This window comes from Populus nigra, chromosome 18, assembly GCF_951802175.1.
Source record: "Populus nigra chromosome 18, ddPopNigr1.1, whole genome shotgun sequence".
Classification (NCBI taxonomy): Eukaryota; Viridiplantae; Streptophyta; class Magnoliopsida; order Malpighiales; family Salicaceae; genus Populus; species Populus nigra.
In genome coordinates, this window is record NC_084869.1 from 3,973,766 (window position 1) to 4,045,854 (window position 72,089).

The window sequence follows — 72,089 nt, forward strand, 5'->3', positions numbered from 1 at the left end:
CTGGGGTGATTTTTAAATGTGGTTAGATTATATGATTTAATGTTATAAGAATTATGAATTTAGTTTAAATTTAATAAAATGTGAAATGTGTTTAATTGTGAATTGTTAATTTTAATTAATTATAAAGTGTGTTGGTTTTTTAATTATGTTGGAGAGGTGAATTGTAAATTGTGTTTTTGAATTGTGAAGTTGGGTTGTTAATTGTGATGTTAGAAAATGAATTGTGAAATTGTATTGGGTTGGGTTGTGAATTGTGATGTTAAAAAGTGAATTGTGAAGTTGGGTTGGGTCGGATTGGTTTTTATTAGCAGGGAGTTAGAAAGGCTAGAAAAATCATTATAACTATATGTTTTGGGCAAGTTACGTGTCTTGCAAGCGACTCACATATCGCTTACAAGGCTTGCGAGACACCAAAACATGTTATTTTTATAAGTATTTTTTGGACTTTGGTATTTTTTCAATTTTTTTTATTTTGCTCATGTCCAAAAACACTCATCATAATTTACTCACTAATACAAAGTCATTGAACTTATTTTTTCACTAAGATGAATTTGTTTTAAGTAAAATATTTTATGTTGTAATTTTTATATATTTATTTTTCATAAAATATTTTATAATAAAATTGGTAAGTATAAAGTATTTTTAATTAATTTTAAACTTATTTAATTTATTAAAAAATATTTTATAAATAATAATTCTCTTATAATATCACCTAATAAATTTAACTTTTCCACCACCATTGTTGTCGCGTCATCTATCACCGTAATTTCATTGCTCTATCACCAACTCTAACTCCAACTCCAATACTAACACCAGTATCATATCACTACATCTATCACAATAACCTTACACTCCACTATCACCTCCACCCCCAATTCTTATCTTTATACCATCATTATCATTACCATAATCACTACTATTATCATTTTATTATATATCTAATATCATTACTTGTCAAGCAACATATATTTTTTATATAAAACATTTTGCAAAATAAATGCTTGTTTTTCTACCTAATCATAAGCCATGGCAAGCATAAAACATAACCATGAAAAATAATATATTTTTAAAGGAAAGATAATTATTTAATGTAACAAAAACTCTTAAACTTATCTATTTAGTTGTATCGATTATTCATTTTTACTCATGTATTTTCAATTTGGTCACTTAACTCTAGTATTATTTCAATTCATTTAGTTAACCATAGTATTTTTTAAATTTGTTTGACTAACCTAATAGTTAATTTATATTAAGTTTCAAGGTTATTGTGCATGCTAATTATGTAATCTACTCTTATGTTTTAAAATGATTTTTTTTTATGTTTTTTCCATTTTTTCTTTGGTAGTATAATTTTTTTTTGTTTCTTATCCATTTATATTTCTAGTGCTATGCCTTAGATGGATTGATAAATATGTATGTTTATTCTTCTTCAAATACCATTCTTAACAATGTCATGACTGTCATTACAACAATTTAAATTATTATTATTATTATCACTGTCATCTTATCATTAATATAACTATTATTACAATCTTTACACCATTATCCCTTCAACATCATTATTATCATAATAATAATCCCACTATCACTAATCAATGACTTATTTATTAATGTTGCTACTATTTTAACTTAGTTGTAACTATCACTACCACTACAATAACAATTAAATTGGCTATCAATATCCATCATTGGAATACCATCATGCAAACCATTTCTTTTGCTATTATTATCATTATTATTTTGTCATTTCTATAACCAATTTTATAATCATTATTGCTATTTATTGTTGAACAGAAAAACAAAATAGTAATATATATTTAAAGTTTGTGTGATTATTAAATGGTAAAATTAATATATATATATATATATATATATATATGTTATACCAAATTCAAAAAAATATAAATATTCTGCATGTATATTTATACAATATAAATATATATCTCGAGATTAGGGTTGGGTTGAGTTTTTTATCGAATTTGATAATATTCAGATCATATTTATTGCTTATTAGATAAGACAGTTGTAACTATCCGTAAAAGAAAAACCTATTAATATTTTAGATCGGTTCAAGATAATTTTATCAAGTTCAAAATAAATTAACATCCCAAATTTCAATCATTTTAAAGCTATTAATAGAAAATAGCTTATGTTATGGAAATTATTCTTCTTTAACACATTCAAATAATAAAATTAACTATTTGTTATTTAAAAATGCAGTAATTAGGAATTAAAATAAAAGGATCCTTGATACCTGAAAGTTGGGACGGAATACATCTAATTTAACCACTAAAAAATATTCTCTAACTTCACGTATGAGGTCATTCGTTTGAATTGTTCAGTCATCCAAGGTGATATTCCTCTTCTTTTTTTTTTTCTTTCTTTTCAACGAGTAAAATCTAGATCCAATACATTGAATCACTAAGTGGTTTCTTTTATTAAAAAGAAATAGAAAGCTAATTATGAAAACCAATTATGAACACAATCTCAATATAAATAGAAAATCATAAAAAAGAAATAGAAAGCTAATTACGAACACAATTTCAAAGTTAAAATTTCCTTCTCTCTAAGTAACCAACGCAAATTATTGTGTATGGAACTCTCTTTATGCATATCCTTGATTTGTTACTTTTCGGTTAAAATATTAATAACTTCATTAATAATATAGTGGTTATTTTTTAAAATATTTTTTATTTAAAATTAATATATATTATTAAATTTTTAAAATTTATTTTTAATATCAATGTATTAAAATAATTTAAAAAATAAAAAATAACTTAAAACAATTTTTATTTTATTTTTTTTAAAAAAACACTTTTCAACTATAAAAATAAATTATACATAAATCTAATATTTAATCAATCCTTTTTACTCTTGATTCTTGAATTGTTAAAATATCATCCTCCTTCCACCACAATTGACAACTATGCTGACGTGTTTTATTTTGCTACGAGCTGAGGAGGGGCCTATTAAATAATAAAAGAATTGTTTTAAAAATGAAGACAACAACAAAACACTAAAATAAAAAAGAATTAGAAAATATTAGAAAATATTTAATTAGTGTTCTATTTTAGTATTTTATTAATGATTTTAATGTATTAATATCATAAATTAAAAAAAATTATTTTAATATATTTTCAATTAAAAAACACTTTAAAACAAAAAACTCTATATTATAATATCAAATACCGTATCATTGTGCAAAATGTTGTGCAAAATGTTGAGCTTAATCATTATGGAAATAAAATTAATGTCCATGTTAGGTATCACAACCTCAAAAGTTCTTTCTGTCTTACTTTTTTCTTTTTCTTTTAGAAAAGGGAAGATGAGATCTTATTTTTATTTTTATTAGTGTAATTTTGATGTATTTGATTTTCAATAAGATTCTATTTGATAGCTAAAGTTAAATGGGATTTTTTAAAATATTTTTATTTTTTTTCACCCAATACAATATTTATTAGAAATGGTGCTACTTTTCATATTATATTAGGGGTTTTTCTTATGTTGACAATTGTCTTGATTATATGGAAAATCAACATCATATACCAGTCTTAATGATTCAAGAGTCCTATGATGAATCATTAATTAAAAACAAGGGGGACCATATTATAAGAAATACAGCCACTAAATTTTCAATTTACAGAAGGTAGTTTTAACTTTTAGAAGATGAAGATAGTAGAATATGAATAACATATTTTTTTATTTTATGTTAAAAAAATTATTTAAAAAAATTACTTTATATTTATATTTTTTGAATTATATAATATATATGGTAATGCAGTGTATAATAATTTTTTTAAAATATTTTTAATTAAAAATATATTTATTTTAAAATTTTTAACATTAACAAATCAAAATATTAAAAAAACTTAAAAAATTAATTTAATAAGTTTTTTAAAATAAAATAAAAAAAAACATTTTTAAAGACAGATTTAACTGTAAGAACGAACACACGGGTAACATTATATTCCACACGATATTCAACAAAGAAGCGCGAGTCAGAATTGCCGAGATAGTGGGTTTGGTTCGTTCAACGACCTGGAACAGAAGATGGGCGATATTCAATGGAATTGGCCACGTGTCGGTTAAAAGTGAATGAATGGTAGGTGTTGAAAGCAGGATTTTGATTAGACAAAAGGGACGTTGATGTGACGGAAAAGAGACTGGGGTCCACCACCCATCATATCCTCAGTCCCCCGCTAACCTACCCTACCTAGCTGGCAGGGCGCTGCGCCCGTGCCTTTGCTAACGTGCGCTTACTGCTCATGTGGTGTGATCTTATGGAGTCGATCGTATTGCATTAGAGTGCGTCGGCCAGCAGTTTATTTGCCACGTGATTTTGGTTATTAGTCAAAGAAAATATTCAAATACCCGAGAATAGTCAGTCAATTAACAAAATTTCTAACGGGTGGAAAAATGAACTCAAAAGTGGGTCTAAGTGTGTTCCAACGGCTTTATAGAAATTTAAATTTTTATTTAAATTTTTTTATATATATTTTAAAATTATTTTAATGTGTTAATATCAAAAATAATTTTTTATAATTAAAAAATATATTTTTTTAATGTATTTTAAAACAAAAACTACAACCAAATTTCCAAAAATCTCTTTCTTCTCCCCTCTTTTGTTTTAAAAACAAGGGTATAGGGCATATTAATCCCTTAAATATTATGAGATTATCAATTAGGTCACCAAACCAAAAAAAAACTCAATTGAATCTCCATTAGACCTTTTATAGTTATCTCACATAATTAAATTAATCATCAAAATAATATCATTTATTTTTTTAATACAAATGGATCCTTATTTATTATGATTTTAAAGGAAAAAAAAATCCAAAGGAGAATTTTAATTAGGATATCATATCTTATTTTTTTTTATTATTAATATTGGTGTTCAGGTCAGTTTGCGAGTACTTCGACTAATCCCACAAACTCTAAATTTAATGACTATATAAGTTTCCAGTGACCATTATATTAACAACTATAGGACTCGAACCTGAAACCATAAGATAAATAAATATTTTAGTCTCAAATTCTCAAATTCTTATCACTTATCATTTACTAAAAAGTTATTATATTTTATTTTTTTTAATTATTGGGTAAATGGCTTTTTCAAAGTAACTTGGGGCTTCCAATTTAAAATACAAGACTCTTGAGCAGCCATATGTCATTGGAGAAAACAACTTTTTATTGTAAAAATGTTTTTATTTTACATAAAATAAGGATTTTCTTAATTATAATTAAGACTAGATTACTTTAAAACGCATATTTACCGAATATAAAATAACGTCTTTATATAAAATGCATCCTAAAACGGAAAAGAAAAAGGAAAAGAAACGAAAGGCATAGTAACTGAGGCCTAAAGGAAGGCAGAGGAACAGAGTCTCAAAATCTAGGCTAGATCTTAAATTGTACAGAAGATATGATCTCTTGTCTCCGAGTGCCTTATCTAAGAATAATTACGCAGACAAAAGTCAGGAGGTCGCGCGATTTGGTAATAATCGTCTAAGGCCCGCACTACACTATGCATCGGATAAAAATAAATTTTATATGATAAAACGAATTTACACTATTTTTACCGTGAACTCAAAGTGTTATATTTTAACAGAATAAATTGAGGATTAAAGATATTAATAAATGGTAAGGACATTTTTTAATACTAGCTAAAAATTAAGTAAAGAAATTGAAAAATGAATGGAGATTGACATATTTTATTTTTTTATTTAATTATATAAAAATGTTTTTAAAAAATACTAATTTAAACTTCATTGAAACTAAATGATTAGTTATAATAATTCATTCTTTTCCTTTTTTTCTTAAAAAAATATTACTCTTTTTATGTTTTTTATTTAATAAAAACCAAAAAGTAATTAAATAAATCTTGGCGATTTCAAATGAGGGTAAGAAAAAAAATATAATTAAAACCATTTTATCTAACTTACGCGCTACATTCTTCTCTTGGTATATTTTTCTTGCCATAATATATGTTTTTTTTTATATAAATTTTGATAGCTTAAAAGTAGAGTACATGTGTTCTGTTTGAGGTATTAATGATGGTCATTTTTTGTCTGCATTTATTGATGGTGTTCACAAACATAATGATGAGGTTTAGGATTGTGTTTGTTCTTTTATGCTAAGATTTTATATTTTATGATTTAATGTTGTTTTCTAAATGTTTTTGAGATATATTTGATGTTTTTGATATAATAAAAACTTTCTAATTAAAATATTTTTGATATAATAATTTTTAATTTTTATTAGTTTAGTTAATGCATTGTAAAGCAATATTGTTAATCTTGAGTTTACAAGGTTCGTTGATGACTAATATATATTTTAAAAAATCAATTTTAAATTTAAATTACATGAGTATATAGGCTACTAGGTTTTGGAAGATTTTAAAGTTTAAATATCTTCTATGATTTTGATAATTTGAAATTATTTGTTATTTTTCAATTTAAATATTTATTTGTAGTAGTATAACTTGTTGAAATGAAAAAAACATGCTTTAGATATTGAAAATGCTAGTTTGGAGAGCTTGATAGTGTGTTGGGTACTAGGAATTTTTATGAGTTGTTGGATGGTGTTCTTCATTTCTTAGAAAAAACATTATTTTAGCTTTATGATTTGGACCAGTTTTAGTCTATTTATTAGCATTGAACACTTTGTTAAACCTGATTAATCAATAATTTAGAATTTATTTGCATCAATAATAAGTTTTTAATGGATTTTAATCTTAGGGTTTCGGTTTTGAACCGAAACCTATTTTGATCAAAATCATGTTGATTCTTTGATAATTGAAGTAAATGAGTGTCAAATAATTGATCATTGTATAATTTCCAGCATATTTGTGTCCTTGGTTTGATCGTATCTGGTCCGGGTTAAGGTTAACATTGTTGGGTTTAGGGTTAAATGTTTTTCGTGTTTTTTTTTGTCTAATCCATTTTGACCAAGAAAAGTTGTGTTTTTGTGTTTTTTTTTTTGCAAGTTTAATATGTTTTTTATATTGTTTTTGTTTTTGGAATTTTTGGTTCAATTTATGATCGAACTAAATATTTCAGGTCAACCTGATCAAGTTAAAATCGAGTCAAAGGGTTAAGATCTTTTTCACTTGCAATTTTTTTGCTAAAGGGTTTTTTGGCTTAAGAGTATATTTGACAAATACTTATTTAGATCTGTTTTGACAGTTTTATGTAAAGAAAAAATGAGTTTATACCAAACAAAGCCTAAATAATAATAATAAATATTTAATTTTCTTGCATATGGCCAAAAGTCCTAAAATTATTTAAAAAATTTTTTTTAAGAAAAAAAAATCTAAAATGCTTTTGCATGTTTTAAAAAAGATATTGCTTGGATTTTACAACAAGTTTGTAAAATTTCAAAGGATTTTGACATATATTTAAAAACTATTAAAAGAATTGTTTTGACAAGAAAATATATTATTCACTTTTATTATAAGCATAAAAACTTTTAAAATGGTTAATATAAAAAATATTATTAAGATAATAACTTATTACAACTCACTTTAATATAAGAATAAAAATATATATGAGGTTAATATCCAAAATATTATTAGAAATAATACAACTCATTCACTTCTAATATAAGGATAAAAACCACAATAAATTTTATCTGAAATATTATTTGGAATGACGCAATGATAAGCCTTAATGATAATTGATGGTATTTCACCATTTTAAATCAAGTTCTTAATCTAGAAAAGCAGAGTTCAGTTATTATAGAAAACCTGTCATAATAGGTTGATAAAAATAAAAATGTCATCAAACCATAGTAAACAAAAAAAACAATGCAACTTACCTCAAGTAAAGCATATTAGGGGCCCTAATATATTCTTTTTACATAATTAGTTCCTTACCTAAAATCTCTAAAAGACCAATTATAATTTATAATAATCATAATATTAGGTGCTGATTTCTTAACCAATCAAAGACCTTTCTTAACATGTTCGGAAAGAGCCGCTGCTACGTCTCATTCCCATGAGGAGGGTATGAAAATAAAAATCAAATATTATCAAAAACTTATTTTCTTTAAATATTTCAAAATTGAAATGGTTTTACAAAACCCATTGCAGCGTATATACTCAAAAAATTTATTTTCCAAACTCTTGAATGTGAACACTAAACCTTGTAAATCATATACATGAAAAAGCAATATATTTACTTTTGAACGACCATGCTTTAAAGTTTTTCAATGCATCAAATACTTGACATCCCATAAAAAAACATATAATTATCTAAAGTTTTATTTAATCAAGAATTTAATTAACAAAGATATATAGGACCACATTTTTAATGTCGATGGTCATGTAAAACATACTATATCATGACATAAAATTAGATATAAAAAACATGTCAAAATAATACATAAGTAATCACTTTAACATCAAACTTTTGGCACATAAAAATACATGATCCAATCTTTTACGAAAAGCACAAACATTATTACATAAGACTAATATCTTATATGCAACACAACAATAATGCTTTCCCTTATTTAAATTAAACTAAGAACACAAAGTTTTTCAATTTAGAAATAGTTTCTTCTACTCCAAAATACTTGCAATTATAATATTTATTCTCCATCTCTCTTAGCTTGTCAATGGCTATAGTGATTGATATTTTTCATTTTCTTATATTGGATATTTCTCGTGTAATAGTCTTTTGAAAGTAATCATCTTTCAATTTACAGTATAGTCTTCATCAATCGATTCATGCTATTGAACTTCACTCCTTGATTCATCACTTGATAGCAAACATCATTTGTCTTCAATTCTGTCAACAATAATACTTTAAGACTGTAGAGGAACAAGAGATTTTGTCTTCAAACTGTTACTTTCCCCCCACTAAGATTTTAAGGCAAATATACTTTTAGGATTTCCCAAAGCTAACCAAAAACTAAGATCAACAATTTTAATTGTTCGTTAAAATTGTATGTTCGAGAATGTGGTTATAATTGCTTTTTAAAATATTTTTTATGTTAAAATACATCAAAATAATATATTTTTTTATTTTTTAAAAATTATTTTTGAAATCAATATATATCCAAAATACACAAAAATTAATTTTAATTTTTTTAAAAATATAGGTATAATTATGTTTCTAAACACTCACTAAAATTATTACCAAAAAATATTTAAGAACAGATTTATAAAAAAAAAAGAGAGGAAAAAGAAGATTAGGTATATTTAAAATACGATCTCTTAATTATATGCAAGCAATCAGTTAATAATTCAACTGTCACTTTCAAAATCAAGTCGTGTGACTTTTCAATAACCTAAAAAAATCTGGTGCCACCTATTCTAAATTTGGTGTTTTCGTTTCTCAATTCAATTCCTTTGTCTTGACTACTGTTTCAGTAAGAAATTTGGATTTTCAACTTTCATCACTTCTTTCAATTATATTGAGATGTTTTCTACCAGTTTTGAACAATAAAAACATCTCAGTAACGTTTTCTTCTCCTTGTTTGTGTCATTAGTTTTACAAGCTAAAACCTTATTTTTCAAGAATGTCTTCATTACTGCAACAACTTCAACTTCTTTTGATTCCTTTGTAGCTGTAGGAATTGAGAGTTTGCATGACAATTTGTCCAAAGAAGAACCATTTGAAAAGGAAAGCCAATGACTACACAATTCACAAAATATTGAAAAAATAATCCTACTGAACAAGGACTACACAATTCACAAAATATTGAAAAAATAAATTAAATTGCGAGCACCCACACCAAGAAATACGAAAAACAAAGGTTCTTTTGAAGTGTTTACCACTCCATCCTTGTTTATGCAAATGATAGATGTCATTATCGCCATATGATAATTTAATATCTGTTTCTCGACAACAGGCCAAGAATCAAAATGCTGTAAATCTGTCTTTGAGGTGGAGGGCGAGAAATTCTCATTATATTATAAAAAGAGAGAACTTTTTGCCTTTTTGTTCTCTTGTTTTTCCACGAAGAAGTTTGAATGCAAAATTATCAAGGATGATGAAGGATAATAGTATGAGTTTAGCTACCAAGTCGTTACCTACTCTATTAAAATATAGGAGATTAGCACCGAGGGTCTTGGCCTGGCGGTAAGAGAAGCTTGTCTTCTCCTACTGCTCCTGGGTTTGAGTCCTCACGCGCATGCTTGTCACCCCCGCGATGCTTTACATGCCCACTGGGTTTGCAGGGTGTTCAGTAGGCCGTGGGATTAGTCGTGGTGCGCGCAAACTGACCCGGACACCCACGTAAATAAAAAAAATATAGAAGATTATTTTGTTTACCATAAAATAATATCTAATTGGTCAAGAATGATTAATTCATGACAGCTCTTTTCTAAAATTTATTAATTCACGGCCATCTACAATGCGTCTTTCTTTGACTACTTGCAAGCAAAGGGAAAACCATTCCCTTTATTTAATTCAAGGCATGAAATTTGTCATAAAAAAAATATCCTTTCAGCTCATTTAACGGCAGAGAAGCTTATTAGAGATTGAGATGGCAGGGGATGAAAGAGAGAAATTGTCCACTGAATAATAGTGGAGATGGCGTCTACTGCTATTTGCTTATCAACTATCCAGCTACGATTGCCAAATTCCCAGTTGTGTTTCGTGAAAAACCTACAGTAATTATTAATTAATATTATAATAGAAGAGAAAATATAAAGAATATAAAATTTAACATGTTGGACAATATACTTACATCCAAAGAAAAGAAATAAAAGAAATAAGGAGCTTTTAGTTTCAATATATCAAAATAAAGTTATATATCATATATATTTATAGTAGACTTTAAACCACCTAAGGAATATTAATAATTTTTTTTTATAATCCCAACTATATTACTCTGGTTCGCTTGGTACACTTCTCTCTCTTCACTCCACTTCGATATTTGCCTATAAATCACAAACTACAACAATCTCCACCTTGACGAATATCCACCCCTTAGGAGAAAATTAGGGAAACCTCCACCTGAGATAATAGGTTGAGACATTTCTCATCTAGCATTTGAAGACATTAATCAAGTTTAAGCAATTCTTAAACTTATTTATGGTAATAAACTTTGTCAACATGTCTACTGCATTTTTAGAAGTGTGAACTTTCTCAAGTAACAATTCATTAGAAGAAACCAATTCTTTAATCCTGTGAAAAACCTCACATCTATGTGCTTGGAATTTGCATGATACACTTGGTTCTTTACCAAGTAAATGACATTCTTACTATCACAATGCAATTGAGTACTCCACCTTGTTGAATACCCATCCTTTTGACCAAACTTGTAGCCACAAGGCTTCCTTGGCCGCCATAACCACTACCATATATTCTAACTCAGTAGTAGATAGTGCAATTAGAGATTGAACCTTATCAACAAATAGGATCCCTTACTAGAGTAAATTCATAACTCGTGGTAGATCTCATGTCATCCAAGTCTCCTGTATAATATGCATCTATATATCCCACAACTGAAGGATTACCCTACTGTTTGCTAAACATGATACTATAGTCTATAGTACCTCTCAAGTATTTAAAGATCCATTTAACTGCATCCCAATGTTGTCGTCCTGGATTTGATATAAACTTTCTCACCACACTAACTGCGCATGCCAAATCTGGTACTGTACAGACCATATCATACATTAAACACCTCACTACACTAGCATAAGGGACCTTTGATGTATCTTTCATTTCATCATCTGTCTTTAGGCACTGTGCATTAGATAATCTGAAATGGTTCGCTAAAGGTACACTAATTGGTTTTGCATTATCCATATTGAACCTTTCCAACAATTTCTCAATATAGCTATACTGAGACAACTATAATCTACCAGTATCTCTATCTCTACGAATCTTTATCCCAATAATCTTCTTAGCAGTACCCAAATCCTTCATGTCAAATTCACTATACAACAAAGTCTTCAACTTGTTGACCTCACTCAAACACTTTACAACAATTAATATATCATTAATATAAAGCAACAGAAAAATTAAAGAATCATCTCAAGGCTCTTTAAATAAACATTCATACTTACATCTTTTATAGTCAATCTTGATCATGTAAGAGTTAAATAGCTTGTATCATTGCTTCAAAGACTGTTTCAGTCTATAAAGTGATTTTCTAAATTTATAGACCAAATGTTCTTGTCCAGGTTGACTAAACCTTTGGCTGTACCATGTAAGTTTTCTCCTTCAAATCACCTTGGAGAAAAGCTATCTTGACATTTATTTTCTCTAATTAGATATTAAAATGTGCTACTAAGCTTAACATTATCCTGATGGAAGTATGTCTGACTATAGAGGAAAATATCTCATCATAGTCAACCTTTTTCTTTTGTGAGTAACCCTTTGCTACTAGACGAGCCTTGAACTTCTCACCCTCATTTCATGATATTGTTTTTTTCTTTTTATACACCCATTTACATCCTATCGTCTTTTTCTCTCTAAAAGTTCAGCCAATACCATGTCTAGTCTTATACAAAGACTCTATTTTTTCTTCCATAACACTTGTCTATTTACTTTTATCATGGTTGTGTAATGCCTCTTGAAAAGTAATAGGATCCTCGCTACTAGTAATAAGTGCATAAAAGATCAAATCTTCAAAACCATATCTGATGGGTGGCTTGATAATGTATTTGAGCCTATCTAAAGCTATACTATTATATTGCTAATCTCCTGAAATAAAACTCCTTGAATTCTCAATGGTTTCTTCTTTAATATGAGTATCTAGCTCCACTTGCACTTTATGGTCATTGTTGTTGTAATTTTCTGGCACTTGTTTCTTTTCTTCATGAGTATAGTACAACATGACTTTTTCATCAAAAACCACATCTCTACTGATCACTACCTTGTTTTCCTTTGGATCCTAGAGCTTGAAACCTTTCACCTCTTTTTGATACCTCATAAAGATACACTGTATAGACTTCATATCAAGTTTTGACCTCTCATTATTATAAACATGTACATAGACTAGAAATCCAAACACTCTTAAACCAGAGTAGTTAAATGGACTACTTGTCTATACCTCTTATACTATTTTTCCATCTAGTGTTGTCCTAGGTGATCTGTTAATAAAAAAAACATGTTATATTCATAGCTTTTTCCCAAAAGTTCTTAGTAAGCCCTGCATTCAACCTGAGACACCTTGTTTTTTCAACTATTATTGTGCTCATCCTTTTTGCTACACCATTATATTGTGGTGTCTTGTGTATTGTAAAGTGTCCCTTAATCCCATGCTACTCACACAACTCCATGAACTTCAAATCTGTGTATTCAGTATCATTGTCTAACTTGAGGCATATGATCTCCCTTCCTGTCTAGTTTTTTACTTTTGTTTTCCATATCTTGAACTTGGCAAACGTATATGACTCATGTCAAGTATACCTAAAATTTTTGTCAATAATCATCAATAAAAATCATGAAATACATATGTATGAATATAGTCAAGAATCCCCACTGTCTTGTTTGTAGTTGTCTTGAACTGCACCTTGTTCTATTTTCCAATAACACAATACCTACAGAAACCAAGTTTGCATATTTTGATACCTTTAAATAGATTTTTTATATGAATCTCCATCATCTCACGCTCACCTATATGGCTTAATTGCATGTGCCACAAGACTGTGTTATCTGACTCATATTCTACAATTACAACTCCACCTACGACTGTGATACCTAGCAGTCTATAAATATTTCCCAGCAATGTTTGTCCCTTCATTACTGTCATATCACTTTTACTCATCTTTAGTACTCCACTTTTAGACTTGAAACTAAACTCATTACGGTCTAAAATGCTCAATAAAATTAGATTCTTCTTGAAATATGGTATATGTCTAATATCATACAAAGTTCTAACAAAGTTATAACAGAAACATCAAACATTTTAATTTTGATATTTTTTTCTAATAACTTTGCATGGATCATCTATACCCATCAAAACAGAACTAGAATTGAGTAACTTGTAGTTATCTAATTAATCTTTATTGGGTGTCATGTGATAAGAACATGTCGAATCCAATATTTAAGAATCTATGGGATAATTTAAACTTGATGAAACAAAAAGCATGTATCCATCGCCACTCTTTGAGTCTTCTTCCACTAAATTCATAGACTTTGATGAACCCTTTTTGTTCTCTACATCCCTCTTCTTTTTCTCTGTACATTCTTGTTCTATATGTCTTGTTTTCCCACACTTATAACATTATATATCCCTCTTCCTAGATTTAGACTAAGTTTTGTTGTTCTTTGATTCATTTTGGGACCTTTTTCTCTCACGCTCCTGATTACTCCTTACCACCATATTTTTTCCTCGGATTAAAGCTTAATAGGGTGTCGCACCCTCGCGGCGGAGCGCGACATCACGATGACCCTCAATTGATTTTGGGGTTTTTGTTTTTATGAATAAAGAAGTCGCCACCTAGTATTATGGTCACTAGAAAACCCAACTGGTCTTTCAGAGATTCTAAGGTAAGGGACTGGTTGTGTAAATGGAAGGTATTAGCACTTCTAGTACGCCCTACCTAAGGTAAGTTGCTTGGTGCTTGGTTTGCCTTATAATTGCTATGGTGTTGGTGTTTTCCTAGGATACATTTTGCTATGATGAACAAACTTGGACTGAAAGTCTAAAAAAAAAACCCTTGGTCAATGTGGATCACATCCTTAGATATGTCCACAAAGTACCAAGGAGAAGCAATACAGATATCTTTAAATCCGTGTTTGATTCAGACTAAATTTATTAAGATAGAAATCCAAGGAGATTCCATGTGCTTTAAAAGCTCATTTTCCCCTTAGTATTTCAAGATTTTTACGACTCGTAAATTCCAAGGAAGAGGGACAAAAATTTAGAAATCTAAGGAAATTCAGGGCGCTTTAAAAGCCTATTTTTGCCTTGATGTTTCATATTTTCATGGCTCGTAAATCGTGAAGTCAGAAATTGAAATGTCCTCAATTATAATTAAGGCTTCTTTCAATGATGTGCGATGACTTATTATTTTTAGAAAATTATTTGGATATTTACCACTTGGGTTTCTTTATCCAAATATTAACAGTGAATAATAACAAGTTATTTCCAATAATATTTTGGATATTCATCCCTTTGGAATTTCTTTATCCAAACATTAACAGTGAATAATAGATGAATCCCCCCCTCAAAATAAGATTTTTGTATTTTTTGGAATATTGGCCAATACCCTTTGGAGTTTTACAAACATGTTATAAAATCCAGAATGTAAGAAAATAATTTTTTTGTTGTGTTAAAGAAATCCATGCGAAAACACCTTTTCAAAACTTCAAATATTTGTTTTTTTTAAAGGAAATTCAAAATATATAAGGGTATTGGTCGTATGCAACACACAAGAAATCATTTCTTATATATATTTGTCATATTGCATCGAAAATCGGGTATTCTAAATGCAAGATTGATATTTTTTAATATAAAAAAAACACAACAAAGAAAATAAAAATAAATACATGTTCAAGTGATTTTTCCTTCCATGGTTACTGTTCAAGTGAATTAAATTTCACTTGAACAATAATAAATGCAACTAAGAATGCATGCAAAAGCTGGGAATAAAAAAAATAATACACGTTCAAGTGAGTTTGCCTTCCCTGGTTACTGTTTAAGTGAATTAAATTTCAATAAAAAGTAACAAATGCAAATTAAGAATGCACATACAAAATGCAAAAACTGGAAGAGTAAAGACACGGCTAACCTGGTCCGCTGGCAACCCTGGCTCTTTCAATCCTTCACTGTCTGCAAATCCCTGCTTGTTCTGAATGCTAAAGATGACTTACGAGCTGATGGACAGAGCTTCTGCTTTCTCGCCTATGCTATCCAAAGAGAGACTCCTTTCTCCGTTCTCTGTTTTAGTCTCCTCTTTCTCTTCTGGTTTTCTGCACCTTCTTCTCCCCTGTTCTGCAGATTTTATTTGCAGAAAATGGAGCAAAGACTGAAAGACAGTCCTTGCTTCTTTTTTGTTTCTCTTCTCTTTTTTTTTTCATTTTTTTCTCTTCTACTGTCTACCTTCCCGACCTCACAGTAACACTGGTGAAGGAAAGAAACTTCCTCTATTCTCTGCGTTTTTTTCTCTCGCCTACTTCCTGCCTCTCTTTCATATTTTTCTTCTCCATTTTCTTCTTTTCTTCTCCTCCTTTCTTTTTTCTCCCCTTTTTTGATAGGTCATTAGAGGGGCTTATATATAGTCTAATATATCTCTATTTAGGAAAGATTTAATGCATTAATTCTACGATGTAAATCCCTGCTGATTTGCAGTAAAAAAACGCAAAAAGAAAACTGAAATATTCTGATTCCTATTCTGATTTTCAGCGCTTAGTTTCCATTGATCAAAGGGTGGTACAACTCCTTTCTTTCCTTCCATAGTTGTGACCATAAGGCACCAGCTGTTTCCTTTGAAATGGGGCAATAAAAACGTGGTTTGCAGCTCTCCAATCCAGCAAGAGAAACATGGAAACCAAACAGGAAATTGCAGATAAAAGGAAAGAAAAACCGGGATAGCTGTGCAGAAAAAAAAAACATGGTTCTTCAATTTTTTCCTTTTAATTTTATCTTCAATCAACTTCTTTATTTTAGCGCCTTTTCCATTTGGTCCTTGGTCCAAAAAAGAGCTTCAAGTTGGCCTGCAATTGGTCTTCAAACTTTAAGCATCTTGCAATTGTGTCCCTGCAAACTCGGGCAAATATCATTCTCACGGCAGGAATCCCTACTTTCATACTAGATATTCAAATGGGAATATCTTGAGCTTTTGATATCGAAATCAAGCGATTCAAGAGCCCAAATTTATCTACACGTCCAGGACTACAACTTTGTTGAAGGATTCAAAGTGAGATAAAATCATTTTAGAGAATAGAATCTGACAATAATTTGGTTAGTAAAAAAAGGTCTCCTAATCCAATTCAGAAATTGACAATGCAAAGCATCCGGATATGATTGAGAGTATGGCCTAAGAACAAATCAACAAAATTTATGATGGAAATAGAGTCTTTAGTGCAAAACTCGGGTTAAGATCCTTCTCGCGACAGAATTCTTTGCTTTCACGTTAGATATTCAAACATGAATATTATGAGCTTTTGATATTGAAATCAAGTGTTTCAAAAGTCCTGAATTCATCTACACTTGTAGAGCTATAACTTTCATGAAGGATACAAAAATGAGATAAATTTGTTTTGAATAACAGAATTGCAACCAAACTCGGCTGGAAACCTTCTCATGGCAGGATTCTATGTTTTCACGTTAGATTTCAAATAGGAATATCTTGAGCTTTTGATATCGAAATCAAGCAATTCAAAAGCTCAAATTCATCTACGTGTCTCAGAATACAACTTTGATGAAGGATTCAAAGTGAGATAAAATCTTTTTAGATAACAGAATCTGGTTGGTCAAAAAGGTTCTTAATCTGACAATGCCGAGCATCCAATTCTTACTTAGAGTCTGCCCTAAGAACAATGATCTCTAGGACCCAATAAAGGTGTAGGTCAATTTTTCAACATGTCATGAGTGATAGAATATAGCTAAAATGGTCAGATATTGTACGAAAGCAAGTCAGAATCAGAGCCTAAGTTGGAGCAAAAAATTGCGACAACATCAGAATCAGTTTTTTTTAAAATGCAAATTCTAAGGGATTTATATGAATACTCCTTATCAGCCTAAAAAAACCTGACACTTTTGGAGTCAAGGGGGGATAAAAAGAGTAGAAAACAACTTAAACAGGGTTAAAAAAAAATATATTTCTCCTCTGTTTTTGTCAATTTTCCATCAAATTAACATGAGCTACACTTTTGCACTTGGTTTAAAAAGGTCACACACCATCTTCAGCACGTGAGGTCCAAAAATGAGTAACAACATAGGGCACTTGTGATCTCTTCTCATATAAGAGTTTCTTTCTCGCACATCAGAGATGTAACCAAATTTTTGTACATAGGAGAAGCAGGTAGGGAATTCAATAACATCAATGCCTTGTCTTCATCGTTGAACTTCCCATCAATTCACTTTTAATTGCTAACAATCTGATTCAACACGTTGGTATACTAATTCAAATTTGTACCTCTGACATCTTAAGACCAAACAATTTCTACTTAAGATAAAGTTTGTTCAGAAATGACCTGGATATATACCAACTTTCCAGTTTTGCCCTGTCGCTGATTATTCCTCATCCATGACATGATAGATCACATCATCATCTAGACATAGCTTGATAGTTGCCACAACTCTCGCTTCCAGTTCCTGCCAATCTATATCATTTATGCCTTCTGGTTACTTTTTATATAATGCCTTCACCATGCCTTATTGCACCAACAAATCCTTCACCTTCTTCTACCATAATCCAAAATTGTTTGATCCGTTAAACTTGATCATGTTGAATTTTACAGATGAAATCTCTGACATCGTAGTTAGGCTATGATACCAATTATTGTAAAAAAACTACAACAATTATTGATGAATATTGCAATAAGAGAGAAACTAGAAAGAACACAAGATTTAACATGTGTTTTTTTATGTTGCAAAATGGTTTTGAAGAGAAAACATAGACAATAAATTATGACCTTTAGTTCATGTTTTAATTTAATTTTACTATACTAATGTTATAGAAGATGTGTTGTTACTGTTAATTTTTCATTTCCCTAATGCTACAAACCAACCAAGCTGTTTTGTTCTACATAGGATGAGCATAAGCATTTTGTCCGCATATATATTGTTGGCCATATATTTCTTCTAGATAAGAAACCATTATGAAGAGAATATATGACTTTTTCATTGCTGTTTGACAAGGGGGAAGATAGAATTACCTTATTCATGTGCAGTGAAGTTGGTTGCCTTAATCCCACTATTATGATGTTTGGCCATGATAATTATATGTACAGATGACAGATTTACGTCTTGTGTGTTTTCAGAGAGGTGTTATTGGTATAGCCAAGGAACTTATCAAGGAGGAAATCATAGAAAAGCTTAGAATTGATGACTTTAATTGATTGAACACATTTTGAGTCGCAGATTTAGGTTGTTCAGCTGGGCCTAATACATTAATTGCAGTGCAAAACATAATTGAAGGTGTGGAGTTGAAGTGTTAATCCCAGAAAGGATTCGATTTCCATAATCTAGAGTATCAAGTTTTCTTCGATGTCCACAGCTCAAATGATTTCAACACCCTTTTCATGGCTCTTTTAGTGTAAATTCCGACTATTAAAAATCAATGCCTTATTGTTTGGAATCCTAAACCCAACTTCCAACTTGTTCTCATCTAAAAACATCCAAAAAACCTCAAAAAACCTAATTTAAACCTCAAAACACTCAAAAACAAAATAAATCAAACAAAATTTAAAAAACCTTGTTGTTACTAATTTTTGGGTTCCCACACAAAATATATATATATATATATATATATATATATATATATATATATATATATATATATATTCTAAAGGAATCCAAAAAATAATAGGAGTGAAAAAATGATGTTGGAACACCTATAAAATAATTAGAAATTGGTTGAAGAGGTTCAAAAATACAAAAATTGGAATTTGACAATATATTTTTAACTGGTGAGAGCCCTGTTAACAATAAAAATTCAATTTGAGAAAGAAAAGTTCAAAATCAGATGTTTATGGACTCAATTAAATTTTATCTAAGGTTTAATTGAATTTATAGAGGGTTTGATTGCAAGAAAAATTGATTTTTAAGTCAATTTAGGCTTTTATTAGAAGAAATTAAAGTTTTGGGGTCCAATTATAATTTTGAAGAATTGATTTGGTCAAGTCAGGGGCTTAATTGCATAATTATTGAAGTTTGATGGCCATTTAGGGACTTAATTGAAACAATCCAAAACCAAGGACTAAACCGGAAAAGGTGCTAAAATCAAGGGATCTAATTACAATTTTTCCGGGGGCTTGATTACAAAATTGCATAAATATCTAAGGACCAAATCAGAAATATCATTTAAAGTGGCAAAACGGTGTCGTTTCACTCAAAACTATTCATTGTCTTCTTCAAATAAAATGGCTGGCTATAAAAACAGGGGAAGCGTTAGCAGTAGGGACAACGGAGGTGTAGTCAAGGGGAGGCGTGTCTTGCGGCTGATGTTCCTCACCGTTGTGATACACGCAAGCCGTTACCAAGAAACGCCTGCGACCTCTAGTTAAAAAAGCTAGAGGAAGAACCGAACCAAGGAGGGGGGGTAGAAATACAGAGAGAGAAAGAGTGTAAGGAAGAGAAGAAGAGAGAGAGGAGAGAATACAGTGGGAAATTTAGGAGAGTGAAACAAAAAGACAGCAGGGGAGGTTAACACTACCATCAGTTTCCTTTCTCTAGAAGCAGGTATGCTCATTTCCTTTCTTCGCAACAATTAACGCATGTTTTTCTAAAAAAATAAAAAGAAACAGAAGATGAAAGAAAGCCAAAGATCACCATTTCGTTTTTGCTCTTATAATAACCAGGGGTCTTCATTTTTGCTATCTACAAAAACGAAGGATGAACAGTGCGAATGTAATATAATTACCTTCACACTGTTCCATGCACTAGTAGAATTTTATGCATGCATGGCTTAGTTGGGTCATTGGCTTGTGCCAGTAACCAAGCTGGGCTGGTTAGGTCCAACCCAACCACATGGGTAGCTGGGTCCAACCCGGCCACATGGGCCGGGTTGGGCCCACCTGAAAAAAAATTCTTTAAAAAAATTCATTAAAAAAATCTATGATTTTCAGCAAAAATTTTATTGCATTTTGATCAATATTGGTTTGGATTTTATACTGTAAAGATATAAATCCGATATTAAATACCTGGTTTTCATCAAAAATAAATAAAATAAAATAAAATGTTTTGTTTTCATGTATACGGCCAAGTTTCTCAAAAATAAAAAAAAATCATATTGTATTTTCATACAATAAAGAAAATTTCAAAGAAATATGTATTAGCATGTATTTTGGCTTCAATAACCAATTCATTAAAGTCATGAGAACTAGGCCAATATTTCAAAAATTTCAAAAAAACATATTTTGTTTTCTTTTAATATCTGGGGTCACGACCTTATACATATGACATATTTCAGATATTAAATTCTTTTGTTGACGTTAGAACGGTTACATTTTATCTGATAAGATAAGGACCTCGTTACCGAGGAGAACTTTTCTGAAACCATAAACAGACCAACAACTAGAAAACAAGACAAGACCTTATATTTTATCAAACAATAAAACAATGCAGCTTACCTTAGGTATGACATATTTAGGGTGCTAATACCTTTCCTTTACGTAATCAGTCCCCATACCCGATCTCTAAGACCAATTAGGGTTCCTAGTTACTAAAATATTAGGTGGCGACTTCCATTCTATTTTTTCACTGATAAAAGACAAGAATTCATTGTCTCCCTACATTTGCCGCATTAGAATAATAATTGAGAGTGGATGTTTTTTGCTGCGACGCCGCACACGTGCGACAAACCTTTACAAGACCTAATATATATATTTTTTCTAGCTTATTTAGAGGAGAAAACATCTTTATTTACCTCTTCTCTCGAAAATAAACTCATTGACACTAACCTTGATCTTTTTGTAACTGGAATACGACCGATCATGATATTTCTCTCTCCTCTCTTTTCCAACAAGTTTCTCTTTCCTCTCTTAGATTTGAGAGGCTAAAACGTGATAAAAATAAAATTTAAAAACTGAAACAAACAAACCTAGAGCTATTGAGATTAATTAATAGAAAAACTAAAAACTTTAGGCACCAAAGTACAAAACTAAAAATTTTAAGAAGTTTTTGTGCAAAACAGTGTCGCTACAGTGTTTTACCATGTTCTTTTAATATTATTTACTAGTTAAGTATTTGTATGTTATAGGTAAGATTTCAAGTTAATTTCTTGTGCAAGAAAAGAATACATGTGCATTGTAAATGTGTTTTCTACACCACAAAAAACATTTATTTGAGAATTGAAAAGTTGATGTGTGAATTTAATAAAATGAATTAAAAGATATATGAACTAGTAAATCACAAAAATAGTTGTTGATAGTAATTAAAAGCTATAGCGGGAAGCTGATCTTTAGTGGAGGCAAAAGGTAGATGCACATGCATATATTTTATCTTGAGTTATGAAATATTTTTTTATTTAATTATATGGAAACAAAAATATAATTTTGAAAGAAAAGTAAATATTTAAATTGTATAGAAAAATATAATTTCTTTTTTGTCTAAACTTTCTATTTTTTATAACAAAAAAAATATATTTTTAGCTAGGTGGTTGATTATGTAAAAACTAAAGGTAATTAAAATAAATATCTAAAATTTTTAAATGTTTTGAAATAAGGATAAAAAAATATATCTTTTTAATCAAAACCTGTTTTGTGTGGTCCCGCACCATGTAATAAGGGGGCTACCATATTAATTACTAAGAGCCAGCTAGGCACCTCTTTGGATTAAATGGGTCTGCCAATGTAGAGTGCTGTAGGGTTTTTTTTTTAACAAAAAAAGAGCAGAGAAAAACGGTAGAAAGAAAGAATAAGAGTTAGCAGAGCAGTCTCTCTTCGTTCTTTGATTACCAGCTCGTTCACCTTTGGATCGGGCTGAGATTTTGACAGAAACCTCTAGACACGTTACTCTTCATTTTAAACTGTTGATCGAAGATTGGTGGTGTAGAAGCTGTCTGTTTTGACATAAAACGGGGCTGTCAGTATTATGAGTTTTTCTCAAATACTTCTCTCCCTTTAATCTTGTTCTATTCCAAGAATAGGTTGTTCTTGATGATATGAATGTTGTAGCCCTTAGTTAAATCTGAGGAAGAACAATTATGAACCCATTATTTGCTGACAGTGGAAGTTTTTAGGTGGACTACAGTCCCATGATTTTTTCCCGCATTGGGTTTTCCACGTAAAAATCTTGGTGTTGATTTGTCTGATTGTTTGCATTATCTTATTGATTGTTTGATCTTAATTTTAATTGCACAAAGAGGGAAAGGATTGGAACTTGTGAATTGATTTGGCGAAACTGGTTGCTGGTTGTTCCTGGTTTTTCCCAACAAATGGTATCAGAGCACTAGTTGTGTAGAGTGAATTTCTTGTGCAGTTAAAATAGAAAAGGAAGATTCAGGCATGATAAAGCTCACTTCCTCCAATTATTTTCTATGAAAAACAACGATGGAGGATCACTTATACTGTAATGATTTGGCTTTACTGCTTGAATGTAAAAGAGTAAAGCCTGATGAAAGGAATGATGCAAGATGGAATGAGCTGAATAGAAAGGCTACCGCTAATGTTAGAAAATGGGTATCTTCGAAGTCCATTAACCATATTTCTCAAGAACATGACTGCTATACATTTTGGAAGATGTTGGAAGAAACCTTTGCTAAGGAGAGTGCACAAAACAAGGTTTTTGTAATTAGAGACCTTGTGAATTTGAAGTACAAAGATGGTGAAGATGCTTCAGTGTATATAAATGAATTCCAAGGGTTCCTGAATCAGCTGTCATTGATGAATCTTGAGTTAGCCGATGAGATGCAAGCACTAATCCTATTGAGTTCATTGCCGGATAGTTGGGAGACTTTGGTGATGTCACTTAGCAATTCTACTCTGAATGGAAAGATCACTTTGAAAACAGTGAAGGATAATATTTTTAATGAAGAGAAGAGAAGGAAAGGGATAAGCACTCATGAGTCTCATATATTTGTTACAGAAAGTCGTGGGAGAAGTCAAAGTAGGTTTTCTTACGGTAAGCAAGATATAGAATCTAGCAATAGAAAAGGTAAATAGAAGCTAAAAGGGAGATCTAAGTCAAGGAAAGGAATTAAGTGTTATTATTGTGCAAGCCTGGGCATATTAAAGAAGATTGTAGAAAGTATAAAAGAGATAAAAAGGGCAAAGATAAAGACAAGAATGAAGAAAATGGTACAGCTGCAGTTATATTTGATGGTGATGTTGCCATTGTTTGTGATGATGGTTGTGTTAATCTTGTACGTCAGGATACCACTTGGGTTGCAGATTCAGCAGCTTTTTACCATGTTACACCCCGACGTGATTTTTACACATCCTACACTACTCGTGACTTTGGTCAAGTTAGGACGGGAAATCAAGGGAAGACTAGTGTTGTGGGCATTGGAGATATTTGGTTCGAAACCAATATCGGGTGCAAGTTGCTACTCAAAGATGTTAGACATATGCCCGATATACGCCTACATTTGATCTCTACAGGTACTCTTGATGATGAAGGCTATCACAATTACTTTGGAGATGGTAGATGAAAGCTCTCTAGAAATTCTTTAATTGTTGCTAAATGGAAGAAGATGGGTCTCTACATGTCACAGGCCAAGGTGATCAAAGAGGAGGTGAATGCAATTGAAGATTGCTTTACTGATTTATGATAGAAGCGACTTAGACATTTGAGTGTGAAAGGCCTTGGCATCCTTGCCAAGAAATACTACCTTCTATTAAAAAGTACGAACTTGAACACATGTACTCATTATTTAGCTGGTAAACAACATAGAGTTGCATTTCAAAGATCATCTTCACATAGAAGATCACATATTCTTGATTTAGTTCATACTGATGTTTGCTCTATAATTGATAAGTCTCTTAAAGATGCATTGTACTTTATCAGTTTTATTGATGATCACTCTAGGAAAATTTGGGCTACTTGTTAAAATCCAAAGATCAGGTGCTTGATGTCTTTAAGGATTTCCATGCCAGAGTTGAAACAGAAACTGGTGAAAAGCTGAAATGTATTCAAGCTGACAATGGTGAATACAGGGGTCCTTTTGAGAAGTACTGTAGGGAACATGGTATCAAATTGGAGAAGACAGTTCTTAAGACTCCACAGCAAAATGGAGTGGTTGAGAGAATGAATAGAACCATTGTTGAAAGAATTAGATGTATGCTCTCTCATACAAAGCTGTCTAAGTCCTTTTAGGGTGAGGCAATGAAGATTGCAGATGCCATGATCAACCTTTCTCCATCAGTTTCTCTTGAATTTGATGTTCCAAATAGAGTATGGAAAGGAAAAGATGTTTCTTATGCATACTTGAGAGTGTTTGGATGCAGAGCATTTGTACATGTTCCAAAGGATGAAAGGTCCAAGCTTGACAGTAAGACAAAGCAATGTATTTTCTTGGGTTTTGAAGATGATGAGTTTGGTTATAGGTTGTAAGATCCAAAGGAGAAGAAGATTGTTAGAAGCAGAGATGTTATCTTCTTTAAAGATCAAACCATTGAAGACTTTGAGCAGAAGGAGAAAAAATAGTCTACTATTTTTATTCCATCTAACCTGAATCCAAGACCTACTCCATAGCTGCCTTTGATGCCTGCTAATTATGGGGGAGATTTGCAAAATGATAATAATTGTGGTTTCCTTATTGAGCTATTAGTTGGTGATATTGAATCAGCTAATGATGATATTGATGTTATTCTTGAACATGTTATGCAAGAAGTTCTAGATGAGCCACAATTGAGAAGGTCAACTAGACCTCACCAACCTTTCACCAAATACTCTCCTTATGAGTATGTGCTGGTTACTGATGGGGGAGAGCCAGAATGCTTTAATGAGGCTATGTCACATGAGAAGAAAAGTAAGTGGTTGAAAGCAATGCAAGAAGAGATGAAATCCTTGCATGAAAACCATACTTTTGAGTTAGTTAAGCTTCCTAAAGGTAAGAGAGCACTTAAGAAAAAATGGGTGTTCAGGTTGAAAATTGATGAACATTGCTCACAACCAAGGTATAAGGAAAGATTGGTTGTGAAAGGTTTCAGTCAGAAGAAGGGTATTGATTTTGAAGAAATTTTTCACTAGTGGTCAAGATGTCTTCAATCCGAGTTGTGCTTGGTTTAGCTGCTAGTTTGAATCTTGAAGTTGAGCAACTTGGTGTGAAAACTGCCTTTCTCTATGGTGATTTAGATGAGAAGATCTACATGGAGCAACCTAAAAGGTTTGAAGCAAAAAGTAAAGAGCAGTTAGTTTGCAAGTTGAAAAGGAGTTTATATGGGTTAAAGCAAACTCCAAGACAATGGTACAAGAAGTTTGATTCTTTCATGGTGGATCATGGTTATGATAGGACAACTTCTGATCATTGTGTATTCATGAAATGGTTTCTAGATGGAAATTTTATTATTCTCTTGTTGTATGTGGATGATATGTTGATTGTTGGCCATGATGCTAAGAAGATTCAGATTTTAAAGGAAGAGTTAAGCAAGTCTTTTGCAATGAAAGACTTAGGACTGGCAAAACAGATTATTGGCATGAAGATTGCACGTGACAGGAAGAAGGAGAAACTTTAGCTATTTCAGAAGAGATATGTTCAAAAGGTATTTGAGAGATTCAACATGAGCAACTCCAAACCTGTTTGTTCTCCACTTACGAGCCACTTTAAATAAGTTCTAAGTTGTGTCCTTCAAGTGATGAAGAAAGAGATGAGATGAAAAAGGTTCCTTATGCATCCGTAGTTGGTAGCTTGATGTATGCCATGGTTTGTACAAAGCCGGATATAGCTCATGCAGTTGGTGTGGTTAGTCGATTCCTCTCCAATCCTGGTAAAGAACACTGATCAACAGTGAAATGGATACTTAGGTATCTCAAAGGTACTTCTAGTTTTAGCTTATGTTTTGGCAATAATAAACCTGTGTTGGATGGATACACAAATGCAGATATGGCTGGTGATGTTAATTTTAGAAAGTCCACATCAGGATATTTGATGAAGTTTGTAGGGGGAGCAGTCTCATGGCAATCAAGGTTGTAAAAATGTGTTGCATTATCCACTATAGAGGCTGAATATATTGCTCTTACTGAAAGGGGCAAAGAGTTGTTATGGATGAAGAAGTTCTTACATGAACTTGGTCTAGTTCAAGAGAACTTTGTGTTGCACTGTGATAGTCAAAGTGCAATCCATCTCAGTAAGCATCCTACTTTTCACTCTCGATCAAAGCACATTGAAGTTAGTTATCAATGGATTCAAGATGCTATGGAGATGAAGTCATTTGTTGTTGAGAAGATCCATGTTGATAACAATGCATCAAATATGATGACCAAGCCTTTATCGAGAGAGAATTTTGAGTTTTGTAGAAGGGAAGTAGGCTTGGTAGAGCCTCCTTCATTAAAGTTTACAAGTTGATCGCCAGTATGGCGAATTCCTCACATGGTGCGTGAGAGGGAGATTTGTTGTGTGTGATCCTGCACCATGTAATAAGGGGGCCACCACATTTATTAGTAAGAGCCAGCTAGACACCTCTTTGAATTAAATGGGTCTGCCACTGTAGAGGGCTCTAGGGTTTTTTAACAAAAAGAGAGTAGAGAAAAATGGTAGAAAGAAAGAATAAGAGGCAGCAACGTAGTCTCTCTTCTTGCTTTGATTACTAGCTCGTTCACCGTCGGATCAGGCTGAGATTTTGACCGAAACTTTTAGACATGTTACTCTTCATTTTGAACGGTTGGATCGAAGATTGGTGATGTGGAAGCTGGCTGTTTTGACATAAAATGGGGCTGTCAGTATTGTGAGTTTTTTTCAAATACTTCTCCCTTTAATCTTGTTCTATTCCAAGAATAGGTTGTTCTTGATGATATGAATGTTGTAGCCCTTAGTTAAATCTGATGAAGAACAATTGTAAACCCATTATTTGCTGATAGTGAAAGTTTTTAGGTGGACCACGGTCCCGTGGTTTTTTCCCGCATTGGGTTTTCCACGTAAAAATCTTGGTGTTGATTTGTGTGATTGTTTGCATTATCTTGTTGATTGTTTGATTCTAATTTTGATTGTACAAAGAGGGAAATGATTGGAACTTGTGAATTGATTTGGCAAAACTGGTTACTGATTGTTCCTGGTTTTTCCCAACAAATCCCCACTCCTTTATTTATGGATTTCTTTTCTTTTTTTTTTGTTTTATAAAAAACTTGCCTTTTTTATATCAAAAATGTTGTTTTTAAAAATAAATATTTATTATTATCTTAAATGTAAGTTTTAACATAAAAAATGAACTGATAATGTTGATGAAAATATATTAAAAATAAAAAAATAAGAAAAATTAACAAAAAATATCTAAAAATGGATAATAAAAAATTAACAAATTTTTTTTTTCATTCACATTGAATATTTGTGAATAAAGTTTTTAGATAATTATGCATATTATTATTAATGTTACCATAAAAAATGATAATATTATTTGAAAACAATGGCATAATCGGATAATTACTTAAGTATTACTTTAATAAATTTATTTAAAGATAATCTTCTTATATAATGTAAAAATATAATAAAATAAAAAAAATTAAGCGCCATTATAAATAAAATGTCTAGGAGTCTAGATAAATAGGCCTACGTGCCTCACCAATATATACAAACGTAGGCACATCTGGGTTTTTGTAAAGGGCCATTTATATTTTTGTTAGTTCTTATTTATTTTAGTTGAATAAATGACATGTACTCTTAACTTTTTCCATTAACCGAAGTTTGCTTTGGTAATTAAAAAAAATAGGGTATTAGTTTTTTAACCTCAAGAACCTAGATTCAAACTATTTTTTAACCCAAGAATATAAAAAAAATATATAATATAGATCTCTAAAAACCTATTTATAATAACAAAACACATTTTAATCATCTAAAAGCTCAAAATCATACTTAGTTTAAATTTCATTTGAGGCTCTATCTATTTTTTTTTAGTATAATTGAAGGTAAAAATAATCCCATTAAGTTTTTTTTCTTAAAAACAAGGCCTTAGATATCAAAATTGAAGTTATTAGCAGCCAAAAATCTTGTCATTTGAGGGCTCTCTCTCTCTCTTATTAATTTTTTTTAATGAGATATTCTCTTATTTCTTAATTTCTAGGGATTAACACATGATAAAATTAAAATTTTATATCAAACATAATAACCTAAAAGAACATGAATAAAATATGCAAAAAAAACTCGAGGGATCAAACAATACTTTTGCTCACTTTTTTTTTTTTGAAGAAGGGCTTTGTTTCTTCTTTTAACCTCTCAATTTCTATTTTTTTTTTAACAAAAAAGCTAAAACTCTATTTCATAAAATTAACCATTAATTTAATGTCTTTAAGCAAGTGATAAAAAGCAACTAAAAACATATTTCAGTGTATAAAACTATGAAAACATAACTTAAAATGATTAAATTAAAAAGAAATAAAGTTCAACAATTGAATTATAAATTTTCCAAACTATAGGGATCAAAATATAAAAAAAATACAAAAATACACGTTAAATAATCAATAAACTAAGAGTGTGTGCCACAATCTATTTTAAAAATTTATTATTAATAATAATATCCAATTACTTTTTGAAAAACTTTAAATTATATTTAATCGTAAACAAAAAATAAATAGTGTGTAAATTGTTGAACTTCAATGACTAGCCGGATGTAAAATGAAAAAAACAGGTAAAAAAGAGAAAGGTTTATATCTAAAACCTAATAGTAAAAAAAAGGAGTCGTCATAAATACAATAAGACTGTATCTTTTCCTTAATAGTTAATTTCCATTTCATTGTTTCGAGGTTTATGAAGTAAGACAAAAAATTGAAAGTTATTCGTTAGAAAAATTAAAAAAAATGGAAAAGTCTTATCTTTTTAGAAGTCTTCAAACCTAATTTTGCAAAGATAAAATCATAACCCACTTTTTTTTTTTTGGGGACTTAGCTAGTGTCACTTGATCACTTTTTAAATTTGAGATAGTTTCTTTTTAAAAAAATTCCTTTTTAATTCTCTAAAATATAAATAATAACAATTTTTTTTAAAATAACACACAATTTCAATTTTGATTATATATTCTGGAAATTCTTGTTGACCGTTTCTCATAGAGTTGTTATAAACGACTCTCTAACTCGAGCTCTTAAAGTGATTCACTCTAAAAGTTATAACATTTATATTTATGAGCTTTTGAAGTGGTTCATTCTAAAGTTATAACTACCCTGTAATATACTAAATATGTGGAATATATAACTATTAAAGCTTGATGGATGCTTTGGCTATAATACTGTTATTTGGTTCCCATATTCACTTACTCAAATCTCTTAAATTTTTACACCATTTATATAAAGAGAGTAGGGTTTGAAAGTGCTAAATATATATATATAAAAAAACAGTAAATACATGAGAAATATCAATGACTGAAAGTATTGTTTCTTTATTATTAAGTTTTACTTCTATTATAAACATATTTATTCCTCATTATAGATTCGTTTATTAAATTTTACAACTCTCTCCAATAATGTCTCTCAAAATTATCTCAAATGAAAAATAATAATAATTAAAAAAACATTTGACAAAACTGTCGGCAAAAACCAGCTCAATTAATATTGTTTGCCCAAAAGAACTGCAAGATCTACCACATCAAAGGCTTGTTACTACCTTGCACAGTGCCTGTGCCTGGGAGCTTGCTTATTCCCTAAGCCGACACTTCTCCTTAGTTGTCCAAACACCATAGAAAGGAAAGATCAGCAGCTAAGTCCATCTAATAGAAACATCCTTTTTAAAATTTCTAGTCATTATCAATATTAACAAAATTAAAAATATATCGCGGTTCCCATCATATATATAGAAGAAAAAACTATTTTTTGGTAACGTATTTATCACAAAAACAATTAAAAAAACTTTCAAATGTAATTATTTTCGGGGACCATCACGTATACGAAGAAGAAATAGTTCTTTTTTGTTAGCATATATGTCAAAACAATTATAAAAAATACCAGCTGAAAATCTATTTTGAGGGGACCATGACATATGAAAAGGGATATAACTATTTTTTTTGTGACATATATATCATCACAACAATAAAAAAGTTTATAAGTTTTTGGACCATAAATGCCTCCATTCACGAGCTAGGGCAAGGTTCCTATTTGTCATTCTCAAACGCGAAGCAGCTAATTAGAAGATGCTTTTTTACTTCTTATTATTGTAGGAAGCTGTAGACCGGCTTTGAGCATCGACAAAATGCCTTAGCTCATCTGCTGGTCCATGAAACAATTTATATTTATAATTTTATTAAATATTCAAAGGGTGCAGCAGATTGATTGAGTATAAGATCATTTTTTTTTAAAAAAATGATTGGTTGAGAAGAAAAAATCAAATACTAATGGAGCCAATCTTACTACTCAAATTTGTCTGGTCAAGGCATGAAACATAATTGATTTTAGCATTGATATAGAAAACCTAACCCCAATTGTTGTTATCATATAATTTTTTTTTTTTTTATGAATTAAAAAGTTACGTAGCTCCTGGGTTTTTCTCATAGGAGAACTAGCCATTGTATGACCAAGAGAAATTATATGCACCTAAAGTTTCCAGAAAATAAACTAAAATTTTCTTCAACGAAAATATAATTCAGTATAGCCCCATCTGAGTCAGCGGTCTTTTATTTTCTTATTTTAAGGTGAAGCAAATTAATCTTTATTTTTGTATTTTATAATTTTGCTGATCGAGCCATGGTTACCAGTGGTGTATATAATGGACCGTATTGTGCACGGATGTTAGAGTAGGATAAACCGTTGAAAAGAGACAGAGAGATCTTGAGATATGGCAGGAGCTGTGCAGAATGTTAATTTTTCCAAGGCACTTCCAATGAATGGTGGGCATGGCCTGTACAGCTATAGCAAGAACTCCACCTACCAGGTATTATAAACTCTTAATTTTGATGCTTTGACATTACAGTGATCAGAGCACCCTTTGCGTATGCTAATAATATAGTTCAATAATGGGATCTCCAAAGGCAGAACATATTTCATATTGAGAAAGAAAAAGATTTTAAAAAAAATTGATCCAGCAGGATCTTGTTTCACTATGCGTGCCTTTGTTTATCAACCATAAAATATTTACATGCTGTTCGAACATGCGAGCGATAATTGTTCGATTCACAGGCGCTTTTGGCTTGAGTATTCAAATTCTATTGCCTCGTGCTGAGAATATTTGTTGCTGAATATTATACTTTGGTTATGATTTTGACAAGAGAGGTTTGGAAGTGTGAGGAGAGAAAGGAAGGTGAAGGAGTGGTTGTTAATGGTGAGATATATAGGATGAGATAAGTGTTTCTTGCGAAAACAAGCCAAAGAATATGTTTACACAATCCAATTTCTTAATAATAATTGTAATTCTAAGGAAAAAAACCTTCAAGCTCATTTGAGAAACCTTTCGTAAGTGTGAATGGAAAGTTGGGAGGATAGGGGAACGCTCAAGACTGACACAGAGGGAGGAGATTAAGGGTATGAGAAAGGTGGGAATTTTCTCTCATTACTAAAATTTAAGACCATGATATATAAGATTACATAAAAAAACAAAAACTTTGCATGCTGTGGATATGTAAAAGCAAATGTTTTTACTAGTTAATATATGTATATATATATAATTTAAGAGATAACGAGAACATAAAATAAATATCTCTTGACAGTTTTGATGTAAATTTTTATATTTTAAAAACTTGTTAATTTGATTAAAGAGATAGAAACATGAAATAAATGTATCTATATAATTTAGAATTGAATTTTTATATTTACAAAATAAATCTATTTTCAGATGATTTTGAAGTAAATTTTTATATTTTTAACATAAAACAGAAAGTATAAAAAAACCTGTTATCTTTTATTTTTTATCTCGAAATAATAATAAAATATTATATGTGCATGCATATCATGAAATTTTATGTGAAATATTCACTCGGTTTTTTCTACTAAGCGGTAGTTTTTGTATGTGATTCTATTCTTTAATTTTCTTAGCACTAGCGCGTGCATTTCACCTTTCATAGTATTCACTAACATTACCAAATATACATGCAACTTTCAATATTGAAGACGAGTAAAATTTTGATTTACAGAAAAAAGTTATAGTTGCAGTCAAGGATCTTGTCACTGAGGCAATTGCTGAGAAGCTCGACATCTGTGTCCTATCTTCATCGAACACCATTTGTGTCTCAGACATGGGATGTTCTGTTGGACCTAACACTTTTGTTGCAGTTCAAAACATAGTTGAAGCGGTGCTAAACAAGTATCAAAGCCAAGGACATGATCATTCTAGACTGCCCGAGTTCCAAGTTTTCCTCAACGATCACGCTTTGAATGATTTTAACACGCTCTTCAAGTCCCTTCCTCCCAACAGGAACTACTACGTTGCTGGCATGCCGGGTTCATTCCATGGTCGTTTATTCCCGAATGACTCTCTTCACATTGTACACACTTCCTATGCTCTCCAATGGCTTTCTCGGGTGCCAAAGGAGGTCGAGGACGTAAGCTCTCCTGCTTGGAATAAAGGAAGGATATATTATTCCAGTGCTGGAGATCAAACTGTCAAGGCTTACGCTGATCAATTCGCCGAGGACTTGGATTGCTTCTTGCATGCCAGGGCACAAGAGGTTGTCCGTGGAGGGTTGATTATACTCATGGTCCCAGGCCGCTTGGATACAAGCCCTCATACTCGAGTAGTTTCCAACATTTCATATGACATCTTGGGATCTTGCCTTATGGACATGGCTAAGATGGTATGGAATCTCAAACCACCATGACCTTTTCTTCTTGAAAAAACAAAAAAAAACATTATTAAACTTTGGAATTGCTTAACTTTCTTTTCATTGTATGTGTATATATATATATATAACTGATGAATTTTCCGGGGCAGGGAATCATAAGTGAAGAGAAAGTGGACTCCTTCAACATACCTATATATTTCTCCTCTCCACAAGAAGTAGAGGCGACTGTAGAACGAAATGGTTATTTTAACCTAGAAAGATTAGAGTGCCTCCCCCTAGAAAAGAGTCAAGACACTATTCCACAGAAAGCAAGAGCAGTATCATATCACATCAGAGCTGGTTTGGAGTTCCTTTTGAAGGAGCACTTTGGACATGAGATCCTGGATGAGCTTTTTGACTCGTTCAATAAAAAGCTCGAAAAATCTGAAGTCTTTCAGCTGGGGCTAACATATAGTTTGCTTGCATTCCTCAAACGCAAGGAAACATGATTGGTGTTGGAAGATAAACTTGTATTTTAATAATGGTTAATTAATGAAAACATTTAATTAAGTTCATGCATTAGCCACCTAATCATCTTATATTTGGTTCAGTGTTTGTATTATAAGTTATTGTTGTAAGGGTTGTGCTTGTATCAAGATTTCTATGAATATTTATATAAATATTTGAGTTTGTGTTTGAAAGTAAGTTAATTAGAATTTTCAGCTTCAAAATTCTTCTCTCCTTTGGTTTTAATTAATTCATTAGCACATTTTTTCTTTTTTTTTAATGTCACTGACAAAGAATCATCTTAACCTAATAACTTAAGCTGTTAGATGAAGTTCAAGATATGATTTATATTATTCTTTAACACACCCCTTCAAGTGAAAGCCCTTTGAACTTGAAACTTGCATAAGCCCATATTAACTTGTGCTTAATTTTTATCAAATAAATAAAAATAGTAAAATTCAAACTCATAACTGCTTGATCATTAAAGCTTACATTACTATGTCAAAGAACTATTTAAATCTAATAACTTAAATTGTTAGGTGAGGTTCAAGATATGATATATTTTAATCTCAGGTGCAATTTTTGAACACGTGTTGTTTTTCATCACATGAATTAATGTTTGTTTTTGCAGGGTTTTAATTTTTTTTAATCATAGAATATACCATTTTCACTTAATAAAAATTAAAACAACATACATATAACTATTTTCGAAAACTTATTGGCTATAAAACTAGAATTCAACAAATAAGAATAGATTAAACAAAAAATATAATAAAAATAGTAAATATGAATTCTAGAATCTTTTGGTTGACGTCAAATAGAAACTTCTAATCTTTCCCGGGCTTTTAATTACTCTCTAATTTATGAATAGATTAAACCAAAAATATAATAAAAATATTAACTGACAACTTTCGTTGAAAAAGTACTAATTTATGACTTTCAAAACCATTGGAAAACTAGCATATGAATTCATAAAAAAATAAATAGAGGGACTAACTTGTAATTCACTCCAGTCTCTATTAACTTTAAAAGCTCATGAAATTAGCTTATGAATTTATAAAAAAAAAATTGAATTTTTTAAAAATATAGATTGGCCTGCCTTGTTTAAACGTTCTTTTAATATAAATAAGAATAAAATAAAATAATATATAGTGTCCCACTCGCGTGATACACCAAATCATTTCAGGCGGTCCTTACAAACAATAAATTAAATCATTGCTGATATTTTGCAAGTCAAACAAAAACCAAATCTATACGAATCGCTATAATATATAATATAGGCACAAAAAAGATATATATTAGATAGCCATAAAAGCATCCAATTGAAAATTGTGAGGTTAGCAAATATATCCGATCGAATCATGAGATCATTTGGACATTATTACCAATTTGCCCTTTTTAATTAATTTATTCAATTCTTGATCACCTAATGTGTCATTCTACTTATTGAATTATTCCAGATTTCGGATTATGTATATAATTAAGAATACAATTCTTTATTTTATTGATTTATTCTTGACAGAATCCACTTTATCCTTTTTCAACAGCATCTCGTGAGTTTGCCCATGACTACCTAGATTTATCTGTATTTTGTTTTTCTTAATTTATATTGTTTTTTTCTGTAATAATTTTTACTATAATTAATTTTTATTACATTCCTTATTAAAAAAAATAATTCTTTAGTTCAAATTTAGGATTTTTATCCAACAATAATGTTTTTATTACATTCCATTATTATTTTTCACCATCATAATAAATCTATAATTAACATGATTGGTTGGTCTTCATGGAAAAACAAAAAGAGATATGAAAAACTTAATAATCTCTTAATATCACACATATTGACTCGGTGTATTGAAGGAGATAATGAATCTTTTCAATTTTTAGCAAATTGGCTCGGTTGATGCTTTTTTAAATGACATGGTGTTGTTGACGGGCTGCTTTTAATTATCAGAAATAAATAGATAATAAAGGAAAAATAAGTATTTTTCAATATTTAATTACTCAAAATTCAGTTATAATAAAAACTAGTACTCTAATTCTCACAAATAATATACAATCTCGCAATGATATATAAACTTGAAGTTATGCTAAAATCTCCCTAGGGCTTTCTTGGTTTTCTAGATTTTGGTGTTGTTTTCAAGGTTTTCTAGGTTTTGGTGTTTTTTCAGAGATGCTAGGTGCTAGTAGGCTCACTAATCCGGAATTTTGTTTTGTTGTCTTGCCTCCTGCAACTTCTTGGTTGTTCAGGAGTTTTTTTAAGAACTTTTTCGATTTATCAAACTAAAATTATATATATATATATAATTCTTACAATTCTTGGATTTCTATGTAGACTTTGTTTGTTTGCTGAAAAGTAATTTTTTTAAAAAAATAAATTTTAAAAAAGTAAATTATCTTCTGATATTTGGTGGTGTAATGAAAAATAAGTTAGAAAATATTTTTCAATGTTTGTTTATGTCATGGAAAATGACCTGAAAAATAACTTATTAATATTTTATTTTTTTTAAATTTATTAAAATAATAAGAAACAAATGTTACAAATTAAAAAGTTGAATGAGAATAAATTGAGAAAAAATATAATTTCATAAATTATCTCAAATAAAATAAATAATAATCAAAATAATAGAGATCAAATCTAAAAAATAAAAAAAAAATAAAAGATGAAGAAATTAAAATAATAATAATTAACATTTCATAAATTATTTCAAATAAAATATGTAGCAATCAAAAGAATGAGGATCAAATTTGATACATAAAAAATTTCAATAAAAAAATGATAAGGGAAAAACAAATAACAATTATAAAAATGATGACCAAAGTTAATATAAAAATAAAATTTTAAAAAATAAAATTCAAAAATAAAAATTCAAAACAAAATATATATAGCAATCAAAATTTTAAGGACCAAATTTGATATAATCAGCAAATAATATGATATTTCTAATTTTTTCACAACTTTCAAAAAGTATTTTCCGCTTAAATTTTCTAGAAAACAATGTTCGCTAGAATAATTAATGTTCGTTGATTGGACAACACTTTTCTTTGACTGGAAAACACTTTTCTAGAAACCAAGCTAATTTTTTTTACTGAAAAATGTTTTTCATTGACTAATTTTTTAAGTGGCAAACAAACACGAAAAAATTTTAAAAATAATTTTTCAAAAGATGAATTTTAAAAAACAAAAATAGCTCTAGATAGTCTATTTTTACCAGGAGGTTGATTTAGTCTCGATACTCAAAAATTGAATCAATTAAATTGAAAATAGGATAATTTGATCAGGTCTCTAATATGTTCCCTTGTTTCTAATTGTGTCCATCATTTCTCTATATAATATCAAATTCTTCATTATATCTCTCTCTCAGATTTTGCAATCTAAGTTGACATAATTATATATTTTATATCGACAACGCCCTTGCAGTTTTCAATTATAAAACAATCAAAATTTTTGAAATTAATCAGAATTTTTTTTAAAAAAATTATAATGGTTGAGTAATTTTTAAAGTTAATTAAAGTTTTAATTTTAAAAATTTTTAAACAATTTTATGAATATTCTCTACACTTCAGTTTTCTAGATCAACTATCTCAACCATTCGTACATCCATTCTAAGGATGGATATTTTTGGTTCGGTATGGTTTTTATTAAAAATAAGTAATTAAAATAATTAAAAAAAAACTGAAACTGGTTCAAACCGACTAGTTTCAGTTCGGTTCGATTTGGTTTTTTAGAACAAAAACCGGTTCAAACTAACCGGATTCAGTTTGGCTCGGTTTTTTTTTGTTTTTCAGTTTGGGTTTGGTTTGGTTTTTTCGGTTTCAGGCTTATAAAATCGAACCGGTCGGTTTTATAAAAATTCTAATCGGTTTTTTTTATGGTTCGTTTTTTCAATTTTTTTCCGGTTTAATAGGTTTTTTTGCCCACCCTAATCCATCCTCTTTCATTTCAGTTTTTTTTAAAAAAAAAATTAAAATTTTTAAGCAATTTGGATGAAAAAAACTTTACAATGAGGCATGTTAAGGAATCAAATACTATGCTATGACTACAATTAAGAATTTAGAGATATCCAAATATATAAGGACATGCCTTTATCATCAAAATAACTAAAGCAATGGCCATCAAATCATAAAAGCATTAAGTGAGCGAAACAAGGCTCTTAATTTTTGGTAGTGGAGGATTTGGAAAACAACTATTTTGATATATATATATATATATATATATATATATATATATATATATATATATATATATATATATATATATATATAGAACTAGAGAATTACAAAGCATGAATTTCTAAAACAAATTATTTTTCAATTAGTAAATTTATTTTATTTAGTTCTCTGTTTTCTAGAAAGTCTTTCACAAGTAAACACAAAGATAACAATATGGAGCATGTCTATTATACAATTGTTCTTTAGAATACAAAATTTAGATTTTTTTTTATCTTTTCCCCACGTACATGAGTTAAAAATATGAACAATATATTTTTCCCCACATACATATTTGAAAAATATGAACAATATAATTAGAGCTAAGTCAATCCAAGATATTCTACCAAACTCGCGGTTCAGATCATGTGATTAGAATAATCTGATAAAAAAATATAAAAAAATATAAAGCTTTTTTATTAAAATATTCGTGTTAACTTTTCAAAATCGTAACCCAGGACATTAGACATAAAGCAACAAATCTAGAAAAATCATGAAATTCAATTCTTAGTCAATCATATATTGAAGAATAAGATTGAATTTTTTTTTAAAAAAATAGCAATTAAAATGATGATGATCAAATTTAAAATACAAAATAAATTTTATATTTCATTGAAGGATGGAATTGAAAAACAAAATTTTTTTAGTAAAAGTGTTAGAGAATAATATAAATCATATCCTGAGACCTTACCTAACAACTTAAGCTATTGGTTGAGATAGTTTTTTGACATGGTATCAGAGCCTTGATGACCAAGCGATCACGAGTTCGAATCTCACCATCCCTATTTATTTAATAAAAATTAAGCACAAGGTAAAGTGGGCATGTTCAAGTTTCAAGCCTAAAGGGCTTTCACTTGAGGTGGTGTGTTGGAGAATAATATAAATCATATCCTAGGATCTTATCTAACAACTTAAACTATTGGGTTGAGATAATCCTTTGACAAAAAGGATAAAAAAATTTAAAAGAATATTTCTCTAAATTGACTTTAAAAAAATTATGTTGTAATTAAATGGTAAAGTTGAAAAGATTAGTAACTTTTACAAAAGAGCCAAGAAAAAAAATAGAAATCAAAACAATGAGAACCAAATAGTAAAATATGATACCATCAATTTGAATTGAATGATAAAAATAAAAACCAATAAAACTTTTCTAAAAGGGCCAAGATAAAAAATTAGAAATCCAAAGAATAAGGACCAAATTGAAGAATATAATATTTGATAAATTTGGATTCAATGTTGAAATTAAAAACAAATAAAATTTCTACAATAGAGCCAAAATAAAGAAAAAATGAGAAAAAAAAGGATTAATGTTTAAATACTGACAACTAAAAGGATCAAGTTGTAATTTTCAGAGAAAGAAATAAAGAAGAATGGGAAAAAAACAGGTTCACCAGCAACAAACCAGACCACCACCAAAGCACACACCACTCCAACATGAAGAAAACTATGTGATGCTTCCAAAGACATGATGGAAGGATATTTTTGGACATTGAAAGGGGCCACGCATGCTGTCCGAAAGGCGTGAATGTCTTCCCACATGTCCTCAAGTGTGCCACACGTGCATGTTCTTTTATTTATTTATTTAGTTAAATACAAAGGCGACCTTGAGCTGACTTTCTAATTACAAGAAAAAAAAACATTGCAAAAAGCCAAAAACACCCGTTGACCTTGTGCTTAAATTCTTTTATTAAAGAGTATTTTTGTTGTTTTTACTATGTATTTTTATTTTTTATATTTGGTTAAATATTAAATTATCTCTCAATTTAATTTATAATAATAAAAATATATTGTGAAAATATAAAAATATTCATGAACACTTCATTTTACCGTACAATTAAAATAATAAATACTTATTTATTCATAATTAATTTGAAAAAAGTAAATAGACCAGTCTAAAAAAATTTCAAGTAGAAAAACAAAAACACCGTTATGCTATTCAAGAAAATATAGAGGTAGAACACTTTTCCAATGTCAATAAGCAAATTGCGGACGGGCAACCAAGGACACATGGGCCTTGGAAGAAGATAATTGTCATTACGAAGGGGATTTATATTATGAGAGTGGAGCTCTGCAAACTTCCAGAGATTGTTGGAATATGCCTTAGGCAAATCACGGTTAGTGATAAGTTGTGGCCAATGAAACAGTTTGGTTTTGCCGGTGTCTTGACAAAATAATCTGAGTCGAACTGAAAATGATCGGTTTGAATGAATTTCTAGTTTGTTTCGGTTGGGTTTTAATTCTAGAAAAAGTAATTTAGTTATTTTTTAAATGAAAATCAAACTGAAAACGCTCACCCTGCTTCCTAGATCCCATTTTATGTGGATACAATTCATTCTTGAATATAGAGGATTTTTCTTAATCAACAGTATTTTGCAAGAGAGGGAGAAAATCAGAAAATGGGCATCTCCAAGATGAAAACTCATCAAAAGAAGGATAAGCAATGGGCTCACAAGCAACAGCAGCAGCCTCCTATTTATCTTGCATCAACTGGGTGGCTCTGAATTCGTCTCAGATATCATCCTTGAACCCTTCATTTCTCCCTCTCAGAGCCGAAACCTGTCACTTTCCTCTTCATTCTGATATAAAGCAGGACACCTCTTCTCTCAAATACCCAAACCTTCATCTCCTTAAACTCCGAAATGTTAGAACTAGAGCTACCCTTGATGAAAGTGCTCCTGCCCCGCTTCGTGCCCAGGAAGAAGAAGATGAAGGACGGCAGCCCCAACCCAGCGAAGTATGTCTTTGGGTTCTGTGAAAACTTTTATTCGGTTCAGTTTTGTAGATACTCATGAATCTTTTAGTTTTGTCTCTGAGTTTGGTCAATGCAATTAAATGAGAAAATAAAGAACACGAAAGAGCTATTCATTTATGGATAACAGTAATTCAGTGTGCTTATTTAACGCAACTGCTTAGCTTATAATCTTGTTTTCTTTGTGATTTAGGAAGTTGAGGAGAGTGTGAAAGTGCTCAAGAATGCTGCAAAGACAAGAAAGGTTGCAGCAGAGGTGGTTTTGTCAGCTCTAACAGTGATTGAGAAGGCCAAACTTGACCCCTCAGGGTTTCTTAATACACTTGGTGGGTCGAAATCCCCTGGCAGAACTTGGATGCTTATTTTCACGGCTGAGGTTAGTTTACTTGTACCTCTTGTTATGGGCGGGCTTCTTTTCTTATGGTTAACAACTGCTTCCTTTTGTGCAGAAGAAATTGGATCGTGGACGGTACTTCCCCCTTACTGCTATTCAGAGGTTCGATGCTGCTGTAAGCTCCATTCTGCCCCTCATTGTTCTTTTTATTCTTATTTTTGTGATTATAATTGTGGTGCAAATGGGGGAGAAGAGAGTTTTTTGTGCATGTAGGATGCTTATGTTTAACTTTTAAGCACTTCATTGTAATGACCACTCAAAATGGAGTCCTCATATTGGATGCTCTTCTGTTGAAGGAAACAAAAATGGTTCTTTTTTCAACTTCCTGATAACCCAGAGTAATTTTCCACCAAAGCATGAAATGCTTGCAACTTTAGAAACAAGACAGTGAAGATGCCAGAAGCAATTTTGTCATAGTTTGAGTGACAGGATGAATTGGTTAAGTAGAGAACTGGTTATCATCTTCTCTGAATTCCCCCTTATTTCCTTCCTTCTTTGTCCCTATGACAAGTTCAGTCACATATTAATATTGTTTTTGTGTATTGTCTTCTATGATAAAGTATAATTGGATTGCTTTTACCATCCAATTGACGATAAGACAAATTCTTTACTCTGTCACTTTTAGATACTACATAATCTTCTTTGGATTGTCAGGGAAAGAGGATTGAAAATGGAGTCTATCTTGGACCAATTGGATTCTTGACGTTTGAAGGCAGATTATCATGGAAGAACAGAATACTGGCCTTCATCTTTGAGCGCATGCGCATAAAAATTGGACCTTTGAACCCTTTTGAGATCAGTCTTGGCCAAAAGAAAGACAGAGAACCAAGCACGAAGGACCCTTTCTTCATCTGGTTTTATATTGATGAGGAACTAGCAGTTGCTCGAGGCAGAAGTGGGGGGACTGCATTTTGGTGCCGATGTCGCCGCTTTGCGACTTGATTCATTCTCAACTTTTGTGGCTTATCGTGGCATTGTGCTCCTTCTGAAGATGGTAATATTCACTAATGAATGCAAGTGTTATTTTATGCTTGTAAAAAGTAGACTGATGACCTGCAAGTGCATCGTATCTCACACATTTCTTTTTCACCAGATTTGATGCTATGAAACATTCCATAGGTTCTTGAATGGCCTATGTTCATATTATTGAAGCAATATGATAAAACATAATTTTAGACCTAGTTATTTGTTGTATTAATATTACCACACACACACACACATATACATATATCCCATTGTGATTAGCTATCTTTTCGTTTATATGTGTGGAAGTAACAAACATTTATATAATGAATGATGAGAAAAATACATCAAAGGATATCTAAATTTCTTTGTAGCTCCAATAGTCTTTTTTCTCTTCTTCTTTTCATTAGTTTTCTCTCCTATTTTATTATATAGATCATAGTTGAGAAATAGTCAGACCATGGTTTTAAAAAAACATGTTAGAGCCTGAAAATGCACAGCAAAATGCTGGACAACCCAGCTATAAGTAAAAAAAAACTGTAGAATTATGACCCAGTTGGCATAAGTTTTTTCCCATGCAAATTATGTTATCATAAGGTGTTATATTATATTAGACTAGTAATTAAAAATGTTTAGTTTATCGTAATAAAAACGTACAAAACATAAAATATTATCGAGGTAAGCCTAGAGTACATACAATTTAAAATCTATAAATATGCAAAATGAAATTCAAGACAAACATGCATTCAACATAAATATAATAAAAAAAAATACTAGCATGTGTGCTAAGTACATATTCAAACTTGCAATATATATATGATCAAAGTCCTAAAACACATATTAATAATAAAAATAATGAAGTTTAAATGAAAACAAATAAGGATATTTATTTGTTAAAGAACTTTACAAGAATAAAACTTTTGTTGTTGTCAATGATAAATCCTTTAGTCTTCGAGATTTTATTAGACCTCACTTGTGTAACTAGAATATTTATAATATGTTTCCCAATATTTCAAAACCACCACCTTAGTTTAGATACACTTTTAAATAAGGTCTTTGAATTAAAATAAAAGAACTCAAATATCTTTTAACAAAGTACAAACCTAAACTCTAGATTTGAAAGAATAAAATAAAGTATAAAAGATAATCAAAATGCTAAAAATAAGATGAGAAATAATGTGAAAAAATCTAAAAAATTCAAGTTAGAAACTCTTTCTTCACCACCACCACCCATTTTTATAATGAATTTTGAAAGTTAAAAGATTAAAGAATTAATTTCCATTATTATTAATATTTGATTAGTCACCATAAATCAAGAATTAAATCTAGAAAAACCAAGGGTTCTTTGAAATTAATTTCTCACTCATCTATAATTTGTTTAAGCCATATTAATTAAGCAAATTTTCAACAATCCCCTACATGAATGAGAATTTTCTCACCATTTTAAAAATGACTTGAAGATTTATTAAGAGATAATGATCTGATAAATTACTGGTTAGCTTTTGTCTTTGAACCTTCTTTAGTAAAATATTATCGGATTTACTCGGCTAAATAGTAAACACAGTTTCTTGAACTATTTAGCCTTCTATGTAAACCAAGACAATATATAGTTCTCTACCTAGAGTTTTTTTTTATTCTCACTATTGTGTTTATTTTATCATTGAACAACTCTTAGATTCATGAGTGCTTTAAAAAATCAAGTCTTTATCAAGATTCTTAAAGAAATTGTCATATTTATTACTCATATAAGTGATATTTTATTAAGAGTATTATGTTATACTTCAATTGGTGTACCAAGATATAAAAATTATTAAAATATCAGCTCATCCTTTAACATGTTGTAGCTAACACTTATCTCAACATAAGAATAAGCAGGAAACAATAATTTCCTATTGCTATCGAAAATTTTTATATGACTTAGTTTTTTATTTGAACCTATTTCTTAGGATCTCTAATAAACTAGATATAGTTATCATTATTACACTCTTTCATCTTTTAAAGGCTTTAAGTCTATTTCCCTTGATGAATTATACACAAGCTTTTTCTGAAAAACTTTTGGTTAATGAATCCATAATATTTTCATTTAACTTTACATAATCAATGGAAATAATTCTATTTGAGAGAAAGTGTTTAACGGTATTATGCCTATGATGTATATATCTTTACTTACTATTATACATACTACTTTGTGCTTTTTTAATTGCTAACCGACTATCACAATGAACATAAATAGTTGACACTAGTTTTGGTTAACATGAAATATCCTCTAAGAAATTTAAAATACATTTGGCTTCCTCTCTAACTTTATCAAGAGCAATAAAATCTAATTTCATCATGGATCTAGTGATACATGTTTGTTTGGTGGATTTCCATAACACAACTACCCCACCAAATATGAAGACATATCCACTTGTGGATTTTGAATCTTTAGTGTCAGATATCCAATTAGTATCATTATATCTTTCTAATATCGATGGGTGACTAGTATAGTGTAGCCCATAGTCCAAGGTGTATCTCAAATATTTGAGTCCTATTTTTATTACCGTCCAATAATTTATTCTTGGATTACTTATAAATTTACTTAGTTTATTAACCATGAAAGCAATATCAGGCCTTATACAGTTGATAGCGTACAATAGGCTTCTAATTATTCAATAATATCCTAATTAGTTTATTCTCTTACCTCTATTATTGGACAGATGTATACTTATATCAATCAGTGTTTTGACAAAGTTATTATCACCTTTAAAACGTTTTTTCATGGATTCTCTGAACATAATGAGATTGGGATAATACTAATCCATCATATGTCCTAGAAATTTGTATTCGTGTGACATCTACAATACCCAAGTCTTTCATATCAAACTTGTTAGTTAATATTTTTTAATAGACTTGATCATATGATCATTGCTATCCAGAATTAGCATATCATCCAGATAGAGACATGTAATGACATAAAATTTATTTGTTTTTTTCATATAAATACATTTATTAATTTTGTTAGTATTGTACTTACTTGAAAACATAACCTTGTCAAATTTTTTATGTCATTGTTTAGGTGTTTGTTTCGAACTATATAATGATTTAACAAACTTACAAGTTTTTTTTTGTCTATTGACAACAAACCCTCGAGTTGATCCATATAAACCTTCACGTCAAGTTCACCATTTAGAAAGGTTATTTTTATATTTATTTGATATACTTCAAGCTTATTAATAGTTGTAATGGATATTAACGTTTGTATGGAAGCTATTCTTGACATAAATAAATATGTGTCAAAATATTCCACATCTTCTTATTTTCTAAAACCTTTAACAACAAATCTAGCTTTATATTTATCAATAATGCCATCATTTTTTATTTCTTTTGAAGATCCACTTATGACCTATTGGTTTACTTTCAAGAGGAAGATCCACTAGTTTTCATATATGATTATTCATAACGGATTCAATTTTACTATTGATTGCATCCTTTCAATAGGAAGCTTCCGGACAAGATATTGCTTCAAAGTAGGTTCGAGGTTCATTTTCTAACAAATATGTTAAAAAATTAGGACCAAGTATTTTGATCATTTTTATTCTTTACTCCTTTTAAGCTCAACTTCATCATTTTTTGATTGATAATGATCACTTGAGTTAGCCGTAATTGTTCTCTTAAGTGAATGATTTTCTCGTTATTTCTTCCATGAAAACACATCTTTAAAGTATGCAACTTTTCTTTATTCTATAATAGTATTAGGATGATTATCCTTAATACTTGATTTGTGTATAAGAAATTGATATGCACTACTATATATATATATGATAAATGCAAAATCTGTAGTTTTAGGTCTTAGCTTGATCTTCTTAGTATCAAGTATTGCTACCCTCGTAAGATATCCCACACTTTGAGATATTTATATGAATATCTTCTACCTCTTTACAATTCATATGGTGTTTTTTCAAACTTTTTATGGAGTAATTTGTTAAGTATGTAATTAGCAATTAAGAATAACTTCTCATATAAGTTCTAAGGTGCTCCCAAACTTATCAATATAACATATCATTTCTTTTAATGTTCGATTCTCACATTCCATAATGTCATTTTATTATGGTGAATAAGGAGTAGTAGTTTGATAGATAATAACATTTTGAGAACATAATTTATCTATTGATGCTTCATATTCACCACCTTTATCATTTCTTATTACCTATATCTTCATGTTAAGTTGATTTTCAACTTCATTCTTGTAATGTTTAAACATTTCAAGAGCTTTACCTTTGCTCTTAAGAAAATAGTTATAACAATACTTTATGCAGTCATCTATAAAAGTAATATAATATTTTTTTTCCACCTCTTGTTTGCAAAAATTTTAAATCACCAATATCTGAGTGAATTAAGTTTAAAGGTTCACTACTTCTTTAATTATTTAAAATGAAGATTTTTTTAATTTTGATTCTTCATAAATTTCACACTTATGATTTTTCCAAAAATAATTATTAGTAATAATTCATTATTTATTAATCTTTACATATAATTACCAAACTTGTCATACCACACACATCACAATACTCAAGCAAATAAGAAGAAGAGAAAATCTTATTATTATTCTCATCAATGGATACAATATTCATTACATTTTAAAGAGACCATCACAATTATATCTTTTTTCTACAAACATACAAATTTTAGTGAGTATAAATTTAACTCTCAAAAACCTTATTGAAACCATTTTTGCTTAATAATAAGTCAGACACTATGTTCTTTCTAATATCAATAACATAACTACATCGTTGACGGTAAAAGCTTTTTAGATGTCATTTTTAGTATAACTTTTCTGTCACCTGGTACCTTGGAGGTTGATGAGTTTCTCATGTATAGGTTTATTCATCCAATTTTTTGTAAGTGGAAAACATCCATTTAGTGCATACAAGTCTTATAGCACAATATCAACCATCATTGCTCAAGATTGTTGTTTAAGTTGACTTGGAAATTAATACAAGACAAGTTTATTTCTAAAATTTCATTAGAGAGGTGATCAAACCATGGTGATATTGTTTGAGAAATCCTTTTTCTTAGGGTTTCTAAGTTACCTTTATTTATATAATCTTTAGCTAGAAGCCGAGTCTTGTTGTATATAAAGCACTTGTAATTGAACTTCTTGGAAATTCTTTTCTATTTCACAACAAGCCCTTTTCTTTTGATTTTTGTTATGGAACTTTACCACTTATTTCACAACATTTGATTTTGAGGTACCCAGAAGAGATGGCTCTTCTTTTGAATAATTTATTGTCCTTTTTTATCCTTAACCTAAAAATGAGGTCTTTCAATTTTCATCTCTTTGTGCTTATTTTAAGATAATTCTTGAATTCCAAGATGATGACAATTTTTCAATGATTACAACCACTTGAAATGACTTACTTAGATATATACCTTTAACATATATATCATACAATATGAGTTGAAACTCTTGAACTTAACTTATTATGGTCTTTAAACCAATCATATTGAAATATAGAAATTTATCGACTATGAATTGTTTTCCATACTAGTATCTTTATCTTTGTACTGTTTGCTAAAGCTTCACATAATGATTTTTCATTCTTAATTGAACTATTACACATTATACAGTATATTATCTAACTCATTCAAGATGAAGTTCTTGCACGTGAAATCAATATAATTCCATGCATCCACAGTTACCATAATAGTAGAGTCAGATTTATTTTGTAATGATTTTAGCCCTTTCTTAGTCAAAAACTTTGTCAAGTTTAAGGTGGTAAGATAGAACAACATCTTATTCTTCCACTACTTAAAGTTCAATCCAATGAACATTTCAGTTTTCTCACCATGTATCACAGAAGATGATGGTGGGATCCTTACTACTGAAGTAGCACTTGTCAAAGCAACATTGGTTGGCACAACTAAATTTTAAGTAAAATTAGTAGAAAACATGATATAGTCTATTAAAAGAATAGCTAATAATATTTATAAATATATATTTTTTCTTCACAATAAGCAAGTAATAAAAAAAACTTGTAATAAAGCAACTTAATCAAAAATAAAAATATTTAAACTTTGAAAGATAAAATTAATTGTCATTCCTTTTCTTGGATTACTAAGTTAAGCCTTATTTTGTTCACTATGATTTGTTCAATTATCATTATTTCAAATGTGAAGTATGTCGCATGTGTGGCAGCGTCGCGCGATCGTCCACCCTCAAATGTATGGATATATATTTGTAAATATAGGGCGACAAGGAATTCTTTGTCTCTTAGCAGTGAAAAATGGAATGGGAGTCGCCACCTAGTATTTTGGTCACTAGGAACCCTAACTGGTCTCAGAGATTGGGGTACGGGGACTGGTTGCGTAAAGGAAAGGTATTAACACCCCAAATACGCCCTACCTAAGGTAAGCTGCATTGTTTATTTGTCTGATAAAATTCAAGGTCTCGTGTGTTTCCTAGTTGTTGGTCCATCTATAGTTCAAGAAAAGTCCTCCTCAATAAGGAGATCCTTATCTTATCGGGTGAAACCTAACCGTTCTAACGTCTATGTAAAAAAAACCATATTTTTAATATCAGGAATACATTTTACGTATAAATTCGTAATCCAAATACTAAAAGAAGACAAAAAGATTTTTTTAGAATTTTTGAAATATTGGCCTAGTTCTCATGGCTTGAATAAACTGGTTATTAAAGTCAAAATGCATGCTAATACATATATTGTTTTGAAATTTTCTTTGTTGTGTGAAAATATGTTGTTATAATATATATATATATATATATATATATATATATATATATATATATATATATATATATATTGGAGAGACTAGGCCGTATGCATGAAAACAAAACATTTTTTGAAAACTTGACAAAAAACCAGTTATTTTAATACCGGATTTGTATCTTAACAGTATAAAAATACAAACCGATATTGATCAAAATACAGTAATAAAATTACATAAAATCACATATTTTTTGAAATAATTTTTTTGAAGAATTTTTGTCCGAACGGGCCAGACCCGGCCCAAAAGAAAACTGGGCTGAAATCGGTCCGAAATGGAAACAGACCTACTTTCTACAGGCTGGACTCAGCCCAACCAAACAGTAAGCGGGTACTGTACATGAGTACAGTAACCGGGGGTACTGTACACGCATAGTAATCGGGGTAACTGTACATGAGCACAGTAACCCATTAATTAATTAGCTGGTTACTGTGCATGCACAGTAACCGACTAATTATTTTCTTGCTTGCAGAACGTGCACTGTGCACGTTCTGCATGCAAGAAGATGACCCCTAAACGGTGATAACGGGAAGGGTTACCTGAGATGATGAGCTTGGATAGATGGGCTGACGGTGGTGCTGGTGGTCGGTTTGGCGGTGGCGTTGCTGCGGCTGCTCTTCCTCCTCTCTGTTGTTTTTTCTTCAGCTCTGTTCTCCCCTGTTTCCTTTGTTCCCTCTGTCAACCTTGTTCTTCCTTCTCTGCAGCGGCTTCGTGGAGGTGTTGTTGGTGGTGGAGAGGAAGCCGGTGATGGCAGCTGTTTTCGCTTCCCCTCTGCAGAGGCGTTGCTTCTTCTCTTGGTTTCCTTTGTTCCCTCTGTCAACGCTGTTCTTCCCTCTCTACAGCAGCTTCATAGAGGTGCAGGTGGTAGGGAATGGCTGGGATGAAGATGATGAGCTCTCCTTGGTGTCTGAAAGTGTCTTGCTGCTGCTTTTTTCGTCTGAGTAGAGTTGCAGGTCGCTGCCCTTCTTCAAATGGCGCAGCAACAGGTAGGAGGAAGATGACAGTGGCTGGGAAGCTTGAGGACAACAACTATTTACTCCTTCTTCTTCCCCGTGCAGAGGAGCAGGTGCCGCCTTTTCTTCCAATGGTGCAGCGGCGGGAGGGAGAAGCAGGTGAGCAAGAAAACGACGATCCCTGGCAGTGTTGGTGTGTTTGTATTTCCCTCCCTATGTTTCAGAAATCCTTTCCTTCTCTTCTCTCCGTTCACTCTTCTCTCGTTCAACTTTCCAAAGGTTCCCCTGCTTTCGTTCCTTCTTCTGTGTTTTTCTCCCCTTCTTTTCCTATCTCGTTTCCTCTCTTCCTACCCTTTCGCAGTAGCTTTCTTTGTTTCAAAACTTCCCTCCCCTTTCAGTTTCAAAAGATCCCTCTCTCTCGTTCAAAACTCTACCTCTCGTCCTTTTCATCACACCCTCCCCCCTGTGTTGCTTGTGTTGAGAGCAGTATTTATAGGCTAGAGGGGCGTGGGCTGCTGTTGCGTGTGGGGAGCAGGGCACGCGGCAGTTGGTCGGCTAATGGGTGCGACTAGCAAGGCGCGCGGCAGGTGGTCGGCCAGTGAGTGCGGCTCCCTCGGTTTTGGCAGCATGCGGGAAGAGTAACAGTGTCAAAACGACACTGTTCAAAAATTTTTTTATTGTATATTTTTTTTTATTTGTGGGGACCCAAAAATGGGTTACAACAAAGTGTATTGTATACAAAAATAGTATCATGTGAATAATACTTTCACTAAGTAAGTTCTCAGGAAAGAATGAAGGGGTCATAAATAGCCGTTTAAAACTCAATCTCCTTATATATAACTTTTTAGACTCTACCTATTCACTGCACTAACTTTCTACATATATAAACAATAATGTATATGAGAACAATAACCAACCAGATAATTATTTAAGTATGAAAAATAAGTTTAGAACATAAACTATAAGTTAAAAATAAAGATGTATAGCCACCTTCTAAAATTAAACAAAAGAAAGGGAGGGAATGATAACAAACCTTTTAATTATATCTATATGTGAGAATATAGAAAATTATAGAAAGTTAAATTATAACTTAAATTTTAAAGATGCTAAAAGCATCTTTCACCATTAATCAATATTATTAGTATTATTATTTCACAAGATAAACCAAACAAAGTCTGATATAAAATCTTAAGCCTTAAGATTGTTTTCAAAAGATGTTGTATTATATTAGACCATTGAGCAAGGATGTTTAGTTTATCATAACAAAAGCACATAAAACATAAAACATTGTTAAAGATAAGCCTATAATACATACAATTTTAAATCTATAAACATGAAAAATAAGATTAAAGACAAACATGCTTTCAATATAAATATAATAATAAAAAATATTAGCATGCATGCTAAGCATATATTCAAACTCACAATATATATAAGATCAAAATCCTAGCATGCATACTAGTAATAAAAAAAACAATGTTTAAATTAAAACAAAAAAAAATACTTATTTGTTGAATCACTTTAAAGAAATGAAACTTATGTTGTTGTCAATGATGAATCATTTAAAAGTGCAATATATCTCTCAAGATTCCAGCATCACCATTTTAGTTTAGATGCATTTTTAAATAAAGTCTTTGAACCAAAATAAAAGAACTCAAATATATATCAACAAAATGTGAATCTAACTCTAGATTTGGAAGAAAAAACCAAAGCATAGAAGAGAATGAATATTTTAAAAACGAGTTAAGAAAGAGTGTGAAAAATATAAAAAATTCAAGTTAGAAACTCTTTCTTTACCACTCCCACTCTTTTATAGTGGATTTTGAAAGTTAAAAGTTAAAAAACTAATAAAAGTTAATTACCACCATTATCATCATTTGATTAGTCACTATAAATCAAGAATTAAATATAAAAAAATCAAGAGTTTTTCGAGATTAATTACTCATTTACCTATAATTTTTTAAAATCATATTAATTAAATAAATTTTCAATAAATTCAGCTATCATGCCTTCGGTTAGTTTTAGTATAAGACTTTCTCTAAATCAAGATGCCAACATTTTATTCAAAGATTTGATAGCTAAACTACAAATACATATTAGACAACCAAATAAAAGAGAAAGTAAATGGAAACAATAACTCAATATATAAAGCTTTAGGACTATATGGTTATCCAGAAAATTGGATTCAAGATCAACCAATGATTTCTGTATTGGTTATCCAGAAAAATCTAATGGGTATTTATTATTATTCGATCATAGCACAAGAATTGTTAAAACTAAAAATGTTAGGTTTAATGAGAATGATAAAGTTAGTGGGAGTGAAATATCATGCAATGTAGAAATTCAAGAAGTTAGGGTACAAGTAATTTTTTTTTGTGATTGAAGAAAACTCTTCAACAAATAATATTAATTATTATTGTTTTCACTTTTAATATTACAAAATAATTAATTAGTTTTTGAGAAATATTAGAAAATTTATGGTTTTTTTTATTCATAAAAATGGTTATAGAATATCAATAACAAATCCTGAGTCCTAACTACATAGAATAAAAATATGAAGTTTTTATCTTTTCCCGTTTTTATCTTTTATTTTTTAAGATTTTGTTAATAAAAATGGAAAAACTAAAAGCCGCAAGGTATGTATCACCTAATACAGTCCCCGTGAGTTTTGTTTTAGTGCTTTTGATTTTTAAGTTGAGTTAATAATGCAGGATTTTATTGCAAAATTATTTCATAACAATATTATAGTAAAATAAAAGCAAAACGTTGGAAGTGAAGTCCCCGTGAGTTTTGTTTTGGAATTGAGGTAATTATTTTTTTGTTCGGTTCAGTTTTTATTAAAAATAAAACTGAAATCGGTTTAAATTGACCGGTTTCGGTTCGGTTCTAGGATAAAAACCGGTTCAAACTGGTTTGGCTTGGTTTTTTTAATTTGGCTCTGTTTTTTTAGGTTTGGCTCGGTTTTGTTTTTATTTTTTCAGTTTTAGGCTTATAAAACTGAAACCGAACCGAACTGATCGGTTTTTTTAAAATTTTAATTGGTTTTTTTCACGATTCAATTTTTTCAATTATTTTTTTCTAGTTTTCTTGATTTTTTGATTTTTTTGCTCACCTCGTTGCACCTAATTTTGAAGAGTGGTTGCTTGTGTAGGTACTGTTGGTAAAAAAAAAAAGTTTCATGGAATTAAAAATAATTAATTTAAAGCTAAAATAATTTATTTATTTTTAAAATGCAGTTGGGTCTTAACTCAAAAAATACATGAAAGAGTTTTATATTTATGAATAATATTAGTGTGCAATTTTATTTTATTTTTTGTTATACAGCATAAAATTGTTGGACCTCAATCATTCCATTAAACTTTTTATTATATTATCATGAATATAATTCATTCAAGAATAACTTTAGTTTTTCCACTGCAAATTCAGCTATCATGGCTTCGGTTAGCTTTAGTAGAAGACGTTCTCTAAATCAAGATGTCAACATTTTATTCAAAGATTTGACAGCTGAACGGCAAACACATATTATACAACCAAATGAAAGAGAGAAAATGGAAACAACTCAATATATAAAGCTTCGTGGCGCTATGGTAATGGAAAACAAAGCTTGTTTTCCAGGAAAATTCTCCGTGAAGGCTGGAAAATATGATTTCAACTTCAAATAAATAAAGTTCTAATTGGTAACTAGAAAATGCATAGTTTTACTGCTTGGCTGCTGCCATGGAACGATTATAGCTCAAACTGAAGTTGAAGTAGTTGACGAGCGCATCTCTAGGTGGAAAGCATTCTTTGATGAGAGGGATTTCAAGGAAGTTTTGAGTCCATTCATGAAGAGATGGGAACTTTTGAGCATCCATCAGTTTCATCCCTCCAGCTTCTTCCATAGCATTCAGCCAGAGAGGAATCCAACCCATTACTAGATCCAAATAGCCAATGTTATCATCCCCACTGAAAAATTTCTTCCCTTGAATCTGCTTCTCAAGAAATGTAAATGATTCTAGTGCAGACTCTATGGCCTTCTCCTTTTCTTCTCCCTCTTTCCAGAAAGCCGCAAATGCACCCATCACACACTGTCCCATGACACAGAAAAGGAGGAGATCAAACCATGTTCTAAACGCTTCTCCAAAATAAAGATAGAAGCATGTCAAGCTAAAAATACAATGGAATGAAATTTTCAGTCATGATTTACAATTACATGTTATGTCCAGTTGATCCTGAAAACATTTTCACAAAAGGGAAGAAAATATAGGAACTACAAGAATAAAAATATAAATTCATGCCAAATGCAATCAATATAGGAAACAAAATACTAGAGAATAAAAGATTTAAGTTCGTGCCACTATGTACCTTGTCATCAGCAAATTTAGCCCAGAAACGAGCCATGGCTCTCTCATATGGATCTTCAGGAAGCAAAGGATAATCTTTCCATGTCTCATCTATGTATTCAAGGATGACAAGTGACTCAGCAATTGGTTTGTCATCATGGACAAGCACAGGGACCTTCCTGTGAACAGGGTTGTGCTTAAGAAGCAGGGGACTCTTGTTCAATAAATCTTCTTGTAAGTACTCATATTCCACTCCTTTAAGCTTCAAAGCCCATTCAACCCTTGCGCAGAATAGGCTCTTAGAAGATCCAATCACTTTCACTTCTCCCATGGTATTTTGCAAAGCTTGAACTCAACTCAATATCTGAAGGATAGTTGTTGCAGCATAAGCAGCTAGTGTATAAGGATAGGTTTTCTCTCTTCTTTTATATAGAAAATAGAAGGATCCCATCTTCGTTGGAAGAATATAATAATAATAATAATAATTGCAGCAGCAGCAGCCGCCGGGGATAAGCTCGTCTCAGAGAAGCTACGTGTTTTTGACTTGTAAAAGCATAGGTTGAAGTAAAGATGGCAAATGCAGATTGGAGGAACATCTGGAGGATATATTATATGCTAATAGTAGGAAAGTTTTTATAGGAAAATGGAGTTGATAATATCCTCAACTTGTCTGTTAATATCCTCAACAGAGAAAGGAACGATATGGACATCTGGAGCAATATACACGATTGGATCTTAAGGCACTCTATTCTTTCAAGATCCTTTCATGGTGTTTCCTAGACTTTTCTCAGGTATTGCTGATTTGAGGAAGAAATTGTCAAAACAGTAGTTTTTTACTGTCACCTGTTAACTTTTAGATCAGTCACTAAACTAATCCTTGATTAACCTTTTTGTTCATCCAAATGTAAAGATATTAATGGAAAAAAACAAGATGTAGTCAAAAGACATGTAAGCTTTACTTCTTCTCGTTCCTCCAAATAGTTGCAGCTTACTTCTTGTTGGAACGCCAGTAGATCACAATTATATTGAAGTAATCGGCTAGCGCATCTCTTGGTGGAAGACATTCTTTGATGAGTAGGATTTCATTAAATTTCTGTGCCCATTCAAGAAGAGAAGGAAACTTCTCAGCTTCAACCAGTATTTTCATTTTCTTTTTATTATAATGTTTTGTTCTTGTTACTCGAGAGTTGTGTGCTCAGCAGCTACATGAAGTTGACTCGAATTCTTCTTTTTTTTAATATCTTTTTAAATTAAATATCTTTTTAGTTTTTTTCTCTGTTTTTTTATTGATTGGTATATTAATTAAAAAAGTATTTTAAATATTATTTTATTAAATTTTTACTTTCTTATCATATAAAATTATTAAAATCTTTTCAGATTATCAACAAGTTTTTTTTTTGCATATTATTATGATTGATTTTTTTTAAATTTAATTAATTTATGGTGGTTTTATTTTTTTGTTATTATATGATTTAATAAAATAAAATTATTAAATTCAATCACATTTATAACTTTAATCATATTTTTTTTTACTTATAAAAAACATATTAATAGTGTCTAATTATTTTTTATGTTAAAAGACATTTTAATCTAGTTATATGAACATGTATGGCTCGTAGCAACATCTATGATAGAATTAATTTAGGTTGTGTTTGTTTTTTACTGGTTTTTATGTTTGTGGTGAAACAAAAACGCAACAAGATGTTTGGTAACAAACTAAATTGTGTTTTATACTACGGGGCTTACTAAGAAAATGAGTTTAAAATGCAGTTTTTGTGAAACAGTTTTTTATATTTTTTTAACTGAGTTTCGTAAAATCCTATTTGTTTTTGTGTTTCAAAAGTACTTTTGAAAAAATTTAAAAATTTTGTATTTTTTTTCTTTACTTCAAATTGATATATTTTTTGTGTTTTTTCAAATTATTTTGATGTGCTGGTATCAAAAATAATTTTTTAAAAAAAAATTTCTTTGCTTCAAATTAATATATTTTTTGTGTTTTCAAATCATTTTGATGCGTTGATATCAAAAATAATTTTTAAAAAATAAAAAAATATTATTTTGATGCATTTCAAAGTAAAAAACACTTTAAAACGAAACCGCAACCATACTTTCACCCAACATTTTATTTATATTTTTTGTTATACATAAACTTCAACCATAATTTTTATCAAGTATATATCTAAATCCAACTAACAACAACTAACCATATTTTTTGAAATTTTATTTTTTAAAAACCACAACCACAAAATCTATCTTAAAAAAACAAACTCTTGTAACAAAAGGATCTACACCGGGCTTAGCTTAAACTTCAAATTACAATTATGACATGGTTGGACAGGGCATTCATCTAATGAGTTAATTAATTTCAAGATATTAGTTGACTGCGACAAATTAATGTTATGCAAATAGTGTATTTCGTATGAATCGTTTCTTGAAAGTCAAATAAAAAAATATCTATTTTTGGAGAATTTATACTTTTGGTGCAAGCAGATTATTTGAAGAATATATAAATTTCAATAAAAAATAAAAATAAAAAAAGCTATAAAGAAGTTTTTGCTAGCATCAAACCATAGGTACCATAAGATATTTTTCTAATTTTTTAAGCCATAAATTTCCTTTGTTTAACTTGTTTTATTTTTCATTTTTGTTAAATATTTATAGTTTATAAATTTAAAGCAACCACTTAGAAGTTGATGATGATAATGATGATATAAAATTATTATAATTGTGTCGGTGTTGGTTTGAGATGAAACGTAGATGATAGGACATTCTTCATAATATAATAATAATATCGCTAACATGGAGAGTGGTAGCCGTGGTGGAAGAAAAAAGTGGAGATGGTTGAAGAGTATAATAATAATAATTTATTTTTTTAAATGTTATTATAATTATAATTTTAAAATTCGGTCCGGCCTGATCTAGTGGAATGATTTGGGATCCAACTGACCTGGGATTGTAACCAGGCTAGGTTGAAGAAAAAATAAGGAAAGGAAAAACTTGGTGTGACCAGACTAACCTGGTAAGACTGGGTCAAAAACATGGTTGCAACCCGTTGACTTTGATTTTTTTTTACTAAAACAACATCGTTTTGATTTTTTTATAAAAAAAATTAACTCAAATAACCTAATGACCCGATCAAAACCCGATAACTCAGTCAAAACTCGAAATCCAGGTCTAACAACTATGATTGCCACCATCAATTATAATGGCGATAATAATGGTTAAGAAGGATCTGTGAAAAAAATAATTAATATATAATAAATATAAATACTAGATTGATCTTTTTTTATTCTTGTCTTCTCATAAAATTCTTGTGAGGAACTCTACGACTCTTTCTATAATTGTTGAGGAAAAAAACTATGTTTAATTTTATTTTTAATTGTTATTTTTCATATTTTTTTTTCATTTCATTTTATTTTTTTAAATCAAATACCTCTAAAATCCTAATAAAATTTCATGGGGCATTAGACACTAAAGTAATGTTTAGTTACTGTCCAATATAAAAGAGATGAAAACATTGAAAATAAAAATATATTTGATTGAGATAAAGATATAATATAAAAATAATTTTTTTTTAGCATAATTTTAGAGAGAATTTTTATATTTTTAAAACAAGAGGTATAGAGAGGATATATTTTTAAATTCAATATATTTTATTTTTTATCTCTAAAATATTTGTGTAAAAATTTCTTAATTTAAAACTTGTTCAACTAAAACGTATAAGGATAAAAATGATTATTATCATAATTTTAAAACCTAAACTAGGAGTTGACTTAAGACAATGTCCGGATCACAAATTAAAAGAGTTAACCCTAAATTATTTTTAAAAAAATCATCAAAACAATGTTGTTTTGACTAAATATTTTTTTTCAAAAGAAGTCAATGAGTTTTTTACTCAAGTTTTGATCAGGTTTTACTTCGAGTTGACAGGGATATAGGTTGACTTGGATTTTTGACCGAGTCAAGTAAGGTCACTCTTTCTTCTTTAAATTCAAATCAATCAAGGCCCCAAGTTGTCGATAGGGTTATTATACTTTTATTACTTTCAACTCTCAATGTAAATTAAAGAAAAAAAATAATGTCTAATTATTTTTTAAAATATATAAGTTTGTCGATAATAAATATTAAAGGTAAAATATAATTTTTCATATTTTATTGTATTTTATCTATTATCAACTAACCATGATACAAAGATAATTACTCTGTCTTGTACACCACTATCAAAAATAATTTTACTCTCTCTTGTACACCACTATCAAAAATAATTTTATCTTTGTTTCTTGTTCTATCTTATCCTATCTGTCTTTATTGTCCCCGTTTCTTTTGTTTCAAGATAGTAAACAAATGTTACCCGAGTAAACACCACATTATAAAAAGATAGATTAAAAAGTTTTTTTATTGCTTATTTTACTATTTACCCAGAAAATATTGCAGGGTAAACTATTATAATGCAGCTATTTTTGTCTCTTATGTTTTTGCCCTTGAAAGATTATATGGTTAAAGTCATTGAAAGTTTTTTCTTTTTAATTTTATCCTCCTATAGGCATGGTTTTAAATTTTATAATTTATTTTAATTTTAATGATATGGCTTATTCGTGGTGTTGTGAAACATCCTGAGATTATATTAAAGGTGAATATTATAAAATACAATTTTAGTTTATAACTTCAAAAATATCAAAACAACAAGAATGAAAGTTAAGACCACAAAAAAAACCCTTTTTTTAGGGAGTGAAAAGCTTTAATTTAGTCTCTAAATTTTTATTTTTTTTTAAATTTGATCCATATTGTTTTAGAATTGTTTTTTTTAGATCTAAACTTTATTTTTATAATGTTTCAGTTCCTAAGTTTTAAGAGGGAAATAGAACATCAATTAAAAAAAAAGAGGAAAGAAAAATGGTTTGACCGATCACATTTCAATTATAAAAAGTCGATTTTAGTAACAACATGTTTATCTTGGAGACGAAAGCTCAATGTAGGTGGTTTTTCTCTTTCAATATGCTAGAGAAAGTACTTTTGGAACTATATAGTTATTATCAACAAGCTTGGATCTTGAGTTTTTATAGTGACTAGAGCATATATTAAGGTTGGAAATTTTAGAAATTGTTTTTATATAAAAATAAGTTCAAAATTAGGTTTTTAGAGTTTTAAAACTAAAACCTAAATCTGAAAGGTGACGCTTCTTATACTCAAGCAAGCAATGCTTGTCTAATATATTACAAAAATTAGGCATATGAGATGTCATTGTCTCGCCCTTCCAAGGCTATATGCGTATGGTTTTTTATAAGGGCAGACTTAGAGCGTGTTTGGCAGTGTGGTTGCGAGTGCTTTTCAAATAACTTTTCGTGCCAAAATGCATGCCAACGATGTTTTTTCATTTTTTAAAAATCATTTTTGACATCAGCACATCAAAACAATCCAAAACGTACAAACCATATTAAATTTTAGCAAAAAAAAAAAAACAAAAAATTTTCAAATTTTTTGGGAACGCGGCCGCAGCCGCGTTCCCAAACGGTGCCTTAGTCACAACTAATCTTTTTTTTAAATATCCCCTGACAATTTGTCCTTTTTAATAAAATTATTTGATGAAATGCATGGAATAATTATAGATGAAAATTTTATTATTTTGGGGTTACAATGGCTTTTTAGTATTTAAAATGAATATAATAATAAATTTATAAGTAATTAGATATTTTTTGTTGATTTAATTTTTAGAGAATGTTAGTTATTAGTGAGTGTATGGAGTTCATAATATAAAGTGAAATTTCTCAAGTTACGAGAAAGTAAAAACCCAAGCAAATCTTAAGATTTGTTTTTAATAGTTACCCCTTTTTACTATTTATATAATTAAATAAAAAAATAAATTAAAAAAATGTCTACTTACAGCATTGCAAGTCCTCACCAATATGTATGAACAAGACTTAGAGACCACTAGAAACGTGTCCCGTGTTATATCACGGGTTAATTTTTTTGTACAAAAAATATAAACAAAAATTAAAATCTAAGAGTGTTAGTTCTTTCTACAAAGTTATACCTAAGAATATTGGGTATGTTTGCTACTCCTGACCCAAAAGTTATATTTATAATATTAATAATAATATTAAACTTGTATGACCCAAGTGCAAGTGAGTTTGGTTGCAACATCAAACCCAGAGCCTTGGATATGAGTCTGCTTGCAAGGTCTTGTTATAAAAGTGTGATAATTAAAAAGGAAAAAAATTAATATTACAAAATAAAATTAAAAAAATATTAATTGAAAAGAAAAAAACAATAAAGCAAAGCATTATTCCGATGAATAGTGCTTTGCAAGGAGAGGTACAGTAAAATCCCCTTATGAGATCACAATAATTTAATAAACAATAAACAAAAAAAATCATAAAGTTTAATTTTTAATCAAATCGATATTAAAAGATGAAATTAATAGAAAAAAATTTACTTAAGAAAAAAAACAATTTGAATCAACTGATTTAAACCGGTCAAACTTGGGATTCGTGTCATGAAATTGAAAGAAAAAAGATTGATGTCTTTTAGTTATAGTTCATTACAATATTAAAAGAAGAAATTGAAAGAAAAAAACTAATAATAATAAAAAAAATCTGAATCAACTAGGTTAGCCCACCAAATCAGGTTAACCCGTCAAAACTGAAATTCGTATCATGAGAGTGTGATAACTAAATAAGAAAAAATTAACATTAATAAACTAAAGTGAAAAAAAAAGATTAATTAAAAAGAAAAAAACCTACAGGAAGAAAAAAACTAATGAAGAAACAGAAAAAAAATCTGAATTAATTGGGTTAACCCGTCAAATCAGGTTAATCCGTTAAACTTGGGATCCATGTCATGAAATTTTGATAACTAAATAGAAAAAAACTTAATATTAACAAACTAATTTTTTAAAAAAGAATAATTAAAAAGAAAAAAAAAGCAAAAAGCAAAAAAAACAAAAATACTAAACAAAAAAAATATTAATTTAAAAAAAAAACAAAGAAAGAAAAGCCTACATGAAGAAAAAAACTAATGAAAAAAAAGAAAAAAAATCTGAATTAACTGAGTTAACCTGTCAAATCTGGGATTTGTATTATGAAAGTTTGATAATTGAATAAGAAAAAAAAATTACGGGTTAACCCAGAATTACTTGAGTTAACTTGTCAAACCTGGAATCTGTGTCATAAAAGTTTGATAACTAAATAGAAAAAAATTAACATTAACAAACTAAATGAAATGAAAAAATTAATTAAAAAGAAAAACCAGAAAAAATCCGAGTTAATCCGTCAAACCCGGAACCTGTGTCATGACAATTTGATAACTAAATAGAAACAGAATTTAACATTAAAAAAAAAATTAAACAAAAAAATATTCATTAAAAAAAACAAAGAAAAAAAACAGCTAAAAAAACAAAGCAAAAAGCAAAAAAAAAAAAGACAACTCAGCGTTTCACTATGGACTGCACACAAAAAAATAATTAATTAAAAAGAAAACCAGAAAAAAATCCGGGTTAACCCGTCAAACCCGGAACCCGTGTCATGAAAGTTTGATAACTAAATAGAAAAAAATTTAACATTAACAAAAAAAATTAAACAAAAAAATATTCATTAAAAAGAAAAAAGAAAAAAAAAACAACTTAAAAAAAAGGAAAAAAAAACAAAACAACTTTAACAAAAAAAGAAAAAAAAAAGAGAAAGCAGCTGCTCAGCATTTTACTGTGGACTGCTCCACAGTAAAACACTGAGGAGTTTTAGCTATTGTTATAATGTTATGTTGTTGTTCCATATTATGTTGTCAGACTGTCTTTTGTTTTTGTTAAAAAATATGTTTAAGTGATGTAAGCATGTTTTTTTTTTTAAAAATAAAAGCAATTAGTTAAGTTATAGCTTTGTTGAGTTTAATAAGTTAATTTTATTTTAATTATACAATAAAAAAATAGATGACAACAATAAACTGATAAAAAAACCAATCATAATAACTTGGAAAAAAATATAGAAATATGAAATTAGATAAAAACAAAAAACAAATTGGCTTAATTTAACATGAGATAATGTGATAGACATGTAACTTAAGTAATAAAGGGTGAGTTGACCTAGATTAATTTGCATAATTCATGACCCATGTCATGACATTGAGATAATCTGATAGAAAAGAAATTGAAGAAAATCACAGAAATAATTTTTTTTTTAAAAAAATAATGTCAAACAATGAAAACAAATCAGAAAATAAAATAAAAAAAAGATGTCGACCTACGTTAACCTTTTAAACTCGTGACTCGAGTCATTAGACTGAAAGCACCATGCATAGAAAAACCGCGAAACACAATTCTCAATAAATCAAATATTGAATGATGAAATTGATAAAAAAAATCAATTATACAAAAGAATTAAAAAAACCAGCATTTAGAAGAAAACAAGTTTAACAAAAGAACAAAAAGAAAACCAAAAGAATGAGGATGATATTGAAAAAAATAATATATCATAAACTTAGATTGAGGGATAAAATTGAAACTAATAAAAATTGCACAAAAGAATGAAATAAAAAAAATGAGAAATTAAAAGAATGAAGATCGAATGTGGAAAAAATAACACATGCCAAATTGAAATTGAAAAAAATCAAATCTTTTCTAAACAAAAAAATCAAAATCCAAAAAAATCAAGATCAAATTCTAAAGCTAAAAAAATTAAGGGGATGCTTTGAATATTAAAAAAGTTAGGTGAGAAAAAAAAAAAAAAAGGCTTTCAACGCCAAACTAGAGATCTATTTAGAACATGCATCGTTTAGACATGAAGAGATCAACAAGAGGATTTAGATGCCATCTTGGAAGCTGCTCTTTGGCTGTCAGGCAATGCTGCATGTGCTATTTAAAGACTGTAATAATCCTTAATGTGCTAATACATGCAACACACCTATTTGTTCTTTTTATAAATATATATTAATTACTAAAATATAAATATGCCCCTGCTCCTAACTAACAATAACAAAAAAACCATAGTTAAAAAAACAAAAAATATCATTAACCAAAGCCTTTTTTTTTTCTTAGAGCATTTAAGTAATTTAATTATATCTTTAAAGTTGAAAAGGCAAAAATACCTTATCAAAGAAAATAAAAAGGCTAACTATCATTTGCGTCATATTTTTATTATATGAGATTGCATTTTAATTTTTTTAATTTGAAAATATATTAAAATAATATTTTTAAAATTGATTTTTAATATTAATATATCAAAATAATAATAATGATAATTTTTAATTTTTTTTAACACAGTAAATCAAAACAATTTAAAAACTTAAAAAACAAATTAAAAAAACAACAATTTAACCAAAACTCCTTTTTCAGGCGCTCCCCGTCTAGCATCCCACGCGTTGTAAACTTAACTAATCACTAGCGTACTAAAAAGAAAAGGAGCAAATCCCTCTATTCTTGTCTGAAATTCAATTTTTTTCTCGGGAAATCCGAAATTCTAAACCCTAACCCTAAATTAATCACGGAACAGAGATTGTATAAAATTGAACGAAAATAGAGAGATATAAAATAAATCGACGAGAATGTCAGAGAATGATGTCGAAAAGAAAGTAGCGGATAGATATCTAAAGCGAGAGATTCTTGGTGAAGGTACTTATGGTGTTGTCTACAAAGCTATTGATACTAAGGTAATCAATTTTTCGCATTATCTTTCTATCCTTTTATTTTCACTTGATTTTTGCCCTAGAACTGCAAACCAATTTTTAGGTTCTGTTTTGTTTATTTAAGACAAAAAAAGAAAGAAATTTTGAACAGTTTTGGGTATGTTTTGTTTGATTTTTGAGAAATTAAGGGAACAAAAAGAAAGAAATTGAAGAAAGAAAGCTACTTTTAACTTTGGTTTTCTGGGAGTTAATTTAGTTAGGAAAAATATCAATTTGGTTTTACTGAGTTTGATCAGATATTAAGTGGGTATTTGTAGGGTAACTGTTTGAAGGGATTATAGTGTTTTTTTTTTTGTTAATTCATGTTGGGATGTTGCAGACAGGACAGACGGTTGCAATAAAAAAAATTCGGCTTGGAAAACAAAAGGAAGGAGTAAATTTTACAGCACTTAGAGAGATTAAACTGCTTAAAGAGCTTAAAGACCCGAATATAATTGAGTTGATCGATGCTTTCCCTCACAAAGGGAACTTGCATCTTGTGTTTGAGTTCATGGAGACTGATCTCGAAGCGGTTATTCGTGATCCAAATATATTTCTTTCTCCCGGGGACATAAAATCATACTTTCAGATGACTTTGAAAGGACTACTGGTTTGCCATAAAAAATGGGTTTTGCATAGGTATTGGATTTTTATTGAGGAGCTGGTTTGTGAGGTTAGTTGCTGCTAGATTTGGTTTGAAATGCGTAGTGCTTGTGCTTTGCAGGGATATGAAGCCAAATAACTTGTTGATAGGATCTAATGGACAGCTCAAACTTGCAGATTTTGGTTTAGCGCGTATTTTTGGAAGCCCGGGTCGCAAATTCACCCACCAAGTTAGTGTGCATGTTCAAGCATTTTTTATTCAAAGGATTTGTATAAGTAAGGTCTGATATGATGTTTTGTTTAAGAAATAAGCTTAGCTAGCAGCGGTGGTAGCTGATCATATGACGGTTGACTGGTTTGGAACCAGTTCGAACCTTTGTTTGTGTTCCTGTTCCTGTACGTAGTGTATCAGGAGTGATGCTGAGATGATGGATAAATCTTCTTCTGTTTCTTTTTTTCCCCTTCCCTTCATAACTTTTGCATTTGGTATTTTGTCATCTTTTCCATTGATTCTAATGCAGAAGCCAGATTATATATATATGCTTATCTCATATTTGGGCTTTGCTTTGAAGATTTTCCTTACTTTTGTGCTGTATCACAAGTTTTTGATTCTCTTCATAAATCTGAACCTACAAGTTTTGAATGCCAATGTATAGGTCTTTGCTCGATGGTATAGAGCACCTGAACTTTTGTTTGGTGCCAAGCAGTATGGTGCTGGTGTTGATGTATGGGCTGCTGGTTGTATATTTGCTGAGCTACTTAACCGCAGACCATTCCTGCAGGTGAGTAGATGTTCATGCTTGATTTATCTTTGTGGTTCTCATACTTGAAAATGCTTGATGGTTTTAGCAATCATATTAGTTATGCAGTTGGCCTATTCTTTTTCCTCTGGAGTTCTATGTGGATTAAAGTGTATTTGTAAACATTGTTTGCAATCGGATCTCTAGTTATGAAATTGTTTGCTTGAGTTCTATAAACATGGCTTGCAATTGGATCTCTAGTTTAGTGCGTTGCTATGGTGGCTACCAGCAACCTTTCAGATTAACTTATTACTTTCTCCTTAATTTTGGATTTCACAAATATGATCTAGGTACTGCATTTTTCTGATTGTTTGCAAAATTTGAACTCAATTCAATGCCTTACCTCAATGTTAAGACTGACACATGAGCTAGAGGTCAAGGGGGTCAATTTTAATAACGATCAAAGAGTACACTTTTTGTGATGAATGTGTTTCTCATGCTTTGAAATCTTTTCTTGAAAATGCTTTAACTGTATAACATGCATTTATGCTTTGTTTTTGTGCTATGGCAATGTGAACTTCATTGTTGGTGTCCTGGCATCAAAAGATGTGGAATAGAAATTCTAAGATGTGTGATTAAAAATGGGCCTAAAGTGATATTGGATGACAAAGGAATGTTTTATTTTTTATCTTTCATTTCTAACATTAGTCCATTACATTTGAATTTGTGCAATTCTCCTATGTCAAAACTGTATGTGGAAAGCCTGGGTATTCTCGAAGGTTGAATCTGTTATTTTGTTGGTGGTTCTCAATAAGATGAACCTTATCCAATCTTTTACAGGTTTTTGTGCCACACAATGTCCCATATCCTGAAATTTTCATTTTTTCCCCATAACAATGGGCAGAAACAGAGTCATCCTTTTCTTTTTCATTTTCCAGTAGCTTGTGATATGTGGCACTAGGTTTTGTCTATTTGTGGCAAATCTTTGATGACTTTTGGTAGAGTAGAAGATTTATTGCTTGTGGATTTGAGGGACTTTGTGGGGGGAGAGGAATTCCAAGTTCTATGAAGTTGTGGTGTGTTCATAATTGTTTGGTCTTGGTTGGTGTGGGGTTGAAGAATCCTTGTGGATCTTTCAACCTGGAGACTGGTGCACAATAGATCCCCCCCCTCCATCCCTCCATGCACACTATTTTTTTTTGGGCTAGTGGTGGAGCCTGCTTTAGCTGACATTCAATGGAATCATTTAGTCCTATCATCTTCTTTTTTTCTTCCTCTGAGGATACCCTTTTCTCCTCAATTGTATTTTTTTGTTTGGTTCCATCAAGGAATATTATTATCCTTCTATTTAATAAAGGCATGGTGTGCAAGGGACCATTACATTTAAAATATTTTCTTAAACAGTAGTTAACGAGGTACAGGAATCAGAGAATATCCAAATGTTCCAATTTCTTATCTGTGAATTAGACTTGTATGAATTTTCCACTAGCACCCGGTTATTTCTTTGATATTCAATGGACATCAGTGGGAATTCTTATCTTTCCTTGCCCTTGTCAGAGATGTTTACCTTAATTCTTTTATGTATCTTTCCCCACTAAAATCTGCTTAACTGAACAACCTTAACAAGGTATCTCAACTGACAATTTTCTTTTAAAAAATTCAAGGATTGGACTATTGGGGTTCTGTCTTCAATTGTGAATCAATAAGCATACTCTACGTAGGTGCATTATCGAAAACATGTGGATATCTTTCCTTTCCTTTGCTATCCTTTCTAAGAACTTGATGAATGGTAAATACAAATAGATTTGGATAAAGCTTATTTTATTGTAACAACATCTTGTTAATCATTTTAATGCTTATCAATTGTATGCCCATGGGGTATTTTGCAATCACCACCTGCATGCAGAAACAGTTTGACTTTGAATGTCTGACAGGGGGATAGCGACATTGATCAACTTGGAAAGATCTTTCAGAAGTTGGGGACTCCAACTCCTTCGCAGTGGCCTGATTTGGAATGGCTTCCTGACTTTGTAGAATATTCATCTCAGACTGCACAACCTTGGCGAAAATTGTGTCCTACAGCTAGTGATGATGCTTTAGATCTGTTATCTAAGCTGTTTACATATGACCCAAAAACTAGAATTACAGTGCAGCAAGCATTGGAGCACAGGTTTGCAAAATCTTTCAATTTGAAAAATCTACATTATCATTGGTTTCCTGCTCTCATTTTTGTTTTCCTTCTAGGTACTTTACATCTATACCTCTGCCCACAGATCCGGCTAAGCTTCCCAGACCAGCCCCTAAGAGAGAATCTCACAACCCAAGGACTTCAGATTTACATGAGGGTCCTACTGTCTTGTCACCAAAAAAGAAGGCAAGAAGAGTGATGCCAGATCGTGAAGTGTTTGATGGAAATGCATACCATGTTGATAAGATTGATCAACACGGTGGTGAGATCAGATGGGCAGCTGGGGATAACACAAGCAGGAATGAACAGGTGCCGATGTCGGTTGATTTTTCGATCTTTGGAGCAAAACCAATGAGTAGACCTACAATTAACAGGTAAAACTACTTCTATGAAGTTTATTTCAAAATGGGTAAAACATTGTCTATTTCCCTTAAAATATGATAGCTAATAAGGTTGCAGCCCGTTATACTTGAAGTTGGAGTTTAGATTCATATTCAAAGTGTCATGAATTTTCATAAGTTCCGTATGTGACCCAGAGATAAGCCTTGTTTTCAAATTAAATGAGCTTAAACTTCAAAATTTAAATAGTAGCCTTTGGGGCCCTTTACATCTTTTTTATTCTCTCTTTCTCGGGGATTATGGGGGAGGATGAATTGTTGTGTTAAATTGAATTTGACTAGTAGTGTTACACTTACGTTGGGAATGTACAAGACAGGCTCCATGAGGACTAAAAAATGTGACATCAGATTAAAGGAACAAAAGCTAACCTGATGAACTAGGTTGATGGATGAACTTAGGATCATATCTGTCATTCAGATTATTTCATGACAGGAAGTTAGAGAAACCTTTTCTTTTTCCTCTTTAAAAGGGCCTTGGGGTTGCTGGGGATGGAAAGGAGGCTGAGGTTTGGCTAGTTCAAGTTTTATAAAGAACAACATTATTATTATAAACAGTTAACTATATTTTTGGGTCCATATGTTTGGAACTAAATTGAGTTTGTATGAATGAGTTGGAATACTATTTCTGATAGGGAAGCCGTGAGAAAAAAACAACAGGTGAGGGCTTTGAATTCTAGAGTCTCCGCTGAATGCCAGTTAATGATTTTTTAGTCTGAGGTTAGGCTGTGTATTAATGAGGCCACATGTTCTGATGACTAGATGTGAGATTGTTGGTTGTATGCTCATTTGTCTTTGACTTTTTGCTTAAATGTCTCTTTATCTTTTCCTTAAATATCATTATGATATTGTTTATTTTTCTCAGAGAATCATCTTTTCTTAAATATTAGACTACTATTATTAGTTCATGAGAGAGATAAACTTCCTCGATATTAACCAACTTTTCAATTAAAATATGTTTAATGAAGGAGATAAATACTCCATAAACTTACTAAAGATTCACAATAACTATTGAAATAAATTAACAACCATCTAAAGTTTGTTTGTTTCTTTAGTTATGTTGGTTGATTGCTATAAATGATATACTAGTTAAAATTAAGACAATAAATGGTATCGTTAAACTACGTCTCTTGGCTTTCTCTTAGTAATTTTTGTTCACCTTTTTTGAGCTTTAAAATGTAACATTTCTTCAAATTTTTCCAAATCTCGTAGAAGGATTTGGAAAAATTAAAATGCTACCCATTTCCTTTTACCATATTTTCTTCCTGTTTTAAGGGAGTTTCCATTCAAGTGCATTATGCTAGGGGAGATTAAAAGCTGATGTCACCATTTTGCCAAAACAACTATTGCCATTAACTAGCACCACCACTTCACTTTCTGCCACCATACAACATCAGCAGCAGTGTCACCACATCACTATCACACTACTGGCAGAACCACCCTTGCACTACTCTTAATATTTCTGGTAGCCTTAACAATTACATGTTTAATATTTTCTTTTTACCATTTCAATCTTGTGCATAAGTGCGCACTCTTTTCATTTGAATTTGCATTCCTATTTTACCCAAAATGAAAAAAAAATAAAAATGCAAGCAATCATAGAAAGAAAAACTCTTCTAATGTTGCATCCCAATTTTTTGTCCCATATAAAGCCCAACCATAATATCAGTTTTTTATTTTTAATTATATTAAGAATTATTATAAAAGAAGCCCTCAAATTGGATCTTTTATTTGTGTTATGATCTCTTACCAAACAAGTTCACTTGATGAATTTTTATCTGATGATTAAACAATCATAAGTAGGCATGAAGGGCATTCTAGAGAATGATCATTATATCTATATATCAATGGTTTAATATCAATATCAGATTTAGCTATGACTAATTTGTTAAAGAAATGAAATAATGGTTGTGGGTTATAATGATATCAATTTTTAACTGCATAAAACTAGCTTACTGAAATAAAGAGGTAAATAAAAATACATTAGGTTCTAGTTCCATTTTGTTAATGTTAAGTATAAAGTGAATAAGATTTGTATGATCATTAACTTTTACCCACAAAATAAATTGATTGTCTAGGAAATGCCTGGGCTTATGCCTTGAGTCTTGCCTTCACCTTTTGACCCATAGGTACAGGTACAGGTACATATGCACTGGGGACACTCCTTTTGACCCATTAAACTAGTTTTTTTGATGATACGGTAAGGTTTAAGGAAACTAGATCATGTGCATCCAGACATTTAGTTCGCAATGATATTTCAACTTTAACCTCATTGTTCTTAATATTTTAGAGGTAAAAGTCTCCAGTTGCCATGTAAGTGACATTCATATGAAAAGAAACGTAAAGGACATATTGAGAAAAGGAGCATTTTTTAGCCCTGACTTCTATACAAGAGCAAAAGTTTTTGGACACCATGAAAAAGGAATATGGGTTCTTTTCACCAGAGAGATTAAGAATATTGTATTGTTTTGCTGACATATCTCTCTTTCCTCGGTCTGCACTGGCCACTTATTTAAACCTTTCACACTTTTAATTGTGAATCTTTTTAAACTTGTTACAGAAATCATATGTTTTTCTTGCAACAAGGTAGTTTGATTTGCCAATATCTGAATTGTGCTTAATTCTTAAACAAGCAATGCTCTGAGCTTCAATTTACTGATCAATTTCCCAAACTATCATTCCAAATTCTTAATTAACTTTAAGGCACGGATTGTCTGAAAGCTAATGGCTTGGGGGTATTGAACATTGGTTATTTGATTGAATATATATTGTTAATTTTGTGGTTATCCATTTCAAATCGTCTGAGTTTCCAGATAGATTGTAAATTTTGCAATTTCGATAAATGGGTCTTAAATATTGCAGATTTTTTAACTATTTGAATGTCAGATAATTGCTGCATTTTATGCAATTTTGAAGTTCTTTTTGTAATTATCAGAAGCAAAATTTGGACCTCAGCATATCTTCCTCATTAATTTAGACATGCAAGAATTTGCCATATCTGTTCATGTAGAGGATGTGCTGTAATGACATGTTTTTTCCACATGCGCAGTGCTGACAGATCTCATCTAAAGAGGAAACTGGATCTTGAATTCCAGCATCCCGAATAAGAATATTTACCTTAATCACACTGGATTTGGAAATTTCTATAGAGGATATATTATTTCTGGTGCTGCATTTATGAGGCATGCTGTGAGTCTCTCAAGCTGGTTGTAATTATATGGCAGTGTGTCGCCTTTCTCATGATGACTTGCCAGACCCTTCAGTTGGCTATTTTCTGCCCAGAGATCAAAAGGAAGCATCTGTACTGCTGACCATTGCTTTTTTTTTTTTTTTGCCCCACTTGTTTGAAGCTGTGGCCTTGAGTCATAAATAGTTGTCAAACAAAAAAGAGAGAAATATGACTTTTTTTCACCTTTTCAGATAATCGACACTGGTCGGAACACATTTTTACTGTAGTCTATGCTTGAGAGAAGTTGGACACGGTAATTAATTTCCTATATAAATTGTGTTTATTGTTGAGTGTACTTTGTTTTCTCTCGGTGAGCTGCATAAGAAAAGATTTACAAGCACCTAAGAAATTTCATGTGTATTTATTTTTCCCAATAATTGTTCAATGGTCGCAAGTTATATCATCTTTGAATTGAGTGCGGGGCCTGTATATATAATAGATTTCAAAATTAAGATAAGGATTAAAAACAACAAAATATCAATTAAAAGAATAAGGCCTACCTATAATAGATATTCAAGGAGGAAAAAATTGAAAAAAAAATTTAATTTTATAAATTATTTTAAATAAAATAAAATAAAAAAAATAGAAACAAGATTTGAAAGGAAGAAATTTAAATGGCTGGTTTGAACAATTACAGGGGGTTGACATGGAAATCAAAGGTAAGAGAAGCAAAAACAAGGGTTTTTGATGTGAAATTGATGGTCCGTTAAGTACACGAACTATCTTGGGATGGAGGGGCCGTTAAGTAATGACACCTTTGAAGACATTATTAGGCTGTTGGAAAATGCCTTGTGCACTGCTTAAATGGGGCGAGTGTTATTTACCTGTTGGCGTTTCACGTGTTAACTATTTTTATTTTTAATTATATTTTATCTTTATTAAAATACTAAATCATTCATTTCAACTTGATTATAACAAAAAAAATCAAGTTGAAAATATAAAAAGCCTTGCACACCAGCTTAATAATATTTTATTTCAATAGTAAACCTGTCATTTTACTATACTTTTTAAAAAAAA

The 72,089-nt window shown here is 30.3% G+C and overlaps 4 protein-coding genes across 5 annotated transcripts; 3 read left to right on the top strand and 1 right to left on the bottom strand.

Moving 5' to 3' along the window:
* Window positions 1–31,454: 31,454 nt before the first annotated feature.
* Window positions 31,455–34,227, top strand: LOC133677855 (loganic acid O-methyltransferase-like). Its single transcript, XM_062099992.1, has 3 exons — window positions 31,455–31,579; window positions 32,775–33,434; window positions 33,572–34,227. The coding sequence occupies exons 1-3, from the start codon at window positions 31,484–31,486 to the stop codon at window positions 33,908–33,910; spliced, it is 1,095 nt and encodes a 364-aa protein (XP_061955976.1). The 5' UTR covers window positions 31,455–31,483; the 3' UTR covers window positions 33,911–34,227.
* A 6,272-nt stretch (window positions 34,228–40,499) lies between these two features.
* On the top strand, window positions 40,500–42,441 carry LOC133678196 (uncharacterized). Of its 2 annotated transcripts, none has more exons than XM_062100433.1 (4): window positions 40,500–40,851; window positions 41,060–41,242; window positions 41,319–41,375; window positions 41,915–42,441. In XM_062100433.1, the coding sequence occupies exons 1-4, from the start codon at window positions 40,558–40,560 to the stop codon at window positions 42,200–42,202; spliced, it is 822 nt and encodes a 273-aa protein (XP_061956417.1). In that variant the 5' UTR covers window positions 40,500–40,557; the 3' UTR covers window positions 42,203–42,441. The 2 variants fall into 2 exon arrangements, with proteins under 2 accessions (XP_061956417.1, XP_061956416.1); XM_062100432.1 differs by having other exon boundaries at window positions 40,503–40,851; window positions 41,316–41,375.
* Window positions 42,442–53,404: 10,963 nt separating this feature from the next.
* LOC133678940 (probable glutathione S-transferase) lies at window positions 53,405–54,921 on the bottom strand. The gene is made up of 2 exons (XM_062101461.1): window positions 54,289–54,921; window positions 53,405–54,011 (listed from the first exon to the last, which is right to left on the bottom strand). Exons 1-2 carry the CDS (start codon window positions 54,595–54,597, stop codon window positions 53,643–53,645), a joined length of 678 nt encoding a protein of 225 aa, XP_061957445.1. The 5' UTR covers window positions 54,598–54,921; the 3' UTR covers window positions 53,405–53,642.
* An 8,663-nt stretch (window positions 54,922–63,584) lies between these two features.
* Window positions 63,585–71,367, top strand: LOC133678632 (cyclin-dependent kinase D-3-like). Its single transcript, XM_062101020.1, has 7 exons — window positions 63,585–63,902; window positions 64,258–64,556; window positions 64,642–64,750; window positions 65,177–65,302; window positions 67,195–67,430; window positions 67,505–67,822; window positions 70,893–71,367. Exons 1-7 carry the CDS (start codon window positions 63,798–63,800, stop codon window positions 70,948–70,950), a joined length of 1,251 nt encoding a protein of 416 aa, XP_061957004.1. The 5' UTR covers window positions 63,585–63,797; the 3' UTR covers window positions 70,951–71,367.
* Window positions 71,368–72,089: the final 722 nt, after the last annotated feature.

Bases quoted from the DNA above. Each gene is read 5' to 3' on its own strand.
- LOC133678196 (XM_062100432.1), top strand. From the start codon at position 40,558: ATGGGCTCACAAGCAACAGCAGCAGCCTCCTATTTATCTTGCATCAAC. The intron at 40,852-41,059 runs GTATGTCTTTGG...TTTGTGATTTAG, and splicing joins GGCAGCCCCAACCCAGCGAA to GAAGTTGAGGAGAGTGTGAA. The intron at 41,376-41,914 runs GTAAGCTCCATT...TTGGATTGTCAG, and splicing joins TTCAGAGGTTCGATGCTGCT to GGAAAGAGGATTGAAAATGG.
- LOC133678632 (XM_062101020.1), top strand. From the start codon at position 63,798: ATGTCAGAGAATGATGTCGAAAAGAAAGTAGCGGATAGATATCTAAAG. The intron at 63,903-64,257 runs GTAATCAATTTT...GGGATGTTGCAG, and splicing joins ACAAAGCTATTGATACTAAG to ACAGGACAGACGGTTGCAAT. The intron at 67,823-70,892 runs GTAAAACTACTT...CCACATGCGCAG, and splicing joins AGTAGACCTACAATTAACAG to TGCTGACAGATCTCATCTAA.
- LOC133677855 (XM_062099992.1), top strand. From the start codon at position 31,484: ATGGCAGGAGCTGTGCAGAATGTTAATTTTTCCAAGGCACTTCCAATG. The intron at 31,580-32,774 runs GTATTATAAACT...TTTGATTTACAG, and splicing joins GCAAGAACTCCACCTACCAG to AAAAAAGTTATAGTTGCAGT. The intron at 33,435-33,571 runs GTATGGAATCTC...TTTCCGGGGCAG, and splicing joins TTATGGACATGGCTAAGATG to GGAATCATAAGTGAAGAGAA.
- LOC133678940 (XM_062101461.1), bottom strand. From the start codon at position 54,597: ATGGGAGAAGTGAAAGTGATTGGATCTTCTAAGAGCCTATTCTGCGCA. The intron at 54,012-54,288 runs GTACATAGTGGC...GTCATGGGACAG, and splicing joins CTAAATTTGCTGATGACAAG to TGTGTGATGGGTGCATTTGC.